This window comes from Contarinia nasturtii, unplaced genomic scaffold (assembly GCF_009176525.2).
Source record: "Contarinia nasturtii isolate CC-2019 unplaced genomic scaffold, AAFC_CNas_1.1 Cnas_scaffold_414, whole genome shotgun sequence".
Classification (NCBI taxonomy): domain Eukaryota; kingdom Metazoa; phylum Arthropoda; class Insecta; order Diptera; family Cecidomyiidae; genus Contarinia; species Contarinia nasturtii.
The window spans coordinates 5,814,900-5,872,779 of record NW_022197768.1 but is presented as its reverse complement, the minus strand read 5'-3'; the positions used below and the strand labels follow the sequence as shown (position 1 = coordinate 5,872,779).

The 57,880-nt window shown below is 32.6% G+C and overlaps 9 protein-coding genes across 12 annotated transcripts; 4 read left to right on the top strand and 5 right to left on the bottom strand.

The window, feature by feature from the left end:
• Positions 1-273: 273 nt before the first annotated feature.
• LOC116338818 (ATP-dependent RNA helicase SUV3 homolog, mitochondrial-like) lies at positions 274-3,522 on the bottom strand. Its single transcript, XM_031764315.1, has 10 exons — positions 3,315-3,522; positions 2,945-3,191; positions 2,424-2,878; positions 2,248-2,359; positions 1,864-2,173; positions 1,664-1,798; positions 1,495-1,601; positions 893-1,086; positions 628-804; positions 274-554 (listed from the first exon to the last, which is right to left on the bottom strand). Exons 1-10 carry the CDS (start codon positions 3,339-3,341, stop codon positions 303-305), a joined length of 2,016 nt encoding a protein of 671 aa, XP_031620175.1. The 5' UTR covers positions 3,342-3,522; the 3' UTR covers positions 274-302.
• A 136-nt stretch (positions 3,523-3,658) lies between these two features.
• LOC116338819 (probable U3 small nucleolar RNA-associated protein 11) lies at positions 3,659-4,764 on the top strand. The gene is made up of 3 exons (XM_031764316.1): positions 3,659-3,997; positions 4,083-4,403; positions 4,521-4,764. The coding sequence occupies exons 1-3, from the start codon at positions 3,767-3,769 to the stop codon at positions 4,728-4,730; spliced, it is 762 nt and encodes a 253-aa protein (XP_031620176.1). The 5' UTR covers positions 3,659-3,766; the 3' UTR covers positions 4,731-4,764.
• Positions 4,765-4,966: 202 nt separating this feature from the next.
• On the top strand, positions 4,967-9,168 carry LOC116338705 (alanine--tRNA ligase, mitochondrial). Of its 2 annotated transcripts, XM_031764127.1 has the most exons (7): positions 4,967-5,207; positions 5,284-5,457; positions 5,541-5,890; positions 5,976-6,120; positions 6,197-6,336; positions 6,415-8,637; positions 8,711-9,168. In XM_031764127.1, exons 1-7 carry the CDS (start codon positions 4,989-4,991, stop codon positions 9,102-9,104), a joined length of 3,645 nt encoding a protein of 1,214 aa, XP_031619987.1. In that variant the 5' UTR covers positions 4,967-4,988; the 3' UTR covers positions 9,105-9,168. The 2 variants fall into 2 exon arrangements, with proteins under 2 accessions (XP_031619987.1, XP_031619988.1); XM_031764128.1 differs by having other exon boundaries at positions 5,094-5,362; positions 5,491-5,890.
• Positions 9,169-9,649: 481 nt separating this feature from the next.
• LOC116338706 (protein CLP1 homolog) lies at positions 9,650-11,355 on the bottom strand. Its single transcript, XM_031764129.1, has 4 exons — positions 11,250-11,355; positions 11,027-11,184; positions 9,880-10,937; positions 9,650-9,781 (listed from the first exon to the last, which is right to left on the bottom strand). Exons 2-4 carry the CDS (start codon positions 11,123-11,125, stop codon positions 9,670-9,672), a joined length of 1,269 nt encoding a protein of 422 aa, XP_031619989.1. The 5' UTR covers positions 11,126-11,184; positions 11,250-11,355; the 3' UTR covers positions 9,650-9,669.
• A 403-nt stretch (positions 11,356-11,758) lies between these two features.
• On the top strand, positions 11,759-15,316 carry LOC116338485 (tubulin alpha-1 chain). Its single transcript, XM_031763778.1, has 6 exons — positions 11,759-11,920; positions 13,237-13,282; positions 13,515-13,543; positions 13,659-13,741; positions 13,844-14,696; positions 14,788-15,316. The coding sequence occupies exons 1-6, from the start codon at positions 11,918-11,920 to the stop codon at positions 15,124-15,126; spliced, it is 1,353 nt and encodes a 450-aa protein (XP_031619638.1). The 5' UTR covers positions 11,759-11,917; the 3' UTR covers positions 15,127-15,316.
• Positions 15,317-15,750: 434 nt separating this feature from the next.
• Positions 15,751-17,897, top strand: LOC116338567 (cold shock domain-containing protein CG9705). Its single transcript, XM_031763920.1, has 3 exons — positions 15,751-16,100; positions 16,919-17,041; positions 17,283-17,897. Exons 1-3 carry the CDS (start codon positions 16,003-16,005, stop codon positions 17,458-17,460), a joined length of 399 nt encoding a protein of 132 aa, XP_031619780.1. The 5' UTR covers positions 15,751-16,002; the 3' UTR covers positions 17,461-17,897.
• A 1,118-nt stretch (positions 17,898-19,015) lies between these two features.
• Positions 19,016-23,492, bottom strand: LOC116338772. Of its 2 annotated transcripts, none has more exons than XM_031764230.1 (5): positions 23,194-23,492; positions 22,465-22,946; positions 22,065-22,377; positions 21,831-21,953; positions 19,016-21,718 (listed from the first exon to the last, which is right to left on the bottom strand). In XM_031764230.1, exons 2-5 carry the CDS (start codon positions 22,897-22,899, stop codon positions 19,545-19,547), a joined length of 3,045 nt encoding a protein of 1,014 aa, XP_031620090.1. In that variant the 5' UTR covers positions 22,900-22,946; positions 23,194-23,492; the 3' UTR covers positions 19,016-19,544. The 2 variants fall into 2 exon arrangements, with proteins under 2 accessions (XP_031620090.1, XP_031620089.1); XM_031764229.1 differs by having other exon boundaries at positions 19,016-21,721; positions 23,194-23,490.
• A 158-nt stretch (positions 23,493-23,650) lies between these two features.
• Positions 23,651-24,802, bottom strand: LOC116338742 (mitotic spindle assembly checkpoint protein MAD2A). Its single transcript, XM_031764184.1, has 3 exons — positions 24,542-24,802; positions 24,297-24,443; positions 23,651-24,208 (listed from the first exon to the last, which is right to left on the bottom strand). The coding sequence occupies exons 1-3, from the start codon at positions 24,612-24,614 to the stop codon at positions 23,808-23,810; spliced, it is 621 nt and encodes a 206-aa protein (XP_031620044.1). The 5' UTR covers positions 24,615-24,802; the 3' UTR covers positions 23,651-23,807.
• Positions 24,803-25,212: 410 nt separating this feature from the next.
• LOC116338640 (protein vein) lies at positions 25,213-53,700 on the bottom strand. Of its 2 annotated transcripts, XM_031764040.1 has the most exons (8): positions 48,960-53,700; positions 39,215-39,271; positions 32,492-32,663; positions 32,197-32,339; positions 31,902-32,013; positions 28,835-28,896; positions 25,751-25,881; positions 25,213-25,545 (listed from the first exon to the last, which is right to left on the bottom strand). In XM_031764040.1, exons 1-7 carry the CDS (start codon positions 50,479-50,481, stop codon positions 25,784-25,786), a joined length of 2,166 nt encoding a protein of 721 aa, XP_031619900.1. In that variant the 5' UTR covers positions 50,482-53,700; the 3' UTR covers positions 25,213-25,545; positions 25,751-25,783. The 2 variants fall into 2 exon arrangements, with proteins under 2 accessions (XP_031619900.1, XP_031619901.1); XM_031764041.1 differs by lacking the exon at positions 39,215-39,271 and having other exon boundaries at positions 25,215-25,545; positions 48,960-53,699.
• Positions 53,701-57,880: the final 4,180 nt, after the last annotated feature.

The window sequence follows — 57,880 nt, the reverse complement described above, 5'->3', positions numbered from 1 at the left end:
GAGAACAATTAAACTTGAACATTACACAACACATTTTTCGACCGTCTCCATATACAATTATACATTAACAAATACGGTTAAAATGATGCAAAACAAATGATATTTTCAACAAATGATGTTTTAGAAATAAATTCAGATTTCGCATTACCTTCGGTTTTACTCTCCAAAGAAATTTATTTAATGATTTCTACATATTTTCAAACTTGAAAAATTTACAGATTATAGTCCAATTAGACCAATTCAATTCAGTTAGAAAAATTGAAACTAGTCACAGACAGAATGAATTGACAATTTTATTAAAACTAATTTTTTTGATCCAACACTTTTTGGATCATCTTTTCCAATTGTGCTTGAGCTAATCGCACTTGATCTGCATGTGGATACATTGCCTCAAAACGATTACTTAACCATAAGTACATATGTAAAACTTCGTATATTCTTTCTAAGTTTGTTAAATCATTCATAGACAGAATCGGATATTTCACGGGAAATCCACAATTATTAGCAACGAAATCCCATGTAATTGGTTTACATTGACTATGTTGTTCTGCAAACTGTCAAAAATCAAAATAGAAATGATTTAAAATTTAAACAAGAAAATATCAATATTCATCTGTACAAATTTACCGCTTTGAATATGGTACAAGAAAATTTTCTTGCATCAATCGGCACATGGCAGTACACATATCGAACTGTGAATGGCAAATCAATGTTATCAATGATATCGGCCAATGTCATGACATCATCCATACAGCACATAAAGTATAAATCATCATTAAATTTGCATATCTTCGTAAAAAAGTCCTAAATTCAAACGAAAACAATATAGATTCGAACCGATCAATTGAAAATGAATAATTTTTTATATGTCACGATATGAAATAATACAAACCATTGCGCTTCTTAGAGATAAGTTGGGAAAATGATTGACAAAATATTCAATTTGTTCGACACAAGGAGCGAGACCAGCTTGTTCGATTGGTTCTGGCTTTTGCACGAAAATATTCTTGAATTTTCTCAAATCACAATTTCTATATGTTGTGACATATCCATGTTCCCATTGAGTTCCAAATCGACCAGCTCGACCTATACGAAATAAACCAAAGATTTTTTTCTTTTTTATAATTTACTTCCTAAAACGTATTGGTTATGATAAAGTCATAATAAAGTTATTAGGATTACATCCTAATACTTACTATGTTTTATCATAATATTTATTATGATTCATCTAAATAATTACCGTGGTCACTTCACTTGTCTGAGGTAGCGCCATCTGTTGAAAATTGTTTTTGGCTGAATAACAATATGCTATCAAGTAAACACGGTATTTATTAAGATGAATCCTAATAAATATTATGATAAAACATATTAAGTATTAGGATGTAATCCTAATAATATTATTATGATTTTAACGTACGTTATTAGGATCCGATTAACTTATCATAATAATTTTTTATTACGTGCAAAACTATATGTTATGACAGTTATGCATACCAGCAATTTGTAATGTTTGTGATGTCGTCAATGTTGTGATGGAAACTTTTTTATCACGTCTTTTCGATAATTTGCGCATTGAATAAAATATAATACGTCGTATACTCCTGTTAACAGATTAACGAATTATTTTAATATAAAAAAATGGTGTTTTAATGATATAACTTACAAATTCAAACCCATTCCGATGGCATCGCTTGCAACCATAATTTTACAAGGATTGTTTGGATCATTGAATTTTGCCACCTGAGCTAATTTTGTGTTTGGTGGTAAACTTCCATAAATCACAGCCACCTCTTTACCTCTGCAAAACGATAAGGGTAAAAATGATTTAAGTTTCGATTGTGAATTGATTCGGTAATTTCTTACAATTTTTCAATGTCACGTGAAACAGTGAATATGTCATTTTTGTCAAAACAAACAATACAATCGCCTGGTTCGAGTTTCTCCAATGAATCGAGTGCTTTGTCTTCGACAGTGAGTTGCGTCAAACGATCATAATGATGGTATTCAAGAGTTTCGCCAGTGGTTCGACACAATCGCTCTAGTATTTCTTTGGTACCAGCCTCACCGCATACATGAATCTCATCAGCGTTTAATCCCAAAAGAGCACGTGTCCAAGCGTATCCACGTTCATCGTGTTTAAACAGTTGTATTTCATCGATAATTGCAACATCAACTATAGAATATAATAAATGCACCGTTGAAACTATATGCCATGAATTATTTCACTATTATTTCATTTTGACTTACATTTTCGTTTTAGCGGTATCATTTCAACTGTGACTGATATGTGATTTGCTTCGGATCTATCTGAATTGCCATATCGTCGTTCTTCGCCCGTCACTAAATCACACGGTGTTCCCTAATTGGATTGATTTTTTGCTATCAATTTATAACTAAAGGTTTATGATTCACTATCAACTCACCATTTTATTGCTTTTTTGAAAAATCTCAAGCGCCAATAGTCTCAATGGGCCGCAATAGACGCCAGTCTTGGCTTCTCGAAAACGTTGCATTGCGCGATAAGTTTTACCTGAGTTTGTTGGACCAGCGTGAAAGATAATTTTCCGAGGCCTACTACGAGCCAGTGGATACCATGCTGATGGATTTCTCAAATCGGTGTTTTTTTGAAAAAGTTCTCTCATCTCTGGAGTAGATATTTGATTCGAAAAATAGGTCACAAACATATCCGTAACGCAACTACTATCTGGTAACATATATTTTACAAAATTTAAAAAGAATGGAAACATGTCGTCTGGTTGAGCAACACCTTCGATGATATCATATAGTTTATTTTGCAGTAAAAGTAATTCACGATTGTCAGGTTCATTTTGTAAACAATATTCCAGAAAATCTTTATTGAGAAAGTCCACGTCTTCATCTGGTGGAATAAATATTGGAAAATTTTGTTATTTGAACGATTCAAAAATATATGACAAACTCTTACCAAGAAGTCCATGGTTCTTGAAGAACTTTCGATTTTTTTCATTTCTTAAAAAATCATTTACTACAAGAACAGTCTCATATAAATCTAAATCTTTGACATTTTTAACGACTAACTGGCAATTTTTGCTTTGTTTTGATGCTTTAAGCAACTCATTATTTTGTTTTTCATGGTCTGATTTACTAGTGAACCGTCTAACGAACGTTTCATTTTTTTGAAATAGATTTCGACGAATTAATTTACTTTGTACCTAAGGGGAGAATCACAAAGAAAGAAAATAATCGACAAATAATCGAAATAATCGAAAAAGAATCAATAACAATTATTAAATAATAGAAAGGCAATTCTTAAGTGAATTGCTCCTAGTTTGTACCCAAATTCTTTGTGAAAATCTCCACATTTTGTTATAACATGTACTGCTTATTTTATTTCAAGGAAAAAGTATTTTGTTTCATCATCAAGTATATATTTCAAAGATTTATTAAAAAGTGTCACTCTTTTTTACTACCAATGAAACATTGACATTTTCGAATATGATCTATAAATAATTTGAATTAAAATGAAATATGATTTGCAATAAAAAAATTATTTAAACAATTTGTGTTTTTTAATGATTGATTAACAATTTGATTGAATGTGACATGAAAATGCACATTTGAATGTAAAATTTGAGCAACTTTAAGCTACCGAGCGCACATGGACATTCATAAATGTCAAACTTCAATAGTGTTTACAAAACATAACCTATTCACGTGTACTCAGTCAGGTCACTGAAAGCGAAAAAAAAAAAAAGAAATCGTTTTAATTTAATAAAATCGAGTGAAAATGTCGTCGTGGAAAAAAGCAGCCAAATCAAATCAAAAAACGCATCGAGAACGTCATCAGCCAGCAGCTCGAAAGCATCTTGGCATTCTTGAAAAGAAAAAAGATTACCAATTACGTGCCAAAGACAAAAATGAAAAGAAAGACACATTGAAATTACTTAGCAAACGGGCTTTAAATCGAAATCCAGATGAATTCTATCATCATATGATCAATTCGCAAATGATTGATGGTGTAAGTGTAATCAGAATAAAGACTATCTAAGTTAATGGACTTTTGTAATATTTATTTACATTGAATTTATAAATGATCTCAATAGGAGCATCATGAGAATGAAGAGGAAGATGAACATACACCGGACCAAATTCAACTGATGCAAACACAAGACATCAAATACATAACGATGAAAAAGACCATCGAAGCGAATAAAATACGTCGAATGCAATCGGAATTGCATATGATTGATGAAGCAAATAACGTAAAAAATACGCATACATTTTTCACAGACTCTGGTGATGAAGACACGGAAATTGACTTGGCAAAGCGGCTCAATACACATCCGTCAATGTTAGCGCGACGCACAAATCGACCGCGTCTAGAAGATCTTAATAAATTAGTCATCAGCGATGAAGATATAGAGGTACGAATTTTTCGTCTATTTTTCTTTATTATCAAAACATTTTCTATATTAGGTTTCGAGCCAGAACAAATATTCAACAAAGATCTTTTATTTAAAAACAAAAACTCAATCTCTTAGGCAACGCGTAAACTCTTCAAAAAGCGTGATGAGGCATACAATGAGCTAAAAAATCGTATTGAACGTGAAAAAATGCTGACAGTGGTTCAACAAAAAATGGAATTAAAGAAAGTACTTCAACAGAAACGTTTACTCAAACCGAAACGTATTGCAGCTGCAACGAAAGACTCTGCGCCTATCTACTCATTCAAATATGAAAGAAAAAAATGATTTTGTTACGAGATTTTTGTTTATAAACGTAAAATAAAACATTTAAAAACTAAAAATAAAATTTTTTTTATTTTACATAAATATAGTAATATTTCCAACAATTAAAATGTCAATGTACTAAGTTCACGGTATATGAAAAATTTAGAACAAATTTGACACTTTGCATCGGTGTAAAATCAAAACAATATGCAACATAACCTCAAATTATTTTATTTATTATTTTCATAATTGTTTGGAGTTTCAAATCATTCGGTGACAATGTTTCTCTTAAGAATTTCGAGGCACACTCAATCGTATCGCCGATATTCGTCCAAAATTCATGTCCAGAATGAATACAGAGAATTTTCAGCGGGAAATATTCGGAATACATTTCTCGATTATTTTGTAAAAGACCATAATCATCGACTTATTCGGTCAAGTCCAGTAACTCCATTCTGTGATCCAACAGTTCCGTTTGTCAATGCTGGCATGAATCAGGTTGTCGTAACGATTACAAATTATGAACAAAAAAGGACTTTAAATCGAATTTTACGTTTTCTGTTTGAATTTGCAGTTTAAAAATATATTTCTTGGAAAATCGACGGCTCCATGCCAAAGAGCCGCCAATTCACAGAAATGTATTCGAATTAGTGGTAAACATAATGATATCAATATTATTGGTACCGATGGTTACCATCATACATTCTTTGAAATGCTCGGAAATTGGTCATTTGGTGACTATTATAAGGTGAATAATACTTTTTCTTGTTTAATTTTTTAGGCTCGATTGAAACAATCAAAAACGTGAATTTTATTGTTTCCCAAAAATAGGAAAGAGCATGTAAATTGGCTTGGAATTTGCTTACAAATTCATATATGATTGATCCACAACGACTTTATGTTACATATTTTGGTGGTGACGAAAGCAATGGATTGGCACCTGACACCGAATGCAGAGACATATGGCGCAGTATTGGTGTGGCCGATGATCATATTTTACCATTTGGTTGTCATGACAATTTTTGGGAAATGGGTCTATCGGGACCGTGTGGTCCGTCTACCGAAATTCATATTGATCATTTGCCATTTGGCGGCAGTGCCGAGAAACGAGCAAAATTCGTTAATGCAGGCACATCGGATCTGACCGAATTGTGGAACATTGTTTTCATCGAATATAATCGGTAAGATATCATTAAGACAGAAATCATCATACAGGCTCAATCATATTTAAATCATGCTTAATGACAATGTGTTAAAATTTTGTAGGAATATCGATGGAATATTGCAGCCATTACATGAAAAATACATCGATACTGGAATGGGATTCGAACGATTAGTTGCCGTGCTACAAGGAAAAATGAGTAATTACGACACCGACCTATTTACACCAATTTTCGATGCCATTCACAAAGTAAACAAAAATGTCACATAATATATGACACGAGCAATATGTTATTATATCGATCAAATTTTGAAACAAAAACTAGGAATCTAAGATGAGACCGTATAGTGGTATTTTCGATGCGGCCGATTCCAGATATGATCTCGACTATGCATACCGTGTTGTTGCTGACCATGCGAGAATGTGTAGTGTTTGCATTGCTGATGGAATGTATCCACAAACCAAGTAATTTTGCAGCGTCTATTCACTCACATCATTTAAATATGATTTTTTGTGAATTGATCAACTTTTTTTTATTTTCAGTTATCGTTTGCGAAAAATACTGCGACGAACGATGAATATATGTGAAACTGTTTTTAAAAACGAAAATCTCATTCAAACCGCAATTCTACCCGAAATTGTGAAAACATTGGGCCCCGTTTATCCCGAATTAACAAAAAATTTGAAAAATATTCGAGAGACAATTACCTACGAAAATGAACATAACAAAACGATTCGATTGAGAAATCAAAAAGAATTTAAATCGTTGAACATTAGCCCCAAATCTGATATAAGCGAAGAAGATACGATTGACTGTTCTGAATTTTCTGCTGGATATCGTGATGTTGAGAAATTTTTAGAATTGAATTCGTCGATAATGAGTTTGCCAAACGATTTTTTGTACGATAAATTGCATGCAAGAGGCATACCAGACAAACTCATTGAAAAAATTGCTTACGAAAAGGATATTATGGTTGATATGGACAATTTTGCACAGTACAAACAACAGAAAAAATTTGAAGCCAAAATGAGCCTGAAAAATGTGAATAAATCATTTTTAGATTCAATTGTTACAGCCAATGTACCGAAAACTGACTATAGTTATATGTATGATTATTCATTTGATTCAAATGCCAAACAATACAATGTTAAGCCGATAACAGCAAATATTCAACTCATTCAGTGTGGTGAAGAGAACCGTTATCATATTGTATTGGATAGAACGAATTTTTACCATACTGCCGGTGGTCAAGATGGCGATATTGGAAAAATGATCGATTCAAATGGCAATATTTTCATTGTAAATGGTGTTGTAGTGCAAAAAGGGTGTGTAATTCACAGCGGTTATTTTGAAAACTCTTCAAGCGATCCATTTAAACAAAATCAAAATGTAAAATTATTTGTTGACTCATCGAATAGAACGTCATTGTCACAGCATCATACAGCAATGCATCTGCTTCAGGCGGCCATGAAAAATGTAACGGGTCAAATAATATTTCAACAATCGAGCCATATAACGTGCAAAGAGTTAAAATGTGATTTGGGATCAATTGGTCAGCGTATTGATCTCAAACAATTAACGCAAATTGAAACAATCATCCAAAATGTGATTGAAGCAAAAGTTTCAATTGAAACAAGATTTTTAATGGCACATGATTTGTATGCAATGGATAATGTGACAATACTACCGGGTGAAATTTATCCAGATGAAAACGTTCGTATATTAACGGTCAATGATCCAATCACAAATTTCATATCAATTGAACCATGCTGTGGTACTCACGCTCAAAATACCAGCGATTTAATCGATTTTTGTATAACTTCGTTTAAATTCGGTAGTAATTCATATAATGTTACCGCTGTAGCTGGTCAATCAGTTAAATCTTTCAAAGAAAATGGGCAACGTTTCTTGAACAAATTCGAATTGTTGAAGAGCAGATTAAACGATACGAATTCATTGGATGAATCGAAATGTATTGAAATTGATGCAAAAGAACTATCAAAAGAATTGACTGAACAACCAATGCCGTATGTAATAAAAACCAAAGCAATGACCGAAATGAAAAAATTCGTAAAGAATATCGCCCAATCGCAAAAAGATCAATGGCGAAAAATCATTACCACCGAAATGGTAGATATTTTAAATAAACGTGATCAGAATAAAGACACATTCATTATTCATGTATTGAATACGAAAGATGGTCTTGATGATTCACTTTTCGATGACGCGGAACAGGTGTGTCATGATTTTCCGCTGATATTATTGAATGTATCGAATAATAAAATAATTCATGGACGTGCATGTATTCCAACCAAATATACAACAAATAAATTTAATGTTCAACATTGGATGCAAGAGATCGGAAGAACACTAAATATCGAATGTCAAACAAATAAGAAGAAAAAACCGTTAGAAAAATGTTGCTTTGTGAACGTACCAGATAAGGAATTCTCACCAAATATCCTGAGTAAAGCATTAGAAAAAGCGACAATTCGAGCCGAACAGGCATTTAATACAGTCGTTTCGGCCGATCAAAATGAACGAAAGATTTTGGAAGATAATCTCATTGCAAGCATTGATGGACTGATAGCAAAGTTAAACAATGCGAATAGTGTAGGCCGCATAATTGAAATAGAAACAGAGGTAAAGAATATAAAAGATCACATGAAAAACAATCTATTCAACTATTTGATCCAAAGAAAATGCACAGCTGAGTTGGTGGATATTAGTATTAAATTGTGCGAAGCTAGAAAAGAAATTGAGTTGTAAGTAATTGCATTTATTACGAAAACTATGCACGTTGTTCCGTATTGATTATATTTAAATGTTATTTTACAGAAATTTTTTGAATGCTGAGCTAAACGATTCATCGAAGAAACAATTACCATATATTGTGTGCACAATAAATACAGAACATAGACTGGTATCAATGATGTATTCCACGGATTTGAATGCGGACATTCCCAATGTCTTAATCAATATAACAAATGACCAAGTTATTGGTCGTATAAGCATACCATTGAAGAACTTAAGTGATCCCTTTTATTTTCGTGCCAAACACTTGGCCGACGTATTTATTGAACAATTCGGTGGAAAATGTATACACGATTCAACCAGATACGATGCATCGGTGTGTGATTTTAGTTTGAATGTTAAGAGCGTTAACAGCGAACAATTAAATAACATGTTTAAAAAAGTTGAACAAATGTTAAAAGAAATTTTAGATGCTTAATTTTGTTATTGTTGTATTTACAAATAATTTTAGCCAAGTTTTATGAAGAAATAAAAAGTTTGATGAAAAATGTTCGTGTTTTGGTAATTTTGTGCCTACTAATCAATCATTACCTCTTTTCATAGGTTCTGATATAGGTCGTAATTATCCCCTCGCGTTTCAGAACACTCCACAATTTTATTTATTCCCCTAGAATATAATTCAATACACTGGACAGAATAGATTTTTGTGAGAAAATGTTTTCCAATGTCCTACGGTTTTTTGTGAAATTTGTGTTTTGACATAATAATTAAAACAAAGTTTTGTCAATAATCGAACATTTGTATTTAAAAAATAGAACAACTTTTTGGTTATAGATTAATCATTGATTGATTGCTATAGAATAAAAACAGCGTATCGAAAGGTTGCATTTCAAAGCGAAACACCGTCATACAAAATACAGCAAAAAATGTATGTAAAAACAAACTTTGGTGTGCGACCGTATCATACGCTGTATTTATTCTAGAGAAAACACATAGTATACTATATATACATATATATATATATTTATTTTAGAGTACATAATTTAATGACTATCCATAAATTGTATATCAGATAACAAATAAATGCAGTTCGGCAATGGTCGTGGCTGCGGTGATAGTACTGTAATCACTTGTCGTTCCATGTCAACATTCGTTCTGCGAATAAAAAGAAACATTTATGAATTATTATTATTAATGTTATTGATAGCAATCAACTGAATGCTTGAGAATTAAAAAAAATATTTTTAACTTACACACAAACGAAGCCAGCAATATTTGAGTTAATTACATCGTCTTCAATATTATCACAAAATGTCATTGCCAAAATGTGGTGTAAAATGGAATTATTTGGTTGAATTGGTAACAATTTGGTCTTATTACTATCGGCCTTCATTCCAAGTGGCATACATGAGTCGGGCAGAGCGGGCGCACCAACTTTACATATCTGAATATCCGACCATTTTACATCAAACGAATGCGGATAAAATGGTGTACGTCGTCCGTAAAAGTATTCTCTGATTCGAGTGTCACGCGCATCGCTTCGTTGACTTCGGCTACGTTCAACAACGCCACCGCTTTTTGTTAAATATACCACTTGTGTGGCCTTTGGAGAGTCACGCAACAGTTCATTATACAAACGCTCTTGGTCCAATACAAAAATGGCAGCCACTTGAAATTCTTGTGCTGCATGCAAAATATGCTTATAACCTGCATCTTTAACCCAACCACATGTATTGATGATCATTCCAGAGCTCTTGATTTTTTTATTCGTTTGCAAACGTTTCAATGTCACTTCGGCCAATTTTGATAATAATAATTTATAGTATGCATCATTGGCACTTGGACTGAGATTACCGTATTGATAGACAAGCGGTGCCTGTTGCGAGAAACCATCCTCAACATGTGCGATTCGTTCGACTAGAAATGCACCAATTGTACCCGGAATTGAAATGCTTCCTTGACCTACATCCAAATCAACGGATATCGGTGTTCGGCCCTGTCTCACAGCATAATTGAGTAAAATTTTACAAAGTGTTGACTTTCCCACATCACACGGCCCAACAACCATTGCAATTGGACCATTTTCATTCTGTTCGTCGGCCGAAACACGGAGCTGTTCAATAGCGGCATGTGCATTTAAATATTGTATCATCGGCGTTTCGCGTGCAATATAATGGATATTCATTTCGCCTTTGACCATCAGTCTGCATCCATGATATGTGAATATGGCCATTTTTGCGCCGGTATGAAATTCATACGGTTTCTTTGCAACAAGCTCAGTACCAAATAATTCGGCTTGACCTTCTTTCAGCTGAAAATAAAAAATCACAAACGAAAATGATTAAAATTCAGAATGATGAACACGGCAATAGAAATACAAAAATTTACACCGTTACTTACTTCGATAATCACTTTTCGGTTACGCGTCTCGATTTCAAACCGCAGTTCCGAATCGGCTTCTAAGACAAATTCTTGAGTTGGTAACTTTTCGATGTCCATTTTGCTGTGATGTCGTACTAATACTGATCCTTTTGGTCAATGATAAAATCACAAGAAAACTAGAAAGAAGTATTAAATTCATTAATGTACCGCTATTATGGATGCGTTGGTAATGTTCTTTTACCACGAATTAACACCAATGATATTTTCTATTTGACGGGTATATTTCATCAAAACAGAACGATGCAATATAAAATTTCAAACGTCAAATGGAACAATTTTTTGTTAGTAGTAGCATTGAGGTTATGATAACAAATTCAGCAGCTGGAAATGACAAACTAGATTCAGCAACATTTGTTTATTTGTTTTTAACTCATATTTTGTGTGCTGAATGCGTATTTTCAATTCATGTTTTTTGCCGAATTTCATGTTAAATCAAAGATCACAGAAAGTTCGTCACGGGTCGTATTTTATTTTCAAAATGGTTAATCGAAGCAAGCCTAACGTAAATCCATCATTTTCAAAATACCTCAATAATTTTCATATTGAAATCTCATATTGAATAATGGAAAGGGTTGCTAAGAAGCCGACGTGTTTGGCCTGCGTTTCATTTGTTTGCTGAATGTAACAAAGTAACCAATCGCATCGCGTCGGTGACGTAATTTAAAGCTACAGTATAAATACAAGTGAGTGTCTCGAATTCGATTCATACGTTGGTCAATCTTAGAGCGGTTCATAGCTATTGCTGTACTAAGTGACTGTGTGATCTTTGCATAAAACAAAAAAGAAACTTAAATCGTTTTACATTTTTTTGTATTTGTTTAAAGAGAAAAAGAAAAGAAATTCGTCAAAATGGTAAGAAATAAATTCTTTTAATTATTTAGTTTCTTTTTCTTAAATTTTAAATATATTTTATTTTAAATTTCAAATTTCACAAACAAAAAAATGTCATCGAAAGACGAAAAAACATTAGAGCGCAATTCAAATATTTGAATTTTATATGTTAATATATGAGTTAACGTTTGATCGTCTTTCATGTTCTTTTCGTAATTAAATTGGATCGTAAATATAAATCGTTTGCCTTTCTCATTTATCCAATCAAAAATAATTAGCGCTGCCGGCATCGGTGGCCATATAAAATATATATATCGTATATATTTCTGCAAATGGCAAAAACTTTTCCATTCTATCTACTTTCCTCTTGTATTTTCTGGTTACTTTTTTGATGATTCTACTAATTAGAATTCTAGTCGGTATGAATGAAATATATTCATATTAGAAGTCAATGGAAACCAACTCACTTTTTTGTTGTTTCATCAATTGTTTTGGCTAGAAACGATTTCAAACAAATATCGATCAAACAATTTTCATATTCAATGACCAGATGGTTTTGGAGCGAGTTGTGAAGAGAGATGAAACCACACCCGAAATTTCGTTTGTTATTTTTCATTTCATTGTTCCATTCAGAAAAATTAAATACATGATCGATACTTTTCGTTTTACCATAAAAGGAGAATGAATTACACCAACGTTGTCTATCTTGCTCACGCTCTCACTCTTTCTGACTCACACACTCGTTCACTCTTTGGCTGTTGTTGTCGTTGTTTTATCCATTTGGGAATGAATGTTCCGCTAACCATATGCTGCAACATTCACTTGTGTCCGCGTATATACTCATTGCGGTAGTCTATATTTAAATACGTACATACAAAAAGTAAAGCATGGTTAGTGAAAGAAATTCGTTTGTGGCCTCCTAAAATCGATGCATGGTGTATGACTCATATATAGTCTCTCACTGCCGCGCTGCATGCAAACATTCAAATCATCAACAACCATCGTCGGTTTTGAGCTACTTTTCGTATTTTCCTTTTGTACACTTATTCGGTGCTTTCTTTTTATCGCTTCATTTTCTGTGATATTCAACATAAGAAAAGGAAGAGAAAAAAGAGCAGCCGCAGTCGCAAAAGAAAAAAGAAACAAAACACAAAATTGAAATGTAAATGTATTTATGTGGATGGTGCGTCGTCTACTTTGATATTTTTGTTCTTTTTATTCACGAAATTATATCGTTAAGTCAATTCTATAAATGTTAAAGTCGTTAAAAGTACACGGAATCGGATTTAGTTCATTTTCGTAATTCTTATTCTTCTTTCGTTATCTTCTTATTTCAGCGTGAATGTATCTCAGTTCATGTTGGACAGGCGGGTGTACAAATTGGTGAGTGGAACGACCGCTTTTCTTCTTCTTTGCATGTACTTATCAATAATAGAATAAAATTGAGTCAAGCGAATTGATTAGAATTGCTATTCAAATCGATACATACTTAGTTTGAATTTAATTTTCTATTTTTGTACATAAGATCCGTGATTTTGAATTAACCACACACATTTATATATCGTTCTTTTCATTCAATTGAAATCTTCATTATTTTCTCTTTTTGCTCTATTAGGTAATGCCTGTTGGGAGTTGTACTGCCTTGTAAGTTTATTAGGCCTTTAACGGTGTCTATTTTGCTAGAATGACGTCATACAGTCATTTATAATATTTTTTTTTTTTTTGCTTTTTTTCGGTTGTTTTTATTTTATAACTAAAGGAGCATGGAATTCAGCCAGATGGTCAAATGCCATCAGACAAAACAATTGGAGGAGGTGATGATTCATTCAATACCTTCTTTAGGTAATTATTATTTTTCAGCCCACGTGAAATAGTCTCAAAAATAGTAACATAAACAAAAGCTCTATATTTGGTTTTTTTTCTTCAATTTTTATTTATCTATAGTGAAACTGGTGCCGGCAAGCATGTTCCACGTGCCGTTTTCGTCGACTTGGAACCAACTGTCGTCGATGAAGTTCGTACCGGTACTTATCGTCAATTATTCCATCCAGAGCAATTGATTACCGGCAAAGAAGACGCTGCCAATAATTATGCTCGTGGTCATTACACGATTGGCAAAGAGATTGTCGATCTAGTTTTGGATCGTATTCGTAAATTGGCTGATCAATGTACCGGTTTGCAAGGATTTTTAATCTTCCACTCGTTTGGTGGTGGCACTGGATCTGGTTTCACTTCATTGTTGATGGAACGTTTGTCGGTTGACTATGGTAAGAAATCCAAATTAGAATTTGCCGTCTATCCAGCACCACAAGTCTCAACCGCTGTTGTCGAACCATACAATTCCATTTTGACAACTCACACCACATTAGAGCATTCGGACTGTGCATTTATGGTTGATAATGAGGCCATTTATGACATTTGCAGACGTAATCTTGACATTGAACGTCCAACATATACCAACTTGAATCGTTTGATCGGTCAAATTGTGTCATCGATAACCGCTTCATTGCGTTTCGATGGTGCTCTCAATGTTGATTTGACTGAATTCCAAACAAATTTGGTGCCTTATCCCCGTATTCATTTCCCATTGGTCACCTATGCCCCAGTCATTTCAGCTGAAAAAGCATACCACGAACAATTGTCAGTGGCTGAAATCACTAACGCTTGCTTTGAGCCAGCCAATCAAATGGTCAAGTGTGATCCACGTCACGGCAAGTATATGGCTTGCTGCATGTTGTACCGTGGTGACGTTGTTCCAAAAGACGTTAATGCCGCCATTGCTACCATCAAGACCAAGGTATACATTTTTGTTTAAAACTCTTTTTGAGTATATTTAAAAAGACATTGAATGAATTGCATCTTAATTGGATTAAATTTTAATTTTGCAGCGCACCATCCAATTCGTCGACTGGTGTCCAACTGGCTTCAAAGTCGGTATCAACTACCAACCACCAACCGTTGTTCCAGGCGGTGATTTGGCTAAGGTTCAACGTGCCGTATGCATGTTGTCCAACACTACTGCCATCGCTGAAGCCTGGGCCCGTTTGGATCATAAATTCGATTTGATGTATGCCAAACGTGCATTCGTTCACTGGTACGTCGGTGAGGGTATGGAAGAAGGTGAATTCTCCGAGGCACGTGAAGATTTGGCTGCCCTCGAAAAGGACTACGAAGAAGTTGGTATGGACAGCGGTGAAGGTGAAAATGAAGGCGGTGAAGAATACTAAACTGCCACAATGACAATTGCCTGATATTTTGCATATTCAAATGTATTCAAATAAAAATACAATAAATGCACGCTGCTTTTAATTTATCTGTACACACAAGAAATCTTTGGTGTGAAAAAAAAAATTCAATTTTTGTCAATGAAACAAAGAAAATAAAAAGCGAAATTAAGACCTTAATATTATTCACAAAGATCTGAATAAAAAATGAAATAAAACGCAGTTTCTTTCTTCAAACAAGCAAACATCTGGTGATTTCATTCATTTCGAAATTTAAAAAAAATTCAAACTTGGCGGCATTTTTTATAATTTGACGCATGCGCACATGACCAAAATCACATACCATATTAAGACGTACTTAAATGAATACTCTATACAATAGTTTAGTACTATATGTGAACGTATCGGTAGTTCGTAGTTTATTACAGGGAGATTGACAATAATATGATCCCCATAAGCAATGAAGAATTACAGCTGGAAAATATGACGGACATGTTTCTTTTTTAATTGACCAACACATACAGTCGTACATATATGGTATGATTTGATTTTGATGCGCTCATATTAGCACCACCCTGTGCGTGGCCAATTCACGCATTTCGACGGTAACACTCAAACTGTAAGCAGACAGTAGCGTTCATACTGTCCTTGACGATCTATCATTCACACACGACTCTTCTTATTGTTTACGTCTTTTAAAACATAATTTTTTGGTTTTATTCGATTCGCTTCAAATTTGGGTTTATGAGTTTTTTTTCGTCTTTTATTTCTTCTCATTGGTTTGTAAACGCAAATTTAACGAAGTGAAATAATATTAGAAAATAAGAAAAACAGATACAGAATAAACGAGTTTTAGAGCAAATAAGAAAAAAAAACAACATGTCAACGCCAGATAATTCACCGAATCGTTCTTTCAATAATTCGCAATTACAATTGCCAAGTCCCATTATTACCAGACGAACACGAACCGCATCCACGTAAGTATATCGATACGTGCATAAAAAACAAATTCATGTTTTATGTATTTGGGTGAATTGTTGCATCATTTATCGGACATTTTGTGTTGTTGAAATTTTGTGCATGTTTTTTTTTGTTTGGTTCCTTTGCTGGACAAAAAGCGAACACATTTTGTTGGTTAGGAGTTTGACCGCTGAGTGATATTTAATGCGTTCGACGCAATAGGCACACACGATATTGCGATTCATGACACTTTTTCTTCTTCTTTTGTACTCACTATAATACATATTGATACGTAAGTGTATCGATAACGATTCAAAGGAAAATGACAAACTAAGTAGAAAGAACATTATTAGAACGGAATGTGTGACGATAATTGTAAATTATATCAATGTTGACATTTCCATTCATGGAAGAATTAGAGATTATCCACTATTTTTGATTTGAATATTTTCCATAATAAATCAGCTATTTAAGTTGTATATATGATATGATGCGTACGTGATTGAAAGTAAATCGGAACACAGACATACAATTAAACATGTTTTACACACTCAACGTAATGATATGTAATTGTTTGTTTGTATTTTGTTAGAATATCCACTTTTACACACCTCTCAGAAAAATCGTTCTGAAGTTTCATCACAACGAGTTTTGTTTGCCTCACTCTCTTTTGTACCGAGTGTCATTTTCGCCGAATATGATGCTTACGCGCGATATGTTTGCATGTATGTGTGGTAGAAGCTGTGTGATGAGATGTTTTAATTGCAATTAACCTATTAACGACATTGACATGTTTCACAATGTTCTAATGTAAGTGTTTATTTTTAATTTACAGTTCGGCACGGGCATTAGCCAATCCTATTGAAACGGGCCTCGTAAAAAGTTTCAGTCGTGGCAAAGGGCATGGATTCATTACACCCCATGGCGGTGGCGAAGATTTATTCGTACACATTTCAGAGTAAGTGACTATACTGTAGTACAATGCATTTTTTGTTTGTTAAAATCGGAATTTTGATAGAGTTGTACACACATAAACCTTTTTAACGAGACATATGCAATTTGTAAGTCAGTGTTAGTACAACTGTTACGATTCCCAACAGAATTCAATCCTCATTTATGAAAAATGAATTTTTAATTATGTTTGTTATTCGTTCGTTTATGTTTTTTTTTTTTTTTTCATTTTAAAAATACGCGTACAGCATTGAAGGTGAATATGTGCCAATGCAAGGTGATGAAGTGAGATATCGTTTGTGCATCATTCCGCCGAAAAATGAGAAACACCAAGCCGTTCACTGTGAAATTATCAATTTCTGTCCAAAAAAGCATAAGCGATGGGAAGAGCCAAATGATGCCGAAGACGGCCATTTCGTCCATTGATTATAGCATATGCTAAACGAAAAGAAAGAAGAAGCAAAACAAAAAAAACACCACCATCGACGAAATTATATTATCGAATAACTCATTCTATTCACGATGTTCATGATATTATATAAAATGTACGAATGAATTTCGACAGCGAACAACAGCAACATTTTTTCACAAAGTAATCTATAGACCACTACATGGAAGAATTTGCAATGCACAATATTTATTACGCTTTTCGAATAGATGAAACACAAAAATTATATACAGATTAGAAAGATAACTTCGAAAAGAATATAAAACACCAAAAACACAACAAATATTTACTTCAATCAATTTAACAAAGTGCGTGCACAGGCTTCAATCAGAATTGAAAAAATGCATTTTCTATCAGTCAAATAACTCTCAATAGGATTGACTTAACCGCTGATTGATATCATATATTCATATAGTAGAAATGAACGAAATTCATCCTTCTTAATTAGATTACATTAAAATGCTAGAACAGAGTATATGATAGTTTCGATTTTGATTTTTGTTTTATAATAAAATTCCTTGCTTAATATGCACCGGATTTACTAGTAAAACTTTCCATTTTTTTTTATTAATATCGGTTTATTACAAGCAAATGGTTTTTTTATTAGGTTATAGTTTCTAAAGTATTATTATTTGTTGAAATAAATGTACACGAGTTACAAAAGTTGCATTTCTTTTATTTCCTTGATTATTTTCAGTAAAAAAGAAAACTGGTAATGAATAATACAGGTAAACAATACTGGGCTCTGTGACAACTCACGAGTGATTTTGAGCTAGCGGGTTGTTTTAAGTATAGATAATTTGTACTGTGTGACTATGGGGGACTGAATGATACTCGATTTTATTTTATCCGATATCCAAAATTGAATTTTACCCGACTGTTTTTTTAAAGTTCGGATAAAATTTATTTTAGCACACACAAAAGTCAATTTGATAAAAATAAAAAAAAAACATTTAAATCAAGGCAGATCTTTCGTATCAAAATAATTTGTTTAATTTTTACTTCAACTAGAAAACTCAAATGTACATTTCAGAAGCTAATTTACAAAAATCAAATGACAATAAAGGCAATGATATATGGTTTCTATTTGCAAACATATTAAATTTTAAATGACCAAAAATGAAATGCATACTATGTTTTAAATTTGAATCTTACTGAAAATTGAATTTCTATTTGCAAATTCTTAAATGACCCAGAATGAAATGTTTACTATGTTTTTAAATTTTAATCTTACTGAAAATTGAATTTTTGATTGGACCATCATTTTCATTCATTAAATTATTTCGATTTTTATGTATAAAATATGACTCAAATGCATGTAATTCTTGCTTGTATTTTGATTTATTTAAAACACACGAAAATCTCATTATTATTCTATCTTTCGTATAATCAACAGATTAAAAAAAAGAGTTTTGATATCAAAAAATTTGACCTAGAACAGAGCCATAATATTTTATGATGCATTCCGATCCAAAGCTAAATTTACACGTTCAAAATGGGGGAAAAAGGTGATTAGAAGAAAATCGTATGATATATTTTTTTAAATATTTTTATTTTTCTTCGAATACGTTGAGATTAGTTACAAAACAATTACGGAATTTCTATCAATTGCAATAAAATTATAAGCATTACAAACATATTTTTAAAAAAATGAGCTTCTATGTCTTCTATTGATAAATGGCTGTGTAATCAGAAATAGCGTAATCTTTATATTTTGTCATGGAACAATAAAAAATCATATTAGTGGAAATATCGGATAATTTTGAATGGTATCCCATTATCGGTTAGGATACGAGTTATTTCAATTTAAACAGAAACATTTCAAAATATGAATCGCTATCTACCAGCCAATAGTAGTCAAAAAATTTACCGACTACTTTGTCTCAAAAATGAAAACAATTCGATTTTACAATTAAATTTATCTTTTTCAATCCAAATGTTGAACGGATGGAATCAATTTCGATATGAGATCGATCTGGTTGGTGGTTGATACAAATTAAATACTTATAGCGTGTGCATGTTTATTTTCTAAATTCTATGGATTAAGTTAAAGGCAAGTACTCTAATACCGTGGCATTGGTTGAACGTTGATTGGAACTTCGATGCAATCTGTTTCGATGTAGATGGCAATAACACCGTTGAATGGCGTAATATGGAGATCTTGTCTAAGTTCAATATCAATTTTATATTCGGTTCCCGGTTTGATTTGTCCCGATCTGGTTGAAAAATGGAAATAATCTCGATAATCGGAATCGATTTGAAATGTTTGTGGTTGTTGAAAGTAACTCTGGATGGTGAGTGCTTTTCTTGTATTATTTCTTGTATCCATTAACAATCGTTTTGGATGAATAGACCACATTTTGCCATCGTCATTTTTTTGCTTCGGTTGCAATGATGAATTGTATTGATTTGGTGTTTCGATCAACGTTTTAAACAGTACTGAATCTTCCATACCACTTAAGTCACCGTCACCCGTTTCATCCAAATTGGTGCGATTAATTGTCAATGCAATTTCCGATGTTTTAAAACAACCAAATAAATCGGACACATTATCAATGTGCTCGCAAAAATCTGTGAAACATTCGATGCCAGCGACTGGAAACCGATATACCAAGAATTCAAGTTGTTTGTATGTGGCTGGAATGTCACCGTTTCGTGTTAGCATCGTTTCGATACGTTGGCGATTTGGTTCCGAACCAAAGATTACCTCAAGCGTACCGACCGTTAGTACTTCACATGATTTTTCACGCAAACGTTCCAAATCCTTTCGCCGTAATTTATAGCTAACGGTTATCGTTGTCGAACAATCTCGCTGTATAGCGCATTTATTTGGTTCGATTGAAATATGAGTGTCATTGATGCATTGATTTGTTTTTGGTTTAACAAAAATCGTTGCAATACCATTCAATGGGCCTTTATTGTAAATGGAAAACGAACGCTTCAATATGGTTGATGTGATGCTATTTGTTTCACCCATTTTCAAGAATGAACTACCAACGGGTCCTCGTTCAACACCTTGCAATTGTAAAACCGTACTGCCACCATATGCCCATAAATTAACTGCACGTTCTGTTTCTTCGGGCCAATGTTTTGTCGGCTTAAAAATAACTCGACCAATTGCTTTGCCAATGACTGTCGGACAAAATGTAATGGCTATTGTACGACATTCATTGCCCTGTAATGCAACTGAATCAACATCAGTGCCGGATGCAATTTGAAATCCCGGTCCAACGACATTCATTTTCAAGCTCAATTTCTTTTCACTCGTATTCTTGATGACGAATGTTTTTGTAACGCTTTTTCTTAATTTTATACACTCCCAAACAAGTTCGGATGTGTTTGATTTTAACGGAAATTTTCCATCATGTTGTGTGAATTCACTGTGTGTGCTCATTTGTGAATTGCATCTTTTCTCAAGCGAAATGGCATCCTGATAGGACGATCGCAATCCATGCAAACCGTAATTTGGCAATGACATTTTCATTCGATCAGGTGATGATCGATTCATTGGCATTGCATAATGGCGTTGTTCTTCCATTAGACGATTTTCAATTGATTTTTGTATTGTTGGATTTAAATCGGTCGAACATTTTCGCACCAATACTGGTGACTTTGGTCGCTTTTCAGGTGAATTAATGCGTAATTTATTCAACATTAAACTTGATACATCGTCCAATGGATTTTTTTCTGGCGAACGCATGCGTTGCGATGAATGATGACTCTTGTTGTTATTGTTGTAAACATGTTGTACATTTTCTTTTTGCTCGAATCGGTTTTCAACTGGCATTTGCATTATTTCTTCATTTGTCAATGGTGAGACTTTGCGGTGTGCTCGTTTTCCCGTATTCATGCTGTTTTCAATTGGTCTCGGTGGCGACCGATTCTTGATCGGTGAACAATTACTTCCCAAAACAAATCGATTAGTTGGAACTTCGAGATATTCTTTATCGCCGTCTATGACTTCAGTATCTGTGCTACAATTAGCATTGGTCATGTGCTCGTCATTCTGCTCCTCAATTTTCGTGCTATTCATACGATTTAGCATGTCACCGGCATCTTTGTCAACATACTCATGTTGATTATACTCTCGATAATCTTGATTTTGTTGTTTACTGACCATTTTTGCTTGGGGGCTTTGCGATTTTTCCTTTGATATTACATTTGGGGTTGGTGATAGCTTTGATTTATTTGGATATAATTTATCGAGGAACGATTGTGGTGTTTCAGCATCGTTTTCTTCTTAACATTAAATGAAAAATAAACGTGAAGCAAAATAAGAATGTTAATATAAATAAAGTTCAATGTACAATTGAAGAGAGAGAAAAAAAATTTTTTTTAGCAAATTTACCCAAATGATGTTTTATAGTTGATAAACTTATGACCGATCTTTCCTTATCATATGTCGCCGAGCTAATTCTTGGAGCCGTATTTGTCACTGTACTTGATTCATCATCTGTGAACGAAGATGAAGCTGTCGAATAAAAAAAAGTAAGATAAGGAATTTTCCCACCAAGAGCGAAGAAAAAAAAACAATAACAAACTTGAACTTGAACTTCAAAAATTATTCAATAAACAAACTAACCGGATTGCATCGAATTTGACACGAGAGCGATTGGTGTATGTTTCTTTGGACTTTTGGCCGGAATCATTTCGGTTAAATCTTGGCAACGATTTTGAAAAAATCGTCCAATTGACAGATCTTTTTGAATTGTAGTTTCGCCCAGGTATGCAACCGAAAAATCCGTCATATTTGTCAGTTTTCCATGTGGTTTTGCAAACTTTTCGTCCGACACTGATGATGACATTGACATTGACATTGATACACCATTCATTTGTGGTATGTCGGCAAACTCTTGTTCCCACTCTTTTTCATCTTTGTTTAATTGATCGTGCATCTATTCCCAAAACAAAATTCACACAAAAACATAAATTATTTATTTCATTTGGGACATTTCATAAATAAAAAAAATGTGCCCGTTTACCTCTTCGGCTGGTCGAAAGTCGGCTGACACACAACTTATATTGTCGCTTTGTGGTGGAAATTGTGATGCAGAAAATTCAAATGCCATATTACTGCGAATCGATGTGCTTAACGTACCGGCTCGTTGTTGACTTATATTTCGAATTTCGTGAATAAAGCTCTTTTGTAGAATATCATCAACCGATAATTTATCGGAATTCAAATCGTGATGCTGTGCACCAAATTCATTTCCCCATGCCGATGATGCACGATCGCTTATATCGCCTGAAGCATACGTCATATCGGAATTTGTTTGGTCGTAAATTGTTTGATCTTCAACGATGTCACTGAAATTAATCGAAGACTCTCGTCGATATTGTTGCCGATGCTGTTGCCATAAATTGAGTTGGTGTTGCTCATTTGACACATTTTTTTCGTTCGTCTTGGTTGTGTACATTTTTATCGCGGTCCTTTTTTGTTCGCTATGCGAATTTCGGTGACACTCTGAAATCAGTTTCAAATTTTAAATACAATGGCATTTTTTTTATCAAATCGAATCTTTCTCTTCGAAAACATATGTTTTAGTTTAATTTCAAAAACAAAAATTTAATTAAATTTTAATTTTTTTTTTTTCAACGAAGAAAATAGCGTTACGGCTTCCATTCAATAATGTCGAACGCTTGGCATCAATTGTTTTGTGTTCATTCCATTTTCCATATAATAACATAATTTTGATATTGCTTATACTTACATATTTGACGGAGGAAAATTATATTGGAACTATGTGTTTTAGATAAGACTTATACAAATGATATTAAAATATTAAAAATTTCTCTTTCTAAAGAAACAAACAAAGATATCTTTGAGGAAAAAAGAGAAATACACTAACTTGGTTAACATATAGAGTGTACAGAAATTCGGTTGCGTTTTGCGTTTTGAATTGACATTTGACGCAGGGTTGTACTCTCCGACGACGTACTTATGTTGATCGTATTTGTTTTATCGGTATGTTTAGGGTTTAACAAATGTAAAGTAAATATCTCCATTTTTTTTTAAATATTTTGAAATGTTGTACATCCATCACAAAATGAAAATCGTTGCAATGTTTGTAGAATTGAGGAACCTGTTAATTTTAAGAATCGAATTCAAATTGTGATAAAATTAGTAATGGATTTTTATTTTATTTATGATTTTTATCGGAAAACGAAATTGTTATTTCTTATATATATATATGCAATTGACAAAATATGAACATAACAAAGATTTTTTTATTGATTATGACAGTATTATATGTTTTAAATACGAAACCGATGAAGATGACTGTATTCGTAAAAGATGCATGCATGCATGTGAACGGTGCGATTTTTATGTGGACAATTTGTAGTTAACAATCGTATCAACTTGATGAAGTCCAGTTGAAAATGAACGCAATTTAACTGTTTGTGAATTTTGAATGCTAACTTCATTGGTTTCATTCCATTTTTCGGGTAATTCACAATCTTTGATCGTATGAATGAGAACATCAAATGAACAGATGCAATCCAATAGTGGTAAATAGCTGACGGTTGCTGATATTTGACGCATTACCGAACCGATTTCTTGTTGAATACGTTTTAGCTCTTTCTTTGCCGTTGGATTATTTGGATCCGAATTTTCTTGGGCACCATCATTTTGCACCAAAAACTCCCAACACTCGAGCACCTCTCTGGAATGGGCATTCGTTATCACCAAACAAACCTTTTCTAATTCATTTTTCGACAACCATTCTGTGTGAGAAAAAAACAATAGAATTTCAATGTGTTTTGCAAAACAAATCGGATGAAATAAAATAAATTTCAGTTCCGTTTGGTTTACCTTCAGTTTGTGAAAGAACATTTTTCAAAAAGTCTTTGATTTTAGCTTCGGTTGACATGAGAATTGTCAAACCGTATTGCTGATGATTTTCGAATGTTTCAGCTGGATAAATACCTCGTTGGAATAATATTGAATTTATGCCATAATCTAATTCATTGAAAAATGATGTAAAAACAAAATACAGAAAATAAATTGATTTGATATTTCAATTGGATAAAAAAAATAAACTTTCATCAGATACTTACTGAGATATTCAGAGATAATAGCCGCCGAGCCTTTTAATGTGATTGCATTTCGTGTTGCTTGCGATGTAGCCATAATGTTGAAATAAATGAATAATATTCAAGCACAGAGTTTGTAATTCATAGCAATTATAATGAATGATTACACGCAATAAATATTATTGAATTGAATTCAATTGTTTCATCAATATAAATCGAATTATTTTGGATTTGTTTCTGATTCACAAAGTATTTCTTAAACAGCACACAACTTTCTTTGTTCTGTCACCGAGAAACCGGTGGATTTTAAAATTTACGATTTCGCTTCGTTAAGTTGGCATATTAATCTACACATTTATTTCGTTTGTCCGAAAGCTTATGTAGCGCCATCTTTTGATCATTTTTTCAATTTGTTGGTTTTGAATTTATATGGCAGAGTATAGTTAACGACAACCAATGATATTTGAATATTTGAAGAGTCGTATTTGAACTTGATTTTTTTTATTGATCATTGTTCAATTTAAAAAAGTGTTTGGGTTTCAATTCGAATGTGGAATCGAAAAAATGCGTAAACAAAAACGGATTTTTTTTCAAATTATAATTTATAGATTATTTTTTATTTTGATCCTAAATTGTACATTTAAATATTTTCATTTTATAATTGATTATTAAAATTATATGAAATGAGAGCTGCATTTCACACTGGCGCCCATATAGACTAAAAAGACTCAAAAACCACTGAATTAATATGGAAACTTCACTCAATAATGCTTGAATATTATCTGTAGAAGAAGAAAAACACAGTCTTGTCTCCGGATGAATTATGATCCATTTAGATGGAACATCGTGGCCTGAATATTTGGTCATACGATTCTGTATAATTACAAACTTTTTAAGCAGTTCCATTGCAGGCTCTATTTTGATATACATTGTTTTGGAGCGGAGTGTGGATCCACGGTCTATGTGAAATATGGAAGAATAATTTTAAATTTCACATCTTCCTAGGATAGCTAAAGATGAGCGCTGTTCTGTAATAATAATCAGCATTTAATTGATGATGTTTTATTGAAAATATTAAATTAAAACTTGCTTTGCTATTTTAAAAATTCAAATACCCAAGTGGAATGCGTATTTCAAAACTTTTCGGTATACATTTCAATTGTCAACCAAAATTAAGAATAACTTGATTTTTTTTAAAACAACATATGTTTTTCTTTATTTCTTGAAAACTACCTAAATCAATCAAAACTAGTTTGCCATCAAAATTTATGGATATTTTTTGTGGTGGTGATGTTTTTGACTTCGATGATTTATGTTCACTGCAATCTGTTCATCTTCTAAGAATAATGATGCAAGTGTTGAATCTGGAATTATATTAAGTCATACTAAATCATGAATCAATCATTGATTTATTATTTAAATTTTAATTTTACTCCCAATTTCAATAGAACTTACGATGTATCAAACAATATACGTTAAACAAACAAACGAAAAAAGGAGAAATGATAGACATTGAAAATTTGATGATGTTGATGATGAAACCCAACGCTAAATCAAAAATATTATGAGGCTGTGGTAGAATTGAACGACAGTCCAAGGGTTAGATACTTTTTTTTAAAAAATTTGGAATTATTAATTCGTAAAGAGAAAATTATACCTTGGTCTATGGATTAAACAACCATAACAGTAATACATCTTCTGTCTGGTTTTCACTCCAATTGAACACAACGAAAATGTCCAATTCTCATTACAACAAACCATTTCCGTTCATTTTCTTTTCTTACCTTACGGAAAAATCTAGTCGTCGAAACTTTTTTTTTCTTCACATTTTTCTTTTGTTTTGTTCATTTATTGTATTGTGAATGTGTTTATTGAGTGTTTTAAACGGCGCACTCATTTTTATAACATTGTGACTTGATGAATTTGCAAAATCTAAAGAAAATGTGGCGGCAGGGTATTAATTACACTTATTAACATTAAATTCGTCATTTTGTTAAGTCATCTTTAAAACACACACGAAGGAATTTACTCGTTTATTTAGAATGTGTAAACATTCATTTCGTTTATACCAGGAAAATAGTAGTGTGAACTGTTGTTTATACGAAGCGTAGGATACATCTAACTAGACGCGCACTACAGCTTACCAGTAGAAACCAGGTAATAAAAAAGGTTTACGATTTGTGCTATTTTCGATGCAAAAATTATTATTAGACAGTTACAGTATATGAGAAAATGGTTGATTTTCGGTTGAAACTGCCATCAACTGGATTCATACGCAGCCATAGGTATGTTTAAAAGCATGCGAGTCACCACCATTTGAATTCATGACATATCGCAGCGGAAATGGTTTGCTGTATTTTATTCGTGTTATATATAGTAATTTATTTGTTAAAATGACAGAGAATTTGAATGAAGGGTATGGGGATGATTGCCGCCACCATATTGGCTCATATTATAAAAGATCTTGAACTACAACGATGTGAGACAAAATAAAATGTATTTAAAGACCCAAAACCAGTACCATAAGTCCTGTTTTGTTTTGTTAAATTTTTAATAAAATAATTTTATTGACTAAATAGTTTTTTTTTTAATAATGACTAATGAGAAGAAAATTCAAGTATTTAATTTTATAAATTATAATACAAAATTGAGCGGCGATGCCAAGTTCGACTGAACAATTTATTGGGGTTTATTTACGCATTGATTAGAAAAATCATAAAATACCTGCCTTGTTCTTATTCCGACAATTTTCCACAACTTACTTGTATTGTAAGGATATATATATAAAAGATAATTTTTGCATACGTAAGATATCATAAAAATCTTATTTCCAAAAAAATGAAAAGAAAATGGATACAACAACATAACGCGCGCAATTTCACCCAATAAATTTTAAATTTCATCGATACCAAAAATCACCACAATTAGTGTGTGAAACCCTTCACATTAACTTGATACTTATACTTCATTATTATTATTACTATTAATATTATTATTAATATATTTATTACTGTTTGATCAATGGATCTCTTTAGGTAATAAATTTCTTGTTTATTTATTGGCAATATGTTCATTAATATTTTGTCATCGATCAATTTTCTGATAATTAAATTGCTGTTGATTGTTGTATTTCAGTTGTGTGTTTTTTTTACAAAATTAAATAAATAAATAATGATCAATTAGGGGGTTTCTTTATGTTTTTTTAAGTAGTGGAAGATTAAAATGGCCAAAAGAAACCAAGGAGGATGGATAGATAATAGTTTATTATTTAGTTTACAATAAAAAAATGACGTCGAAATTTCTTATTTGTTTCAAATTTGATTGCTCCACTTGCCACATCTATAGCACCAATCGTTAGTCGAATCGCGTATTGATATTTGTTATTATTGACTTCTGTCGAATAATATTCAATAAAATTTCAAGTTAAATTATCAATCGTTCCATTCAAAATTTCGTCTCACTTTTACAGACTGTTTTTCGGACATTTAGAGATTGAAGCTCTTCCAAAAATAATTCCAGAGCAATTCGATGTGTTCTTTTTTTTTGCTTTTTCGCAGAGAAAAACAAAACAAACAAACAAAAAAATGCTCGATGTACGGGTAATTTATCTAATCTGCATTGGTATTGTACATTTTTTTCGCGATGGAATGTCTTAAACCATACTATATTTTATTATCATTGTTCTTTTTTTTCGCTTTTTTTCTTCGTTCTTTTACTATTTGTTTACTATGAAACTATTTTAACTGAACTATATGTTTTTTTTTTCCATTTACTCTCTCTCTCTCTCTCTCGTTCTATAAAAATAAAACACACTTTAAACATCATGCTGTCAATGAAATGAAACATTCAAAAGTTAGAAAAATGTGTGTAGAACAAACAAATGACAAATAAAGATGAGAGAACAATCGTATGAATCGAATTTCGATCGTCGTGGAATCGTTGAAGCAGATAATGCTTTTATTTTTGCCTTCGATTCATGAATAAATGAATGGATGTCGTTGTCAGGTGCGCGAATGAGCGAGCGCACGAGCACATCAACCGTATTCAAGCCAAAATGCGCCCGACATAAAAAGAACAACACATTTTTGTTCATTTTCGGGAGATGAGCGGACCTATGCGTCTACCGCACAAAAAAGAATCTGTTTGATGTGTATGTTTTACTTTTTTCTATTAAAATGGGATGTTAAAAATCGAGTTCTAAATTGACCAACAATTGTTGCTATAGGCGGCACCGTTTTTAGCAATAGTAACTCCCGTAATAATTATCGCCACAGTGATGTTGCTGTTGTCGTAGATCTTGATTATTTCGATACGTACTCGAGTGTATGTTTGTTGGATTTTTTGTTTCACATCGATTCCCCAGAAAGCCATCCGGACACCTACGAATAAATGTTAAAGGAGATGATAAAGAAAGAATTATAGATGTAAGGTTATTTATACATAATTCATGTAAAGCTACTTAAGTAACTAGTTAATTGCAAGTACGCGAATAAAAACACGTGCATGATCGATCACAACATAAACATGACTCTTCGATCGTTATTATTTCCTTGATTCGGAAAAAAGAATTCGTTTTTTATTTTTTAGACCAAACAAATTAATGTTTACGCTTATAATAGTAGCTACAGTAGCTCGTTAGCAATTCAATGTAAATTATAATTACACTATTTTAGGACGCGTCTTTTTTTGACGCGTCGTTCTTTTTTCATGGCACAATTTTTTGTTGGTCGAGCATTAACTAAACATTCTGGTCTCTCGCACTCGGTTTTTTATTATGCCAGTGACCGATTTCCTAAATTGGCCATGTACCATGTTTCTTTTTTTTCCCTCGCCGTCGTGTATTCACTATTATATAATGGCAAGGAAATGTTGTCTGCTTTTTTTTTCATATTTTTGTCCTCTTAGCCAGGGAGAGTGATCGTAATTGTTACATAAATAGCTCATCGGTAATGTTGAAATTGACCATACAGCAAGCCGTCTGGCTAGCACAGTTCACTCTAATGAAATGAGACCACATTTCCAAAAAGAAGCATTTTCCCCAAAAAAAAAAACATGTGTGTTCGGAATAGACGCAGAAAGATAGAAGTAAGTTTTAAAATACCATCAACAATTCAATGTATGAATGTTATTGATGAAAGAAACGTAGCAACCGTCGAAATTTAATTTGATTCTTCCAATTATTTTGCGTTTCATCTGCGCGTTGATCAACAAAAATCCAAACGGACGTATGCACCCGTATTATAAACGGATAAAAATAGAGAAAAGGAAAGAGAGAGAGAGAGAGAGAGAGAGCGTGAGTGAACGGAGTGCGCACACGGGCAAAAAGGCACGAGGATAGGTGAGATAGAGAAATCAGAATTAGTGGCACCGAAAGGAGAAAAGTGAAATAAAGCCATGTAGCATGATATACACACGCAATTGTATTGCGCCAATGTAAAGTGATCGACATTCGATTTCGAATACCAAACATGCATACAAAATTAACCGTGCTTAACCGTTAAAATTGTGTGAGTATCAGACATGGGGTGAAAACAATCAAACATACACACATGCTCTCTCGTGCACGGAGGTGTGAAATTTCAGTGTGTCATTAAGAGAGCAAATGTTACATATGACTATAGCTATGTCATTTGTGTGTTGTGCATTCAACAACAACAAACAAACAAAAATTATTTCACTTTACTATATTTTCGTTGTTGTTTTTGGGTTTGTGCATCTTCTGGCTCATTTCAAAATTTATTTCCATGTAAACATCACATTTTCATTCTGGTTGTCTTCACCAAGGCATATTTATGGTGTAATGCGTGATTTTAGTATAGTGTGGATTTTTGTTGTGCGCATTATGTCTTCATTCTGTTTTTTTTTTGTTAATATATCATCGAATATATACAAAAATATATAAATATTTTGAATTTTATGATGAATCTGAAATGAATAGCAGCAGTCAAAAGTGTGATTGGGGCGATTACATCAGAAGGGGTTGTTGAATAAATAAGCGCTTGCAGACACATTCGATATATTTACATCTGTTGTAAAATTATCTATTCTATCAAATACAAGAATTATCCACACTTTTTACTTTATTTTGAATGAACTACTCGAATTTGTTTGGAAATAGAGCAACTACGATGACTCCAATGAATAATAAATAAATAGTAATAGCAAAAAAAAAATTTAATTGTGTTTTCTTTTACTAATATTTATTTAAATAGTTCTATATAGATTCGTCCTGGAAAATGTATCTCAATAATATTTCGTTTTTGGTTTCTATCTGCCGTCTATGCCAATAACACGTTTAAAAGCTACAAAATTATACACATTTGTTATGTTTGGAATTCGTGTGTTCAGATTGGAGGTTGTGAAATTTGGCATCGCCAAGAGGAGAGAAAATTGAAAAGAAAATAAAAAACAAACTAAATCAACAATCACTGTCAATGAGCAGTGCTCGCATGACAGAATGCACATCGATTCCGCTAGATACTCAGATAATATGGGTGAGAGAAAAGAGAGAATCGTAGATAATGATGTGATGAAAAAGTGTAGCGATTAAGTCTATCGAACTGTCGACGAACTATACTAAAAATAGCTTTGCGCTCAATATTTACTAGTAGATGAATACGAGAAGGAAAGAGTGAACATATGCATGTTTGTGTATTTGTAGCGATTGAAAGAGCTCCACATGCATATGTTCAATGTACCTAATTCACCATCATTTCTGCCCGTTTTCCTTTCACAAACACGCACATATTATCAATAAACTAAACCTTTGTATACTCCCAATTATATTTTATTGTATATTGTACGCGCACACACACAAACACATTCTGGCCGAAAAAAAATTCTTAAGACGTTTCGGTAGTTGAACACCTCAATTTAAATTAATCGCTTTATTTGAAATCGAATAACGGTTATTTGTTGTGTATGGAAAGGGAAATTGAAATATGTTTTTATTGTCTGGGTGTATGTGTGAATCGAACACATAGAATGAATATAGAATTTGAATAATCGAACAAGAAACGAATTTCATCTGTAGCTTATGTTAATGTATGTTGAGACGTTTAAAAGGGTTCAAAACGGTGTGCGCATGAAGGTGAATGTGCAATTTATTTGTTATTTATCTTGTATATACCATCGAACGGCATTGCCAACGCGATCGTGCAATGTGTGTACATTTCAAACGCCTTATTTGCACACTAAAACTTGTTTGTGCGGACACTGTAGTGGAAATGTGCGATCACCTTGTGTAATGTGTTTGGTTTGACAAATGGTTTACGATTATTATTGTCACTTTTGATGTTTTGTTCAGTAAGCAATGTCGGTTATATCACATTGCGCATACTCGTACAGACCCCATAAAATGATATACTATTCAAAGTTTACTTACTTGCATGCTGGCTCTCCGACATCTTTGAAAAAGACACATGTACCACCATTCAAACAAAATGCATTTCCAATCACTGGACACGTCGAACCTGAGTGATTCCAATTATTATTCCCTACAATTGATCGAAAGGGAGAGGGAAAGAGAGTTGTATAGAAAATTAAATAATTATTTTAATGGAACGTACATTCATGCCTTTTATGTGAAAGACACGAAAGAAAAAAAAAGTCGCAACAAAATGCGAAAAGGAATTTTGTTTGTTAAAAACATGTGTCATAAATGAAATCGTAATAATTACTTGTATATTCTTGTGTTTTCGGTAACACGTCAATTCTGGTAAATTTCCTAATTGGTTGTCGTGCCAATTTGTTTTTCGCTCTACATTCGTAAAGTCCTGAGTCATTGACGAAAGCCGATTTGATAATAAGTTCTGATCGTCGTCTGAAAATAACATCGAAACAGAGATATAAAAAATTTGTGTTAACTTAGTGTTAGCCATTGCAATGCAATATTATAAATTGAATCGCCTCATTGAAACTGAATGAAATGGTGCTTGCGCGATTTTCATTCACAATTCGGTCACATACACTTACCTTAAATGTACAAATTGATATCTTGAACGATTTTTGGCTATGGATCGATCATCTTTGAACCATGTCACTTTTGGTGGCGGATGCCCTCGCACCTTACATACTATTCTCAGTCGCTTACCCTCTCTTATTGTTGCATTATTTGCCATTAGAGATTCAATATATGCACGTTGGCCTGCAAATTCAAAATAAACACAAAACCATTGAAATTTATTTTTAATTTATTCAAATTAAAAGGCTACTAGCACTAACAAAAACAAATCAATAAATCTTTTAGTTTCGCTTATTTCATTTGTACCAGATGAAAGTATTTAAAATTTTCGATATGCAACTGAATTTTTCTGACATCTAAACAACATCCGTTTGGAACTACAATCGCACCAACCGATTTTGTTTACAATATAATTTTGCTTTGTTTTTAAAAGGATTTCTTGAGGATTTCTTATATGTGAGTGTTTGTAGCGTGTTTTTGTATGACATTTTTCGTAAAGGATCATTGGTTGGAATGAAAAAATGTGGTTGGCTATAACGCATCGCAACATCCTGAAAACACCTGAAAACAATACCAAACACGCGATTCTACTGGGAAACCTGGCAGAAACGAAGAGAAAAGAGGCGAAAAATTTGGCTGGGAGGTTTGATATCGAGGAAAAGAATCATCTGAAGTCATATCCATTCAGTCCACCGCGTAATTCAACATGGCAATGGTACATTGAGTATCGTATCAAAATGCTACGAAAAGGAATGTCAGCATATGCAACGCGTAAATATTCACGAATAGATTTTGATCATTACATTAAGTCGAACAACGTCAATGATAAAATCGCTGTGACAGTGACCAGCAACATGCCGTCAATGATTATATTTGCCCCCAATCGGCCATTTGGATTGAAGAGATGGAAAAGATGTCCAGGATTGCGGAAATTTTTGGTGAGCGTCAAGAAACTTGGCCATTCAGTGGTGAAAATGGAAGATGAATGGGGAACATCACAAACATGCGCGAATTGCCAAGAATCATTTCCAGTGAACACAAAATCGCATCGATTTAAAGTGTGCTACGGTTGCAAAGCGAAACCGATTGCTGGACTACCGGACTCAGTCGCTAGTCTACGAGATATGATTGTGGCAACGGTTAGCAAACGTGCTTTGCTAAATAGATAAAAATGTGTGTCATCAATCAACAAAAATTACATTTCAACATTCGAAAAATTCTTCATTGAAGCAATACAACATTTTGTATAACAAAACAAAGTTAGAAAACACCGGTTGAAACGAATAAATTCCTGACATAATTGAATATTTTTTTCTCATTAAAGCAACTCAAAAGAAATAAGCAAAAAACTCATAAAATACATTGTATAAAAAAATTTATACGTTATTTCTTGTTAAAATTATAAAGAAAAACGGAACACGAAACGAGAAGTGTCAGTTATTACCCAGCTCCACATTAAATGGATGCTTAAAATGTTGAAATTTTTCCGTATTTTTTTTACTCATTTAATCGCTCTATTTTTTTCCTCAATTGAACCTCAACGAGGAAAGGTCCTCGTATACATATTTGTGACGTTAATGACAAACCGAAAAGCTGCCAATTCTTTTTATAAATAAAAATTCTACTAAAAATTGTGTTCGATAGGATAAACGTAAAGAATGAGACACTCTCAAAGTTAATGAGTTCTCTCACTTTCTTTCGTTTCATTGCTACTTGTGACATTTGCAGACGAATAAAATTATTCTATTCTGTGATTTAAAAATTATTGTTTCTCTTAGGATATTTGAAAGCTAGCTACGCCAGTATCATTACTATGAACAATTGAACATTGAGTAGGTCAGTTTGTGCTGTTTTGTGTATGTGACCAGTTGTGTTTTCTTTTCATATTAATTCAAAACAAATTTTTGGCGTTAGCTTAAAAGGTGTTATGATTATCAAAAATACTTTTTTTATATTAAGTTTCGTAAAATCGGACATTTGTATAAGTCAAGGTTAAAAAATACCGTAACGTAATTCTTTTCAGCATATTTAAAAATACCATTTCCACTCAATGTGTATTGTGTCGCATTTTCAAAAGTGTACATCATGTCATCATCTTCTTTTCATATAATAGTGGTTAAATACAAGACTCGCTGATCCGTATGCAGTTTCAGAATCAATTTGAAACGGTCGTATTGCTGAACATTTTTCGCTTCAAAATTCTTGAACTTAAGAAGTGTTTAAGCTTATCATACGATGTGAAAAAGGATATGTAAAAATATATTTGAATAATCAATTTTCCTTCACTTATTTATATTAAAAGTCAAACTCTAAAGAATGAAGAATTGAAAAAAAATTATCATTTCGATTGACGCTTCATAGTATTGGCCGCCGATGTGTATTAACGAAATTCAAATGAAGAATGACAAATCTTAAGGGAAAATTGCATGAATTTCAACCATTACACAATTCCAGCTTACTTTCCTTACGGATCGTGTTTTTTCTTCTTTTCTAATCTTCCTCTAAACAGGTTCTCTCTTACTGTAATTTGCAGAGAGTTAAAAACGCTGCCGCTATAATAATACTATATTAACAGTGCCTATAAATAGTTACTATTTGTAAACATTTCGATTGTGTGACCACATCAATTTTTGAGAACTCTAATGTGAACAATGTAACTCTTTGTATGTAGATTTCATTCTTGTCCGATCGAGTTTCCTGTGTCTTGTCCGAGTCCGACCGAGGCCTGACCCGAAATGTTTTTTTTTTTACCGAAATCCGTGATTCTTCGAACTCGAGCACTCGGTATTTATTTAACTTTCGGGTCTAAGGTCCCCGTTCTTTTTTAAGAAGATTTAACTGATACAAAAAATGAAAAAAAAAAATGGTTCTAACATTTTTTTTTTTTTCGTGTTTCGCGAGATTTTCTATATAATTTCCAAAAAACACTCGATTTCGGGCTGATCGGATTCGGACGCCCGTGATACTGAACGTCCGAAATATCTGAATAACCGAAGCATCTGGTCCGAATCCCGCCCGACCCAAACTTTTTTCGGGTCGGGCTCGGGCGATAATCGGTCGGGCGTTCGGGTCGGGGCCCCGTTGCGATCTCTGCTATTTATAGGCACTGTTAATATTGTATTACTATAGCGGTAGTGCTTTCTACTCTCTGGTCATTTGTTTTATAAGAGAAACTAATTTGAATCGTTAATCAAACAACAATTTGTCATTGTCGATTGAAGTTTTCCATCAGAAACACATCAAAGCGCAATCAAAAGTGTTTTCCATGAAAATGTATTTTCTGTTCAAATCCAATTTGATAGCTGCTTATAATCTTAAATGAAAGGGAGTTCAATTCACGCCACTCAAGTCTTTGATTGTTGCAAAAAAAACAACAACGTTCGTTGCAAATAGTTTTTGATGATTTGTTTACATAAAGTCATTCATGTGAAATCCATCATGCAGCCTTATAAATTCCTTGGAAAAATGTGTTTGTATAATATGTGAACACCACCTCTCGGCCATAATTTGCTTCGTATTTTGTAGTATAAAATGGAATAATCCCTTTGTTTGAATATCTGATATGCTTTTTCACGTTCGTAATGAGTCATATACATTTCACTTTAAATCTTAAAAAATCAGTCGAAACTGACCGGCTCGATTCATAATTAGAACATTCTCAGAAACGCTTACTTCATTCATGTGCAATTTTCTTAGTCATTTTTCGTATTTTGTCTGTGAAAAATTCATTAATATGTGTCTGTGATGGGATCTACATTTGCTTACTTATTCTCTTCACACTTTATTGTTTGCGGACCGTGTTGTTATCGAAAATATAATCCTGACCTAATTAAAATACAAATTTGTATCACACGAATAACAATAATATAACATGTCGGTTGTCATTGCTGTTTATTATATCAAATTGTTTATTAAGTCTACCGGAAGACAGGTATCAAACAAAGTTTTAATTCGTGAACATTTTGGAAAATATTTAAAACAATCCAACATCAAATCAAAGAATACATTTGATTATATGACTGTTTGTTCTGTTAAAGAATAAAAACTGTTATCAACGTCATTTATTGTTGTTGTTTGAAAAAAAAAGACAACAAACAAGAGGCAAATGCAAATTTACGCGGGTAAGTGTGTGTTTTCATATCTCTGCATAAGCTGCGCATACTTCCTATTTACAGTCAACTTATATCTTAATCAAATATAATAATTTAATATTCAACAAGACAAAACGAGCGAAAGAGAAAAAAAGGCCACCAATTGTTTTTGCGGTGGTTTAACAGGTGCTTTATTAATGTCAGAACTATAGCGAACAGAAGAGGAACAAAAAATAGAGCACCACACACACAATGTCATTCAAGAGCTCAAAGATCTCACGATTACTTAAGCAACTGTTCAAACAAAATATTTCATGCACTTTTGTTTATTTATCTTGCGCTTTGTTCGCAGACGCGCTCATAATAATAATTATGTTGACAATCATAACAAAAATTACAATAATTATAGATAAAAGAAACTCTCTCTCTCTCACGCACAATTGAAAAACGAAATAGAAAAAAAAACAAGACGAGATATATAAGAAAGAAAAATATGTGCCACACCGAGTCAAGAATAAATTCAACGCCATGAAAAATATGAGCTGATCCATGAACATCCGTCTCTATCCTCCTTCAGCAAATAAATGTTAGATCATTATTTGCAGTTATTTATGGAAGAAACAAAGTGAACGAGCTTAATCCAATTAATTAAATGACCAATATTGCGCATTTCTTCTCTTTTTTCAACTCGTCGCAAATTAAATTACTGATAAAATTATAATATTTTATCTTCATATGTGATTCACTGACAGGGAAATAAAATCATACTTCAACTTGCAGAGATTGGTCACAATTTTTGCAATGAAAAACATGTCTCTGTCTCGCAAAAATGTCTAGAATTTTAAGTATCATGATTCATTCATTGTATACACAAACAAAATGTATAAAAATCCAAATAAAATAACAAACATCAAATGAGAATAAAATCACGTGTTTCGATATGAATTGAGGTATTTCTTGTATTTAGAACAATTTATACACAATCTATATGTTTCACAAATCAAATAAATTGCAGAGAAATTGGACAAAAATGTATAAATTTCACCAATGTTTGAATATGTGTTGCCAAAAATCAATTATTAATTCGTTCAATAAATTTTCCAAGTTAATTTCAACAAATGAAACATTTCTCAACACTATTTGCCTGTTTTCTAATCATTTTTTTGTAATTCTCAGAATAGCCGCCGCATTTCATTATTTTTAAACTTCCGAAGTAAGTAAAAAACGAAGATTTTTTTTTTGTTTCAAAAATCATTGACCGAGCTTTGGTTCATCTGACGTGATTGCAAATTATAAAATTGTTTACATACTGGAAATGGAGCGTTTAAATATAATACAGAAATTGTTAATGCCTTAATATACATCATATATATCTAAATATAGAGAATGGTGGATTCGATTTTCGCAATGAAAAAATTTGCCTTTGTTAATTTAACATCCAATTTAACATTTGCTTCTTTGATCGGTGTAAGGTTTCTCGTTTATGTAAAATAAATTCAATAAATAAATAAAAATAAAATTTTGTTTAGGGAGCCACATTGCTGTGGTTTTCTCTTTTGTTTATGACAATAATGTGATCCATATTTCTTATACTGTCAACCGTATGCACATATCAAAATTATTCTTCCAGATATCATGCACACAAATCTTGTCCAAATGCATACGGTCCGTCCAACAGTAACACAACAGGGTTGTGTGTGATGAATTTTAATTGACTCGAATTGCTTCAAATATATTTATTGCCAATTCTTTAGATGTGCTTGGTATAGTTATGGGAAAATAAAATCTTAAGAACTTTTTGCACGAAAAAAAAAACAACAACTCAAAATGAATATTTCATTATCTCGTTTGAAAACCATTGAACTCTTTATATTCGTTTTATTCAAAGCACGATATGCCAAATTTCAAATTGAAACCAAATATGTACATGAATCAATCTTTCTTGTGATATTCCATTCAAATATGCCAAATATTCAGATGCTCAAATGTCGATTTTCGTTTCAAATTTGATAAAGAAAATTCAGTCAATTTGGCATTTACCACTATGACTACGGAGAAGATAGAAATCGATGTTTAGAAACAACATTTTTATTTTGTCAAACATATTTATAAAGAAAATAAAACGGAGACGAAACATCTATTTTTAAACTATACTACAAATGAGTTGTATAATATTCGAAAAGCCGGTCATATTACGAGTGAGACTCGTATCAGACGGAGAAATTTCATATATATATATATCATGATATATATAAATGACGGGCGGAATAAATGTGTCGGTCATTTAATTGATTTATTAAAGCAAAGAATTTCAAACAGACGATTATGTATGTATGTATGTGTGTACCTTTCGTAAAACAAAATAACGATATGGATTTTGCTATTGAAGTTGTCACTCTTTGCTTTCGTTTCGCTGTATCTTTCTAATTCGTTTAGTCTATAAGGAAAAATGACATATTCAAATCAGCAAACAAGATAGTCGGACCATTTAAAAAGACGTTAATTTTAGTTAAATTGAACGTTTCAAACAGAAAAGCAGTAGTATAGTCCATTATTTAGATATGATTTTGTTTTGATTTCTTTGAAACCGTGTAAAAAATATACAATAAAACAAATATGCGCTGAGATAATTTATTTCTTCACCTGTATCTGAATCTGAATCTACATGAGATGAAGTCTGCCTTTCGTAGTCATAACCATCTACAACAAAATAGAGACAAAAAATTCAAATATAAGCTATGCTATTGAATGTGTGATTATCCATTTGAAAAATTTGATTTGAATGTCATAACAGAGACGAAGTTGAAAAAAAAGCATCCAATTGAAGCAATTAACAGGAAGGCAATAACTCTATAAAATTTAATCCGATCATTTGTTTAGACAAAAAGGACTATTACTGCATTCAAAGCTCAATTTTTGCGCTGATATGAATCGATAAACATGAATATTTTCAGAATATTAAAAATGTATGGATGGAATAACATGACACATTGTATGAAAATCTCATCATTTAGGAATTTCTTTACACCTCGGTGACTCGTGACATTTTAGAAAAAAAAAATAATAATAAAGAAAAATAACAAGATGCGTGTCTGAAATTCGCATAACGAAGCAAGAAAAAAAAACAAAGTCGACTGATATTATCGGTGTGAAACCACCCACTTGTCTTCTTGTTACCATATCATACACACCTTACATTACATCCGATATGCCATAGAAATAATAGACATAGAAACTATGTGACGTGGTAACAGACGTAAACATCCAATCTGAATCAGCAACGTGCTTAAATTCTTTCAATCGAAATCACCATTCAGTCGCACAATGCAATTTCCTTGCGCATGTTTAAGTAATTCGAGAAGTCGAATATGTATTTCCTTTGTTATGATTAATGAACGTTATCTTGTTATGATTTCGTTCGCAATCATCATCACACACATATACAATCGCCCATACTCACAATATACAACAAATTTTAAAAGCAAATTTCTTTTTTTTTATTTATTTTCATTTTGCGAACATATTCTGACTGTAATATGTAAACACTTTTTGCACGAAAGAAGATTGTTTTCTAAAATTACAACACAGTAATATGCAATAAAAATAAAAGAAGAAGAGGAAGAAGAATAGAAAAAAAAGATCGGTGCAAAATAAAGGCTTTATGAATTTATACGATCCAATCGACGGAAAATCTGCATAAAGTAGAAGAATTCAAACAGTTTATTCAATTGTATCGCTTGTAAAACTGCTTTGAATCGTCTTCGAATTCGAATTGTTTTTATGATAACGGAGCCACGAGTCTTTATTATAAAATTGGATCATTGTACAAGTGATTTTCTTTTAAAAATCCAGTTAATCAATGATGAATTGTTGTCGTCGATTATTGAAAGAGATAAAATAAAAATATGCCGGAATTGCCAAATGTTTTGATTAAAAAGTCGCCGTTTTTGTTGATTATTGTTGCAGTTTTTTTTTCTTAAATAACTTGCATGACACATTGTCTTTCGCACATTGAATTTGTATTCAAATGATTACTCATGCTTGTACTGATATACCGACATATATGAAATTGTCTCATTTTGATGCGATATTGACGCAAAACAATATAATATTCATTTTGTTGAATGAAAGTGATTGCTCTTCTTTTTTTCTACATATTCCACTTCAGCAAATATATAACATGAATCACACATATTAATCATTCGATTAATCGATAATAATTTATCGATACGTTTTTACATTTATTTTGATTAACTTAACGTTAGTTTTAATGGCCACAGAGATGATGTAAGAAGGATGAGACATGAGTATAACGGATGACAGTGATTTTAATATTCCGAAATAAATTGGATGAGAAAGCTAATTGTTAAACGCACGCGCAAGGGATTAAACCAACTATGTTCGATTGGATGATATTATTTTGAATGATGGACTCAGTAGCAATTTACTGCATCGCGCGCACAATAACAAGCAACAATAATATCATTTCTGTCTGTTAAATTTTGAATTTTCTGCATTGCGCTTACCAAGTTTGTGAAAAAAATACACAAACGTAGAATAAGAATAACAACAAATAAAAAAATGTCTAACTATTTCTTCCTTTTATTTTCTTTTTGCTCTCTTTCTCAATTTCTTTTTTCCTATTATCATGTAAACATTAATGAATTTTACCGACCATGCAATTTCCTACTCCTCATTGTGTTTTGTTTTTTGTTTTCTTCATACATTTGCCCATCTTTCTTTCTCTGTCTTTGTATGTGTGTGTGTGTACACGAAAGAAAAAGAATTCTTTAAATTTACGCGTTTATTATCTTATTTCTCTCTACAACAGAATAATTATTGCTCTTAAAAGACATGTAAACATATAAACATATAAAATCGAAACAATGGTTTTCCATTTTTTTTCTATTTTTCGTTTCTGCATTTTTACAATGCCTACGAATTAAGAAAAAAAAACGAATAATAAGAAGAAGAAGTAGGGAAAAAAAGAACTGTTGTCAGTTCATCAAACCATCAAATCGTGATTATTAAAATAGGTTCATGAAATATACGACACAACAATGTTGAGAAAATGGCCAAGACATAAAGAAAACACACGTCGAGAAAATAATAAACGAATTTTTGCATGACATGCACACCCGCAAAAGAGTGTTCGCATTACATTTATATTCATATTCGTTTTCGCTTCGCTATCCAATTATTAACGATCAGTGATTTAAATCTTTTCTGTTGCTGCCGCTTTTCTTTCGTTCAAAACGAAAAGATAGCAAAACGAATAATATCACTCTCAAATGTTTTTTTCTTCTACACAGTGAAAGCGTTCAGAAAAGTTATTATTCTATTTGGAAAGGTTTATCGTCGAAACAAAACAATTAATTGACTCTATTTTTTTGTTCAGACGATTTTTGGTTAGATAAAACCAGGTATCATACTACATTAAAATTCAATAATGAACAAATATATACCATCATTCAGTAAATGAACATAATTTTGTCTTGAGAAATTTTTTTTGAGCCAAATACGTTTTGAAAATATAACCGAAGAACTTGCGTGTTATGACACATTTGTTTCTCTCTCGCAAACCTACAGGTCTGGTCATCTATACTGTTTCAGTGCAGATAAATATTTCTAATGACAATTACAATTGTGAATAGCTAAAACATTATTCAGCCAATTCATTTTCCAAAAAGAATTTCCCACATCGGAATGAAAAATCTCGTCAAAAATGAAACACATTGCATGTTGATTTGTTCTTTTTTTGTTCATTGAATGCTCATCGTGAAACAATAAAACTGAATAGCAGAGAAGAAGAAAAACGAACGTCGTTGTTGGCGGCGGTGTCGGCGGCGTCATCGTCATAATTATGAGTAAGAAAAATTGTATTGCAATTGATTGTGTCTTCAGAGTGCATGGATTGTAATTAAAATTAATTGGTGGTTACATGACTTGGGTGTCTTTATAATTACTCAGCCAGACAATCATATGTGTTACATATGATTGACTGAGAATAAAAATGGGATTTGACGGTGCTGAGCTTTCATACTCATATGAATACATACTTGAAGAGTGTTTTCAACGGTTTTTTTTTTGTTATATGCTCCGAAATGTTGCCGAAGACATTTCACATTCAGATCTCTTGATAGATGTCGGCTATTACCACATTTATTCTCAATCACTCATATACCGAATGAGCTATTGTGCATCATACATGCAACAAACCCTGCATATATAATTTGTTACGTAATTTAACATAAAAGCGACTAATTTAAATGATGCTCAAAGAATTTACAGCTGCGTTTACTATTAAACTGTCGGTCAATCGACGCACGAAAAAAAAATTCACGTATATTTAAGCATTGAAAAACTTTGAACCAAACAAATAATATGCAAAAATCAGATGTCAGTTTTTTCTGAAGCAAAATCAACCATTCGCTTCAATTCAGTGTAATGTAATTTTAAAATGAGATCTCTGGAGAAATGTGTGTTTTCTGATTTGAATACATGTTGAACAATTCTTGTAAATTAATTAAATTGAATGTGATTGAAAAAAAAAGAATAAAAAACGCAACATTTTTCTCGTTGTTTATTTGTTTCAAAAGTGCATTAGAATGAGGTAATTTGGGTGAAGGTCAAATGTATTTTTCATATGAAAGTCACAAATAACAACAAACAACTGCCTTTATGAATTACGATATTTACGAGAAACATAAAAAATGCTTTGTATTGCGATGAACGTAAGCCTTCAAATCGGAAGAATCTCAAACGAAACGAGTCGTCGCCTACATCGTCGAACATTTTCCGTGTTTTAAAAGAAAAGCTTTTTATTTTGATCGTGAGGATGTCGATGAATGTAAGCATTGGAAAGGATCCCAATTCTTTTTTTTTTACTTATAAAATGAATACGATCAATAACTAATTTGAACATTGGAATTTCACTTCTTTTGCTGTTGTTCTCTTGAAAATCATCGCAATTTGTTCGCTTTTTCAGCGCTTTTTTCATTGACGTAAAAATGAAATGTGACGACTTTTTCTTGTAAATGCACACAAAAAACATTCATTACAGGATATTTTACAGCAGCAAAACAACAAAGACTTTGTTCGATAACTTTTTTTCTTATTCAGGGGCAATTTGAAATATGAAACGTATTCATTTTTTTTTTTTGGAACACATATTGACATTGGCAAAAACATCGACATTCTCATAAATATTTATAAATTATATTTTATTCTTCTTTTATGACTACATAAATTCATGGTATATTTCGAACGTTGGAAAATGTTCAATGGTCATTACATAGTATTCTTGAAAAGAACGTAATACTGTAATTGAATGCAGTTTCGGTCAACGAATTTAGAAGAGAGATAGAGAGTGAAAAAACAAAAACACCGAACAAAACCAAATACCAACCGTCTAATTCGATCTATGGTTGCCTTGACTGGTCAATGCTTTATTCAATGCATATAATCGTTTTGGTGGAAAATAATTTAAAATTCAGTCAAGTTTTGAAATGTAAACTGGGCACCAGCGTCATCAAGCGTTCATCAGTTCACGTTCACATTAATTCGGGTTGAAATTTATTTACCATATTAAATTTTAAGTTAATAATTTGATGTGAGCTTCCTTGAAACACGTGTTTCGATTCAATCGAAATCACAAAATATGGTCAAGGATCTTGTTACTTGGTTTTTATACGTGACCTGAACTAGTTGTTAGTTGAACTAAACGTGCAATTCATCTACAACTAATTTTCACACTTCGTTTTAATTTAAAATGCAGCAGTTCTGCCCGATTAGCGAATAGAATGGTATTTCCGTTTGTGCTTGCACATGAAAAAAAAGTGACATATAACAAATCGAAGGTGAAACGCATTTTGTCGAATGTGTCCGATCAATTAATGTCCGCTACACAAGCTCACACATACACATTTACCTGCACATAGTTCATGAAGTGTGAATTTCGATGCGCTCAAAGAAAAATTCACCGGGCAATTATATATATATGTAGTAAGTAGAGAATGAAAACATTCACATAAATATTTCATGTAGTTAGGTAAAATCTGCCGTTTACATAGGAAAAGAGAGATAGAGGAAGAGAGATAGAGAGAAAAGCACACTCACAAAACTTGGGATATAATGTAATCTAACCTTGTAAAACTATATTTCGCATGTGGAACAGAAGACAGGTTAGAAGTAGCAACAAATACACACGGTGTGTATATCTCTAACTGAGACAAAGAAATACATGGAATTGAACGTTAATTCTGTATAAGCCTGTGCGAACCATGCGAAATTGTTACAATACAAAATGAAGAACTGCAAGCTTCATATGCAATACAAGTACACCACCAACCGAGGTGCAGCAAGGCGGCCAAGAGCAAAAATGCAACAAAAACAACAACAAAAACGCAACAGCCGCGGCAACAGCAGACACTGTATGTGACTAACAAAAATATACCTAAATATTTTGTAAATTTTGTCTCGTAACCACAAAGTAATTTAATATTCCTTTGATGATTGTTTTTATCGTCTGTGAAATCGCTACGTCAAAGGCATACTTTCAAGCACGTACAAACATGAGTATAATCCACACACAAATGCAACACTTAACGAAAAATCAGAACGGAATTGAAGATATGAAATAAAACTAAAAAAAAACCATCCAAACTAAAATAAAATAAAATAATGTAAATAAACATGAAAAAAAAAAGAAAATAAAAACAAAACTAAAGAATCTACAACAGAGAGTCACATGCTATTCGGTATTCGGTTAAGCGATGAATACGTAAAGTGAACAAGCACACAGCAGCAGCAACGACAACATCAACAGCAGTGTTCACCGATCGCGCGCGCTATATGCTGGAAAGACGTGGAAAAAGCGAGCAAAGAATGAAGACAATAGGTATGATTGAACTACGTACAATCGTCTGTGATTTTTTTTTTGCACTCTTTCATTGTCGTTGCTGTTGATCTCATTTTGGTGCATGCATTTATGTGAATGCTATTATAACTTAGTATATATCTATATAAATGTGTAAAGATACACCACAGTGAATTTTTTCTCTTCGCATCGTTTGCAACATTTTTTTTATTTGCGATTTTCAAAAATGGATCATCGATTTATGTTGAACAGTGATGTGAGCGCGCTCAAAATCAATCGATGACATGCCTTAATGTGCCCGAATGTATACAATTACAATTTTGCGTATTGTATTTTACCGCGCTTCATAAGTTCAGTGATCACCCGATCAATGATCGATATACGTATTTTAAATCTTGAACGATTTGTTATGCTTTTTCAATCAATCGGCATTGTCGTTTTTGATGATATTTGTTTAAATGCATTCAGAAAAGCGACAGAAAAAAAATAACAAAAACACAAACACCGCACAACAACGAATAATAATAAGTGATCCGTTTTTTTTTTCTCCTTCTCGGTTGATAATGTGAATGTAATATGGGAAATAAAAATACGAATAAAAAAAATCACAAGCCAGAAAGTAAAATATAAAGTGATATCACACGAAAAGAAAACGACAACAGAGAAAAAAAAACACAAACACACACATATATATGCAGGCAATTGTTTTCGCATTTTGGAAAAAGCAATAATTATGCACTTCCAATACATTTCATTGTTCAAATTGGATAGTGTTACCATATACAGATCACACCACTCAGATATACACCGAAAACCCGATAATAGTCCATACAGAGGACACACAAAACAAGAAGAATCTCAGCGTCAGTCGCCGCTCACAGATTGGCTGTGATGAATTTTTATCCCCTTTGATCCATATATGTCGACCGGCACAGAAAAAAAAAACAACCGCACCGAACTATATACGATGCAACAACAATAAAATCGCCAATTCGAATGAAGAAGAAACTTAAAACTACACAAAATACCATACAGTTTGCCACTTTTGTAATATTTTACATCATTCAATGTTGGATACGTAAATGTTTCATTTAAAGAAGTATTTATTTTCGTTCATTTAACAGAGTATCCAACACTTGCGATGATATTTCGAAGTGGTTACCATCCAAAACTGTTCAAAATTATGTTATTTTGTTTGAAATTTGGATATTTATTCCATCTATAGAATGTGATTACAAAACTGATACAGAGATTCACGTGTAGTTTAAGCATCAGGTCAAGTAACATTCTAGCGATAATTACTGATAATTGATAGATTTTTTTAATTTCAATCTTTATGCTTTTTTCTCTATCGTTTTGTATTTTCACTTTATAAATACCATTTGAGTACAGATGATGTATGTAAACATAAAAATGTGAAAAACACAATAAAACGAAAGTTTTATTCAAACCATTACCATTATTATACCATTAAACAATGAACGAATGGGTGCAATGCATTAATGTGAAAACTTTTAAAGCTTCTAAGTGATACAATCATCATTGACATTATCATTGAAATATTGATTTAAACAAATGGAATTTAAATGAATTAGACGGGCATTAATCATTGCAGAAATTTACATTGCAAGAAGCGTGTGTTTGTGATGGGCCTCATTGCAGCCAGTTCATCTACCCTTTTCTTCTTGCATTGTCTCATCTCAATGAGTTGTTTTTTTTTCTGTTAATTTACTGTCCCGTATGACATGAATTTAAGAAATAATTGATCGCAATGCATGTGATATTTCCTAGAGAAATATTTGCCAAATACGAAGAATTCAAATTTGGATGGATATCAAGTGATTTATTACATTTTAAAATGCACATTGGGTCAAAATAATTGCCATCATATATTTAGACGGATTTTTGCTAACGGTATACATAATATAAAAAAGTTAAAGTTTCCACTCAAGAATCGAGAAAATATACCCGATAATGATTTTAAATATTTCATTTTTATCCTAGAAGCTACAGAGTTTTATTATTTTATTGAATTTAAACTAAAATTTAAAATTTCTAAAAAAATGATTTGATTATTGAAATTAAAGAATTGCTAGATTTCCCTTTCGATTCGTTTGAAGTATTTTTTCTTCTTAATATTTTACCGTTGTTTTAGACACTTGAATGACCGTTAAGACCTAAAGACCTGTAACATTCTTACTAACAGCTTAACAAACTTTTATCGTTTTTTTAATTGCAAAAAATAATTATCAAATTACAAATTTTTGTTCAAATCATCAAAAATAACAATTCCATAATATATTAGGTCTTGTTGGAGGTTTTCTTTTTGAAATTAAATTATTATGATAGTTTACACTCATTTGAAACCCATTAACTTAATTTCAATGAATTTATCTTTAAGAAAATGGTGATTGAGATCAGAAGAGGTTAATTTAAATGATTATTGCCGGTGATTATGGCATAATTAATTACTGATTGTCTATGACTACTTTTTCACTCTCGCTCCCTCTCATTTGCCCTTTTCATTCAATTCGTCATATTTCTTCTTTACCAATGATCAAAAGCCATCAAAAAATGTAACGATTATGGCATCGGCCCTGATGACAAATGGAATTCGTCGCTACTCGATTGCATCAATTCACACGACTTGCATGTTTTTCGCAAAATTAACCTTAAGTCGGAATGCTGTTGTGCATATTTAACATATACGTCAGCATACCTACAAATGACTATATGTAATGTATATTTGAGACCAACTTGCAAATTTCGAAAAATGTAAGAGACAGAGACAGAGTTTACAAAAATACTAAAAAGTGAGATAGATAGAAAAAAAGGTAGATGGATTTATTGTTTTCAAATACATTCAGTGACCAGTGACCAGTGACCACTGACCACAACACAAATTATTAATGCTCATTGCAGATGTTTAATATAATAATTTAAACAGAAGCAAACAACTCATCCAGATAATTCGACGAAATTGTTACTTGTAGCTTGGCATGCATTTATTAATATTTGTATAAATGAAAAAGAAGATAATAAGATAACATTTTTGCGCTGGCATATTCCAATCTGAATCGCATGCATACGGTACACGTTACAGTTTTAAACATAAATCAGAAAGAAGAAGAAGAATTGCAATAAATTTATGCTAACGTTAATATGGCATTTTTTTTGTGTGGAATAACACGTCAAATGTCATCATTCGATTGTTGAATAGTTTGTCACTTTTACAAGCTGGAATAGTGTTCTTGGTCTAAAGTAATAAATATGTTGAATTCGCAATGGATATTATTCTTTTCCAAACAACAAACAATAAAAATCGGTGTTCTATCTAATAAGATTTTTATTTAGATATTGCAGGGACTGCGTTTCTTGTATTTTTTATGATTGATGAATTGATGAATATTTACAGTGTCAATTAGCATTTTCTTTTTTAAGTTGTACAAATAGCAAAACAATTTATATAAAATTGAAATGAATTCATTAATGGAAATGGTTTGTACTCACCATATTTTTCGGCAACACCCGTTCGTACATCTTTGTCGTTTTTTCGTGTTCGCTTGAATGGTTGCCCGAGAATCGTAAAATTGCCTAAGTCAATTTGATTCACAAATAAAATGTACAATTTCCCCGGTTCCAGTTCGTCACGTACATGGCCAATCGAACGAAATGTTTCACGATATATGTCACATTCACTAGAATTTTTATACGTAAACTTAAGTCTTATCAATGACGGAAGCTTGAGCCCAATTTGTCGTTTATAAATTTCCTTCACTTCGAATGTAACGGAAAAGTTTCGTCGACGATCGGAGCTCATTGATCGAACTTTTCCGGTAAATACTGTTGGCGCTTCAAATGCTAACGTTGTTGGATCGCGTGCCGAACAAAATCGACGCGGTCTTGGTGAATTTGCATTACCAAATGGCAAACCATTTATTCGGCTATTCGAAAATGGGCTAAGTCGCCCGATTGCGGTGTTTGACGTCGTTTTCAATTCAGATCTGGATTCACGACGATTACGTTCGACTTTTTGCGGTGATTGTTCTGCACCACTTTCATTTACCATGTCACTAAAAATTCGTTTTGAATTCATATATGCTAACGATGCGTCGATCAATTTACTCGTATTTTTTCTACTAAGTTCGCGAAGGTGATGGTTGTGGCTGGTATGATGATGGTTGGATGCATTTCGTATTTCAATGGCAATGATTTCATGCTTATTACTAGTATTGTTATTGTTGTTGTGGTGGTGTTCGTTAATCCAGTTGTAAAATATATTACTTCTATGATTATTATAATTACTACTCCTAATGCTATCGTTATTATATTTATTGGTTGTTTTTGGCAGCACTCGTGAATGTGGTTGTTGTTGGTTCTCTTCTTGTTGTTGTTGGTAGTGATGGAGAGTTTTTCGAACTAAATCGTGTTTCGTTCGTTTTATTCGTTGTTGTAATGACCAACGCTTTTGCGTATCATTCACATTTAGTTTGCGCAACAACAAACCATATGTTACGAAATCACTCGACGAAGAAGAAGAAGAAGCAGTAACAGAAGAAGACGGCCGTTCATCTTTTCGATCAATCATTTTACTATTGTAGATATCTTTATTGTGGCCATTATTATAATTGAATAAATTTGTTGCCATTTGATGATTTTCCTTTTCATCATTTGATGATGATGTGCGAATTTCATTCATTCGTTGAGTACGTTTTTCATTGCTATTGTGTATGTTATATATATATTTTTGGCTATTTTCATGCTTTGGAACATTTGAAAAATCAGTTAAATTGTTGATTTTTATTTGATGTTGTTGTGTTGAGCTACCGCCTACCACTGTATTATCGTGTTGATAATTTTCCCTGTGACTTCCTCTTAAATCACTAAACATCTTACTATTCGAGTGAACTGACGATGATGGTGCTGTCGAACTTGAACATTGGCACCAAGACACCAGTAATATGAGAACTGGCAACAATATAAATATTAGATTTTTAGCCAGACTCCTTTTGCGCAAATCGTGCGCATTCATGACGTTCTTTCAAAATCGACTCGTCGGATAAATGTTTATTGAGTGAATTTTGGTTAGTTTTTTTTCCTTGATTTTAATTCTTTATTTTCTTCACACTTGGAAGCAATGGTTTACTTATTTGCTATTTACTGTTGTTTTATTCCTTTCGTTTTTCACCGTCTTCGTACTTTTTCTACACAAAAAAATAATTATCCTGTTGCTTGACGGTGAAATGTTTCAAATAGTGTGCAAGCGGCATGTTCCTTTCTCTTCAAAAAATGCTTCTTGAGTTCAACTCTGGCCGTTTTTATTCTCTTTCTCTCTCTCTCCCTCTCTCTCTCTCTCTAACTGAAGCAAGTATTCATGCAATTTCTTGTCTCGAACCATTTAATTTGATATTGGCAAAATGTCACTTTTACGATCGATTGTTTAAACTTCGTAACTTCAAACATATCGAATTGAATTTTCCTCATTTTAGTGTGTGATTTATGAATTGAAAATATGAAAACATAAGGCCACTGGATATATCACGACATCATTCTGTTTCAATTTCAACAAAACCAGTGCGCGCGCACGACAAATCACTCTCAATGATATCTTCAATGCAGTATCTTCTTTGCTCTTTTTATACATATAGATATATGTATATCTACGATATTTATTTATTTTTTGTTTTAAATTTTGCGGGTGAATAAACTTCTAATAGTTTCGTTCCATTCGTACACTCTTTTTTTATTTTTGCTCGTCGGAGGAAAAGCGTGTCTATCTCGATTGCACGCGGTTTAATTTTGGTTTTTGTTTACAACGTGTAGACGCGCGTACACAATTTTCACACGCACACTTTATAACATTTGCTACTTTTAGCGTATCTCCTTTCAGTTCAAGTCAAATGGAGCACAAATTCAAAGAAGAACACTGTGAAAAACCGAACATTTTCAAAATAGGTATTCCATGTCTGTTCGTTATCTGTCGTTCTTTTTGAGTAATCACCGTTTCACCCATTCTGTCCTTCACGTTGTCGTTGCTGTTTATTTCTTCTCTCTTTTTTTTTCTTTTCTTCCGGTGAAATTGTGGATCAAGTACAATTTTTGCCAAATTTAATCAATTGAAATCGTTGCATCTACGTTTGACCGCGTTTGAATGTGTTCTTTTGTCTCTCTCTCTCTCACACTCTTTCACTCCCTCGTGCTCTCTTCTCTCTGGCTCATTCTTTCTTTTTTCTCATTCTTTCATCCGTTCGCATCTGTATACATGAAAATATCGTTGTTGCGCTTTTCTTGTCGATCGATGTTCTTTTTTATGCTTTGCTACAAAACTCTCTTTTCTAACATTTATTTCAACGTCGACGTAATCTATTGCTTAACGAACGCAGACTCTCTTTCTCTCATTGAAATTGTGTGTGGAGATCTTCGTGTGTCTATTTTTAAATTATTGTATTCACGACTTTTCAAAAGTTGTTTAGTGATTTATTAAAGTCTCTTTTTCGGATGATGAAAAATGCTATCTTTCTCAACTTCTGCGTTGATGAATCGCTGTTTTGCTTTAGGTAGCCTTTTCGACGGGATTTTTCTTTCTTTCGTTCTTTCTTACTTTCCTTCGTTCCTTTACTCATAAACCGTATTGTGTGATTTTCTGTGCGTGTTTTAAACCATCGTTTTTAATATGAAAATGAAACGGATGAAAACGAGTTAAAATGGAAGAAAATCCCGTAGCATGAAATAATATGAGACATGCATACACACTAAATTCGGAACTGGATATCCGAACTTTTTGCGAGAAACTTTTACTTCTCTCTGTTGAACAATTCACGAAATGAAAACCCTCTGTTTGGTTTGGAATAAAAAGCTTTCCAAAAATATATATATTTTTGATGCAAAATGATAATCGTAATAGATCGTCGTTTGGACTTTTAAGAAGAGAGATCCGATTAAGTCAATGAAGTTTGTTTCTTTGCTTTTCAACGCCTTATTATCCTTTTGGTATGGTTGTTTCACAAACAAAAAATAATAATCTTTGTTTCTTTGCGGTGTGTTATCCTTCACGGCCTAGTGCATCTTTCATCGTTGTACGGAAATTCAATTCATGATTGACTGCTTGGTGCATGCATCAAAATATGCTTTTTTCATATGTCCAGTATAGCAAAGCACTTATTTTTTTCTTGCTTTTTTATATGACCATTCCGATTATAACAGATTCTCTGTATCTGTTTGTCTCTAATTTTAACCCTTTGTCAATATAAATTGCGAAATCAAAATTTCAAACGTTCTTTGACGATTTTATTGCAAATAGATGCCCATGATTGCTTTGATCTCGATAAATCATGTCGTTAAATGTAATTACGATTGAATTGATTTACAAAAACACACTCACACACACACACTCTCTTTCTCTCTCGCTCTCGCTCTGTTAAATTCGCATATCATCGGGATGTGTAATCGGGAGTTGGTGCAAATAGAGGTGTGCGGAAGCAATCCTGATAAAATTAGACGGTACACTGAACGTCTTTCTTTCTCCTTTTTCTTCTTCTCTTTTTTATATTCTCCGATTACACGCGTTTCGTATAAGAGAAGTGCCCGAATATTATAGGATCAAATGCAATCGTGTATTTGAATGTCTTCGTATTGATGTGTGTGCGCGACGCGTTTCGAATTGAGTCAACAACATGACAACGATGTCTAATTTTCACCGATGTCAGACGACGGGGGCTTAACGAAAATGACGATGACTACGACGACAACCAAAACGTCGTCGACGATACACGGCAGTTAATTATGTTCTATATTTGCATTTTGTTTGTTCAATGTGTTTCGTCTTTAGACGTAAGAAAATGATCGCTGTTCATAAAAAATCACTCCTTCCACACTTAAATTCGTAACAGTGTTTCACTCGCTCAGATTAGAAAACACTTGGAAAATTGACGATTTTTTTATCGGGAAAATTGCTCATTTCTTAATTGCTTTACAATTGATACTTTTATTGCAACAATTTGTCTTATCAAAATGTTTATTAATAAAGAATCGATATTTATGTATTTAAAATGATTTATAAGGATCACTGGTTATATTTCACTTTTCCAAAAAAAAAAAAGGATTCTCCATCAAGTCAATATAATATTGAGAATTTTTATCAGTCCAATCAGCAGTTCGAACTAAGTTCCTTTTAACACGTTTTGTCTCTTTAAGTCGTTACATACACACACACACACAAAATAATTTCATAATATCATGAAAATGTTTTGCAATGAACGTTGTTATGATTTCAAATATGAAAGCTATTTTTGTTCAAACTGAATTCACTTTGACGGTTGTTATTTTTTTTTTTTTTTTTTTTGCTTTTCAAACTGACTTCTAAATCGAAAAATTTTGTAGAAAAATTGGTTATAATGTGTTTTGAAAATTGTTTGTCCTTTTGCGGGGGGAATTTCCCAAAAACAAAGTCCAATCTATGAAGAAGAAACCGAACAGAAATAACGTATATATCTGTGTTTGTGTGTGTTCAACAGACAAGCAATGCACAAATTTTTGAATTTTCCGTTTTAATTTTGTTTTTGCACTACATATGCACTCATGAATTCATTTAATGTTTTTGCAATGTTTGAATTGAATCCATCATTCGGCGGTTGCACAAATTACAAAGACAGGACAACAATGTTATTTATTCTAAAATTTTTTTAAATTGTTGTTATTGTTGTCGCCTCTCCTATAAATATTATCCGGGATAGTTTAAATTAGCCGGGATTGTTATCTATCTATTTTCCGAGTTTGTCCGTTAATGATATGAATACGCAATTTTTCTCTCATTATTTTGTGCTAAAAAGGTAATTTAATACACTTGATGGTTTTCTATATAAACATGTCAACGAACCACACACTATACCATGTGTGTGCAAGCAATTCTCAAAACTGAATCGTGTGTATACAATTTCTTTTCTTCTTCTTTTTTTATATTCTCTCTTCTGTATATTTTTCTTTTTGCTCAATTGTGCATCGAAAAACGTACGAACAGCTTGAATGTCGACTATAGACTGAGTGACCAAATGTAGTACACACAGTGAGTTGTGAAAATAAGAGCAAAATATAATATATGTATGGAAAGACAGCGAGAAAACAAAAAAATTAAGTAAAATGTGTACAGCGGCAACGGTAACAGCAGCAGTAACAACAACAACAACATTCATCAGCAGCAGCTACAGTAACCGACGAAAATGTGTGCACATAAAAGAGCTAGAAAGAGAACGACGGAACAACAGCTAGCGGCCACAACGTAATACTGAAAAAGCATGAGCTCGGTAAGCTGTATGAGCCAACACAGAGTGTTGTGTGTGTGTCTGTGTGTAGTAGTGAATGATGTGTGTTCGCTGTTGCTTCTCTCTGAATGTGCATGTCTCTCGCACGCTCATATGTGAAGTTCCTGCCTCTGTGTAGATTTTATGTGTGTATTTATATATATATATATATATATATGCCTTTCAATCATTACCCGAAATGAATGGTGTTTGTAAATACTATACGTGCAATGCGGTTTCCAGAAATGGAACACGGCCCGTTAAAAATCGAAACAACAACAAAAAAATGGCTCAATTTCTTGTGCGAAAATCACGAGGAATGTCTTTATCATTTTCATTCGATTTGAAAAAAAAAAAAAATCCAACACACGCACCGCTTAAACTGGTCAAATTCGGATGTATATCGGAAATAATTCCTGGTTAGAGTTAAAGCCAGAAATCGAGTACGAATGGGATAAGTCAAAATCACCCACTGCGAGACAGCATGAAGCATGATTCTCTCAAGAAACAAAAATTTATTCCATTTCATTCAGTTTTATGAACGTTTATTGGCATCGTTTTTCACAATGCGCCTTCCTTTTTAATTCCCCGGAAAATAGCGGACAAATTCATTTTGTCGATGTTCATTGCATAGTTCGATTTGACAAAATTACTTACTATTGGGATAGCATTCAATATTAATGATGAAATTAAATTAAAATTTATGAACGACCCTCATGTTAGCCACTAAGACATAATTGTATTAATTCAATAACACTCTATTTTCGAATGGCATGAATATTTTGCTGAATTTTTGGCCTAAAATGTGCACCACACAAATCGTAAATTAAATTCATTCTTTTTTACTGTGTACCACACACACGCTTCACAATTTATTGTCATTCACTTGTATCCTTATGATGACTTATGATTCTGATATGCTCAACCATTGTATATTTCCAATGTGCATGTACATGACAAATGGATTTCTTATCATAAATAAAGAGTAGACAGTAATGATAATATAAAATCGGTCGAGATTTCATCGCACAAAGTAATCTATAGATAGATAGGTTGTATTTTAAAAATGGTCAATACTACACGTACTCAATTAACCTTACTATTTATTCAGTTCTTTTGTGTGCATGCACCACAATTCCAGTTGAGAATCAATATATGGCATATCGCATAAAATGATTCCTAGAAAAAATAAGTGACCAAAGACAATTTGTGAGCATTTCTTTTAAACGCCGACACGAACTTTACTATTATCAATCATGCTTGACCACGAATGCAATGGTTTGGATTTACTTATACGATCGCATAGAATTCAATATTCCGTTGGTCGGTTTTCGTTCATCAAATCACATATATTTATCAAATTTCCAGGGAAAATACGCTTTTGGAATGGAAATTTTTACACACATACATGCATATGTAATCAGAGTTCATCGGAAAGGATGTCGGAAATTCATTAGACTCGATTCCAAAAGTGTCAATCATCAATGGATTGAGATGTTGTTCAATTCCTTTCAGTTGATATTCGGAGAATGTTTTTAATTCCAAACTCCTATCTTCGGTTGAAATTCAAATTAAATGCATTCATTTGAGCATGTTTATTTGTTTAACACCCTTAACGAAAAATACGTGTGTAAATCGTGTTTATTGCTTTCGTTGTACTGCTGTCCTTGTGCACATCGAGTAAATACGTGCCATTAGTGCCACAACACATCGGACACGCATCGATTTCTTCCACTAAAATCGTGTGTATCTGTATGGGAAAAATGTCATAAAATAACCGAAAATCGAATTTCATCGAATCGTCTGATAAATAACAAAAAATAAAATAAAAACGAACGTGCGTAAATATCAACTCAGATAAATAGGGAAAAAATCAGAACATATGGTGGGGGTGAGTGCCAAAATGTAATTGTGTTTGATTTAATAAAAAGATTTGCACAAAAATTAGTCATTGGTCATTGCTATCAAAACTGCAACGTTTCACGGCATCTCGTTGCCAATTCGTCATGAGTACGAGAAAATGTCGATTTGTTTGGTTTTTTAAACTATCAACAACGGTGATTATCTTATCAGCTAGTCAATGAAATAAAAAAAAAATTAACCGAGATACAGAATTCAAAGCTTTGCTTCGATATCAATAGTTTTGACTTGTCATTATCAACATGATAGTTTAATAAAAGAAATACTTATAAGAAGTGCAAGAGATATAAAAGTGTATGTCGATTGATACTTGTGAAAGCATACCATCCATTTAACAATCTGCATTCTCTGTATCAACTTGATTTGGCCAAATAAAGAAAAGTTTTCTTTTTATTCAATTGTTCTCTTCGATCCAACGCACAAAACAGGATAGAGAGACACGAGGTGAGCGAGTGTGTACGTGTGTGTGTGTGTGTGTGAGAGAGAGAGAAAGAGAAGTCAACATCGTATAATGGCATCTCGCACTCCATAGAAAACTGATTGTGTTAAAACATAATCAACCAATGATCAACGAACGAATTACATTATACATTTACGTTTACCAGTTTTCATTCGATGTGAACGATACGTTTTTGTCTTTTTCGATAAATGGTAATTTAAAATAAAGCACAAAATGTCAAATCACAGCAGGTATCAAGCATGCTTAATTTTTTAAAAGCACCCGATTTCACATCACATCCCATTTCTCACATTGTAGCAAAAAAAACGCATCACAATCGAAATTAAGCACGCAAATTCACAGCACCTGGAATCCACAGGAATGAGCCAACATTTTTTGGCCGTCTGTGCATTGCAACACTGTACAATCATTTTTAACGTTATCAAATTAACTCTTTCTATTTATGAGAAATCAACATTCTCAATCTATAATTTTTGTATTCATCCCACTAATAATTTGGGTATCATAGAGGTAATTCGTTTTATTTCCTAGGGGGCAGACACGTGGAATAGGATTAGACTTTTAGTGTAAAGATTCGAGAAATTGCAATAAAATAGCAACGAAATAGCAACGCCTGTGAATGGATTCGCGTGGAATAGCGAAACAGTGCATGGAATAGCAAAAATTGTTTCACTTCAAATCCATTTGATATTTCTTTTGACGTTTATTGATGGATTAGTGGAATCTAGGGGAATTTATCTGTTCGCGAATATATA

What these genes read in the sequence shown, in the direction of transcription:
- LOC116338818 (XM_031764315.1), bottom strand. Translation starts at nt 3,341, where the DNA reads ATGTGGAGATTTTCACAAAGAATTTGG. An exon ending in TCACGTGACATTGAAAAATT is followed by an intron (nt 1,799 to 1,863) that starts GTAAGAAATTAC and finishes ATCGTTTTGCAG; the next exon opens with AGGTAAAGAGGTGGCTGTGA. An exon ending in TATCTCTAAGAAGCGCAATG is followed by an intron (nt 805 to 892) that starts GTTTGTATTATT and finishes GTTTGAATTTAG; the next exon opens with GACTTTTTTACGAAGATATG.
- LOC116338819 (XM_031764316.1), top strand. Translation starts at nt 3,767, where the DNA reads ATGTCGTCGTGGAAAAAAGCAGCCAAATCAAATCAAAAAACGCATCGA. An exon ending in ATTCGCAAATGATTGATGGT is followed by an intron (nt 3,998 to 4,082) that starts GTAAGTGTAATC and finishes TGATCTCAATAG; the next exon opens with GAGCATCATGAGAATGAAGA. An exon ending in TCAGCGATGAAGATATAGAG is followed by an intron (nt 4,404 to 4,520) that starts GTACGAATTTTT and finishes TCAATCTCTTAG; the next exon opens with GCAACGCGTAAACTCTTCAA.
- LOC116338705 (XM_031764127.1), top strand. Translation starts at nt 4,989, where the DNA reads ATGTTTCTCTTAAGAATTTCGAGGCACACTCAATCGTATCGCCGATAT. An exon ending in GTTTTCATCGAATATAATCG is followed by an intron (nt 5,891 to 5,975) that starts GTAAGATATCAT and finishes AAAATTTTGTAG; the next exon opens with GAATATCGATGGAATATTGC. An exon ending in GCTAGAAAAGAAATTGAGTT is followed by an intron (nt 8,638 to 8,710) that starts GTAAGTAATTGC and finishes GTTATTTTACAG; the next exon opens with AAATTTTTTGAATGCTGAGC.
- LOC116338706 (XM_031764129.1), bottom strand. Translation starts at nt 11,125, where the DNA reads ATGGACATCGAAAAGTTACCAACTCAAGAATTTGTCTTAGAAGCCGAT. An exon ending in ACCGAAAAGTGATTATCGAA is followed by an intron (nt 10,938 to 11,026) that starts GTAAGTAACGGT and finishes TTTTATTTTCAG; the next exon opens with CTGAAAGAAGGTCAAGCCGA. An exon ending in ATTGCTGGCTTCGTTTGTGT is followed by an intron (nt 9,782 to 9,879) that starts GTAAGTTAAAAA and finishes TTTTATTCGCAG; the next exon opens with AACGAATGTTGACATGGAAC.
- LOC116338485 (XM_031763778.1), top strand. An exon ending in ACAGGCGGGTGTACAAATTG is followed by an intron (nt 13,283 to 13,514) that starts GTGAGTGGAACG and finishes TTGCTCTATTAG; the next exon opens with GTAATGCCTGTTGGGAGTTG. An exon ending in TTGCTACCATCAAGACCAAG is followed by an intron (nt 14,697 to 14,787) that starts GTATACATTTTT and finishes TTAATTTTGCAG; the next exon opens with CGCACCATCCAATTCGTCGA.
- LOC116338567 (XM_031763920.1), top strand. Translation starts at nt 16,003, where the DNA reads ATGTCAACGCCAGATAATTCACCGAATCGTTCTTTCAATAATTCGCAA. An exon ending in CGAACACGAACCGCATCCAC is followed by an intron (nt 16,101 to 16,918) that starts GTAAGTATATCG and finishes TTTAATTTACAG; the next exon opens with TTCGGCACGGGCATTAGCCA. An exon ending in TTATTCGTACACATTTCAGA is followed by an intron (nt 17,042 to 17,282) that starts GTAAGTGACTAT and finishes ATACGCGTACAG; the next exon opens with CATTGAAGGTGAATATGTGC.
- LOC116338772 (XM_031764229.1), bottom strand. Translation starts at nt 22,899, where the DNA reads ATGTACACAACCAAGACGAACGAAAAAAATGTGTCAAATGAGCAACAC. An exon ending in GTCAAATTCGATGCAATCCG is followed by an intron (nt 21,954 to 22,064) that starts GTTAGTTTGTTT and finishes TTTATTCGACAG; the next exon opens with CTTCATCTTCGTTCACAGAT. An exon ending in AACTATAAAACATCATTTGG is followed by an intron (nt 21,722 to 21,830) that starts GTAAATTTGCTA and finishes TTTAATGTTAAG; the next exon opens with AAGAAAACGATGCTGAAACA.
- LOC116338742 (XM_031764184.1), bottom strand. Translation starts at nt 24,614, where the DNA reads ATGGCTACATCGCAAGCAACACGAAATGCAATCACATTAAAAGGCTCG. An exon ending in TATTATCTCTGAATATCTCA is followed by an intron (nt 24,444 to 24,541) that starts GTAAGTATCTGA and finishes TCAATGAATTAG; the next exon opens with ATTATGGCATAAATTCAATA. An exon ending in TGTTCTTTCACAAACTGAAG is followed by an intron (nt 24,209 to 24,296) that starts GTAAACCAAACG and finishes TTTCTCACACAG; the next exon opens with AATGGTTGTCGAAAAATGAA.
- LOC116338640 (XM_031764040.1), bottom strand. Translation starts at nt 50,481, where the DNA reads ATGAATGCGCACGATTTGCGCAAAAGGAGTCTGGCTAAAAATCTAATA. An exon ending in GAAAACACAAGAATATACAA is followed by an intron (nt 32,014 to 32,196) that starts GTAATTATTACG and finishes GATCAATTGTAG; the next exon opens with GGAATAATAATTGGAATCAC. An exon ending in TCCAACAAACATACACTCGA is followed by an intron (nt 25,882 to 28,834) that starts GTACGTATCGAA and finishes ATATAATTCCAG; the next exon opens with ATTCAACACTTGCATCATTA.